The sequence below is a fragment of the Magnolia sinica genome, unplaced genomic scaffold (assembly GCF_029962835.1).
Source record: "Magnolia sinica isolate HGM2019 unplaced genomic scaffold, MsV1 ctg280, whole genome shotgun sequence".
Lineage (NCBI taxonomy): Eukaryota > Viridiplantae > Streptophyta > Magnoliopsida > Magnoliales > Magnoliaceae > Magnolia > Magnolia sinica.
In genome coordinates this window covers 83,774-155,862 of record NW_026682801.1, presented here as the reverse complement: position 1 = coordinate 155,862, position 72,089 = coordinate 83,774, and the positions used below count along the sequence as shown (strand labels likewise).

At 39.0% G+C, this 72,089-nt stretch overlaps 1 protein-coding gene across 1 annotated transcript; it reads right to left on the bottom strand.

Annotated features, from left to right (window-relative positions):
• Positions 1-26,853: 26,853 nt before the first annotated feature.
• Positions 26,854-66,795, bottom strand: LOC131236193 (beta-glucosidase 12-like). The gene is made up of 12 exons (XM_058233324.1): positions 66,731-66,795; positions 65,805-65,880; positions 63,192-63,269; positions 54,745-54,887; positions 50,456-50,568; positions 50,139-50,382; positions 49,297-49,412; positions 31,892-32,112; positions 30,375-30,406; positions 30,178-30,280; positions 28,902-29,010; positions 26,854-27,174 (listed from the first exon to the last, which is right to left on the bottom strand). Exons 1-12 carry the CDS (start codon positions 66,731-66,733, stop codon positions 26,997-26,999), a joined length of 1,416 nt encoding a protein of 471 aa, XP_058089307.1. The 5' UTR covers positions 66,734-66,795; the 3' UTR covers positions 26,854-26,996.
• Between the last annotated feature and the right edge of the window lie 5,294 nt (positions 66,796-72,089).

Here is a 72,089-nt window from a genome sequence, read left to right as displayed (position 1 = left end):
AGGACACAGCCGTAGCTTAGTAGGAGCAAGAGCATACAGTCGAGCTTTAGGAGTTTCCGTTACTGTTATCATTATATTTCCCTTTATGCGCATTGTACCTTAAAGTTTTTTATCATAGTAGATTTTGTGATGGTGTCTTGATTGTTGTTCGTGGGTTATGCTTATGGTTATGTTTGTTACGGAATAAATTCATGCTGTAAATCCTCCTTGTAGGATCCCAGGATCGGAACATGGTATATGGGTGCCGGAGCCGAGAATGGGGTACTACGAAGGTTGTCAGCGCCAGATTCGACGATCAGGAATTTTGTGAGCCTAATTTTTGGATTTGGGGCGTGATATATATATATATATATTGTCATGTTGTGCTCCCACTATGTAGTTATTAGGACTATCCATCTCATGATTTTATATTATTAAATATTTAATAATTATTGTTGTTATTATTATTATACCTATATGTTAGATGTGGGGCTACTCGTTGTGCGTCATTTAGCTATATACCCTAATGTTAGGGTTACTTTACATTAAAGTGAGCTACACCACGTGAATCTCTAATTACCAAATCATGGTTTACTGAGCATTCAAACAATCCAATGATTGGATTGACTAGCATTTAATTATCAATAACCCTTGGGATCCTGAAGAATGTTTAGGTGTGATCTGGGAGTTGGACATAAAACCAGATAATCTGATCTATGTTCTCAAATGATGGATCACCCTACGGGATGTTGTAAACCTGATGAATGGTGGGTCTTTGGTTTTAGATCCTTTAATCGATGATAAATGGTTTAATTGTTCTATTAAAGTAATTGAGATCACAAAATAGATGTCTCAGAAGCTATGATGGACTATTTTAAAAATCAATCTAATGGATAGTTTGATATGTGGATGAGAATTACTTTCAACGGTCATATTTATATTAGAATGAGGGTGAACATTCAAGTAAGTTAGGTTACTGTTCATACTAAGTTGGGTGACACGGTAACACTCGAGTAATGAAAAGTATAGGGTGTTACAGTTGATGAGACCTCCATTCCTATATCTTGACGTTATCTTGTTCTTATCCAGTTTGGATCATATACAGACAAGTTGTGGTGTGATATAGTTTTTATGAATGTTGGCCACATCATCTTGGGTAGGCCATGGTTGTAGACATGGATGTTACCATATTCGGTTGCTCAAATGTGTGCACATTCATGTTTGAGGGAAAGAAAATTAAGCTGAATCCTTTACCACCTAAGAACACTGCTGGAAAGGAGTCCCCCACAAAGAGTGGTGCGAGTGGTTCAGGGGAACCTAAGTCCAAGTCCAAATCCCACTCGAAAATGGCCTACTTTATTCCTTGTTCTAAGACCCCTGATGCCTTTTATATCGTTAAATTGTTCTTCAGTGTGGTCGTCAAACTGCATGGGTTACCAAAAACTATAGTGTCTGACGTGATGTGTAATTCATGAGTTATTTTTGGAAGACACTATAACATAAAATGGGTACTAGGCTCCAATTTTCATCTGTCTACCACCCCAAACTAATGGTTAAACTGAGGTGGTCAATAGGAGCCTAGGCAATTTACTTAGGTACTTAGTGGGGGAGTTTACCAGGACATGGGATACTGTCTTACCCACTACTGAATTTACATACAACAATTCCGTCAACAAGTCTACATGTTTTAGTCCATTCGAAGTTGTTAGTGGTTATAGACCTAGGACACCTATTGATTTAGTCCCTATGTCCTTGTCCCATAGGCCATCAAAGTCTGCAGAGTCTTTTGCACAACATATTCATTCACTGCACTAAGAAATCAGACGAAGGATTAATATTAATAATGAACAATATAAACTTTCTGCAGACAAACATAAGAGGTTCAAAGAATTCAAAATAGGAGATTCTGTGATGGTCCGTATCAGGCCAGATCGGTATCCTCAGGGAACCGTTCGAAAATTGCACGCACATAGTGTTGGACCATTCAAAATTATCAAATAAAATGGTCCCAATGCATATGTGGTAGATCTTCCGCCTTCAATGGGGATTAGTTCCACATTCAATGTGGAGAATCTAGTCGCATTTAAGGGTATCCTTGATCCTATGTCCAGTATTGCGCCTGACCATCCCAGAGCACCAGATCATTCACCTAACCTTTGGCCTCTTCCTGACCCATTGTCCCAGCATCTACCCCCTATACCCACCATTCCTACTACTAGAGAGGAGACAGAGGATATCCTAGACCATGAGATAGTCTCGACACGGGACAACGGGTTCCAGAAGTTCCTCATTAAGTGGAAGTCAAGGCCGGCTTCAGACTGCTCATGGCTCAGTGAGGAAGAACTTCAGCGGCTTGATCCTGATATTCTAGAGCGGTACAGGAGCTTTGTTTTGCCAGTGACGAAATCTTCCAAGCCAGGGAGGGTTGATGGGGACATCTCACATGGAGTACCTTCACTATGCACGTACAAGAGGAGGAGGGGGACCCTACCATCGATCTACCTTTACGACAGCATGGATTGAAGACCCACAACTTGTGGGAGGAGTATTGAGAGTCTTAGAGTCTAGAATAGACCCGATTATGGCCTGCCACCATGAAACTTCGTACGATTTTGGATTTTACTATTTTTCATGTTTTAGGTTTTGATGGTCGGCTCGGATTGATTAGTAGTTGTTTGGTTTTTATTATTTTTATGTGGACCTTTTTATGCACACTTGACACAGGGGAACTTTAGTCATTCTCTCATCTTAGGGTTTCTTTATAAACTCAAGGGGAGGAGGCATTATAGTGATGCTGTAGGAAATAAGAAAAGAAAAGCTTATTTTCTCTCTTCTCTTTGTGTGTGTGAAGACGTGAGCCATAAGAGGGTGAGAAGCCCCCCTTTGTTCATCAAGGGAAGACTATCGAGGTGCGAATCCTCATCCCAACTCATTCCCATCATCATCATCATCATCTCTTTTCCCTTCATTCACGTTGCTTGTTCAGCCCAACAAAACAATCCAACAACAATAGTGCATCTTTCAGATCTAGTCCGCCGCTACAGGACCGCAACCTTCGGTGTAACACTATGACTACACTGCACATCGGATCGAGGCGAAACTCGGAGGATCAAGACTCCTCCCCTGACCGACCAGACTGGAGGTGGCTCCCATCCCATATGTGCTCCCCCCACACGTGCGAGCCCACTCGCCCATGTGTGGCATATGTGCAGGTTCCACATGCGGGGCTTTTCTCCCTGAATTTATTCAACCTTCTCATAGGCCTTCCTCCCCACTCTAAAACCCCTTTTGGATCACCTGATTTGGATACCCGGTTTGAAAGAGACAAATTTTTTTCTATTTTTCCTAATTTTCCCTATTTTCTGCAAAATTCCCTAAATCATATTCAAACCCCAAATTGACCAGATTAGTTCTCAATTCTCAGCCTAATAAATCATCCTAATCTAGAAGCCTAACCCTAGATTACCTCATCCTCACTTTTATCCAATTTTAGAGCCCTAATTTTACCTTAATTTACGATTGAAGGATCCCATTGATGATGAAACAATCTTTTTTTTTTTGTTTGTAACACACGGCCATTGATGATGAAACAATCCTACACAAGCTTGAGGGTTTTCACATTCTTTGGAACTCATTAGATTGATTATTTTGAATCAGAATCAGCCCTAACTTGTGTGTACGCTTGATTATTTACGGATTCCCCTATTTGGAATGGTTTGACTTTATTGTGGGACGTGGAGATTTATTATTGTTAATCAATTTGATGATTTTAGCCTGAGTTTCTTTCATATCATAGTTAATTTTTATGTCTTACATTACTACACATCCTAGCATCTTGCACTCTGGCTACTGGATAGTGCCATGTGAGCTCCACCATGATGTATATGTTTTAACTAAGCCGTCAATTGATTTTTCCAACTCGTATTAGTGCTTGAGCCCAAAATGAACCACGTAAAAAGATCTAGTGGACCTGACCATTAAAAACAATGGGGATTGAATGCCTAAGTTTTGGATCAAGATGATTTTATGTTTTCCTTTCATCCCGGTCTGATTGAATTAGTCAACTGGTTAAATGGGATAGACATCATAGTGGACCTTCGGAAGGTTTCGATACTATTTGCCTAATCACCACGGTTTCCAGAGGGGTGGTCCACCTAAGATTTGGATCTTCCTCATTTTCATGATGCCGCTAAATAATGATCCAAAATAGATAGTCGGCGTGGATAAAACAAATACATCGCGATGGAGCCCGCAGAGCACCAACTAGTAGTGCAGGCACTATAAGGGAGCGTTTGGCGCATGGTATTAGATGAAGTTAGGTGGGATGGAATTGCATTTGGTCTCTTGCCCATACCACTCAATGTTCAAGAGGAAGAAGGGAAACCCTTGGAATTAGATCAGATGGAATTGCATTGGGTCCCATGCCAATTAATTCCACTCAATGTTAGTAAGTTGTGTAGGTCCCACCATGATGTGTGGGCTATATCCACACCGTTCACCCATTTTTTGAGATCATTTTAGAGCATGGGCCAAAAAATCAGATAGATCTAAAGCTCAAGTGGACCCCACCATAGAAAGCAGTGGGGATTGAATACCTACAGTTGAAAACTTCTTTGGGGTACATAACTTTTGGATTTACCTCATTTTTAGGCTCTTGCTAAAAATACCATTACAAAACAAATGAACAATTTGGATATGATGCATATGTGTTATTCTCAATAGTTTCAAATAATGGTAGGTATATCCATTCAATGTACCACCATATTATGGCATGAAATCAGGGGTAATCCTGCCAAATGTAATAGTTATGTTATAATTATTATTATTTTTTTAATCCCATCTCACCCTTCCCAGTACCATGCGCCAAACACTAGTGCAGTTTGCGTCCTATGCAATCAATGTGTCAGAAATTACCAATACCATCAATGCGTCAGAAATTAGGGAGGCTGACTGGGGGGGCACGTGACGTTCATGGAGCACCATCCTGTGTCACGGTCAATGTCATCGTACAATCTGCGCCCTATGCCGTCCATGTGGGAAACGGATTGGCTACTGCCTGGCCACCGGCCAATGACTAGTGGTCGGTGCTCTGTGGGCCCCTCCACGATGTATCTATTTCATCCATGCTGTCCACCCATTCTTCCATATCATTTTATCATTTTATAGTATGCCCAAAAATGAGGTTGATACAAATCTCAAGTGGACAACACAGTGTTGATTGAATGCCCACTGTTCAAAATTTCGTGGGAGCAATGAAAGTTTTAGATCAAGCTAATATATTTTTCCCTCGATCGAAGTATGTATGACCTAATAAACAGGTTAGATGTCAAATAACCTTTACAGTGGGCTTAGGAGGTTTTTAATAGTAGACATTTAATCACTACTGTTTTCCTATGGTGTGGTCCACCTGAGATTTAGATCTACGACATTTTTGAGTTCAAACCCTAAAATTATCTTTCAAAATGGATGGACGGCGTGGATAAAACATGTACTTCATGGTGAGTCTACATAGCACCGCCCACTAGCCACCTCGCAGGTGGCAGCGTCACTTGCCAAACCGCATGTCACAAATTACGGACGCCGACTGCGGATTTAGGGGTGCACACGAGTCGGTTCGGTCCGATTCTGGGGTGAAACTGAACCAAACCGTTCGTAACGGTTATACGATCTTCGGAACCAGAACCATACCGTTAGCACCGTAGAACCGAACGAAACTGGACCATGAAAAACGGTTCGGTTCCGGATCAGTTCCACGGTCATGGGTTTTTAACAATATACACCAGTTTTGATTTCTGAATAGTGGAGCATGCATGGTGTAACATGAATGGGAGATACAAACTACATGTATGTGTTAGCACCTTTTGTTTAATCCGCCACTTTTTTAAGTGGCTTTAAGCCAACAAAGACAGAGTACGGTGTCAGGGTTCTTAAGAGAAAATGTAGGATCCTTGACTCGAGGGTTTGAACAATATATAATGGTTTTTTTTTTATTCTGAAAATTAAGGCCCACGTCTTAGATCACTCATTGAAAATGTCCTCACATAACAAAAGAGAATACAACAACAGCACATATTCAACGAAAAATTTCTAAAATTAAAACCTTCCAAACTTGGATGTTTTTGGCACATAGTCCATGCATGGTGGAATGCAAGAGATCAGTTGTCTGGATGACTGATCCATTTCGGCGCCATTTGTCAGAACTGAAAACCCAAATATGCTGGGCGAAGCCTGAAGTTAAGGATCCTATAATTCCTCATTAGAGTAATTTTCTTAAGTGTGACAGTAGGAAAGATACAACATAGGTGAAAAATGGATCGGTTCCGGATCGGTACCATGGTTCCAGCCACGGTTCAGATCAACGGTTCGGATCCAGAGTTTGGATCAACAGTTTGGTTCACGGTTCAGTTCAGTTTTACATGGCCCTAAATTAGAATCGAACCGTATCCAACGGTTCTTGAAAATTTGGAACTGGAACCGGAACCAGAACTGGTGCAGTATAGAACTAGACCAAACCGTACCGTTGTATTGGTTTCGGTCCAGTTCCATGATTCTACCAGTTCGATGTGCACCCCTAGCAGAAGCCCATGAAGTTCATGTAATTGGAAGCCGTGTGGGTCCCACATATATGTCTGTAACAAATAAACTTCACCCATCAGTTTGAAAACATCACAATACTTATCTGGGCCACCCCAGATGAAACAGTGGGAATGTAAACTTCCATCGTTGAAAGCTTTCTGTATCCAACCATGATGTGTATATGCTATCCAAACCGTTCATAGGGATATTACCACTCATATAAACTGTAGGCACAAATATCACGTTGATACAAAACTTTTGTTGCCTCTTAAAAGCTTCCTATGGTGAGCATGCAATTCCTACTTTTCCATGTTTTAAGTCCCGTATGAGTTTTAGATCTATCTAATTTTTAGATTCAGTTCTTGTAGTGATCTTGCAAAACTGATGGACAGAGTGGATTTGTGACAGGTATTTCTGTGAGCTCCACACAGCCGACTATAATAAGAAATTCGCATCCGATAACTTCAACACGACTTAAGTGCGACCCCATGCAATCACATGAATCAACATGGTGTCCAAGTATGTGTGACCTTCTTAACACGTTGGATGGAAAATAAATGTTAGTGTGAGCATTGGGGTGGACCCTAGGAAGCTTTTAATGGTAGGTGTTTAATCACCACTATTTAGTATGGTATGGTCCACATGAGATTTGGATTTGCTTCATTTTTAGGTTCAAGTCCTAAAATGAGATGTGAAAACGGATGGACAGCTTGGATATGCAATATTTACGTTAGGGCGTGTTTGGACAGGCACACTGGATGGGATTGGGTAGTATTAGGGTGGATTGCACGCCTTTCAAGACAGTGTCAGTGGATTACATGCAATCCCACTGGATTGCTGTATCCAGTGGCCTAGGTATGGCGTGTTTGGACGGGCGAATGGCAATCCAGTGATTGTGTTTGGACGGGCTGCTGGTCGGTGCTCCGTGGGACCCACCACAATGTATGTGTCTCATCCATGCCGTCCATCTAATTTAACAGATCATTTTATGATCTGACAACAAAAATAAGTTATATCCCAATCTTAAATGGACCACATTACAGGAAACATTATTGAATGAGCGTCGACCTTGAAAAAACAATTTGGGGCCATAAAAGTTTTGGATCAAGGTCATTTTTGTTTTTTCCCTTCAGCTGGGGCTGTACGACCTAATCAACCTATTGGATGTCAAAAAAACAGTACAGTGGGCCTTACAAGGATTTGAATGATGGATGTCCAATCAATATTGTTTTCACGTGGTGTGGTCCAACTGAAATGCATATACCTCTCATTTTTTGGATCAAGCCATAAAATGATCTGTAAAAATGGATGAACGGAAAGGATGAAACACATACATCATGGTTTCCAAAAAAACCCCTATTCAGCATTGAATCCTACAGGATTGCACCGTACGCCCAAAAACCCACCACAATCCAGCGTCCAAATCCCTCACAATCCAGCGGATTTTCATCCAGCCGCAAATCCACCGCCCGTCCAAACAAATGACTGCTCGGACGCTGTGGGATTCGAGTACCCAATCCAACTTAATAAGGGCTACTCCAACGAACGTTGCCCGTCCAAACACTCCCATGGTCGGGGCGCACATTTTTAGTGAGGCTGGGACGCACCTACTCCGACTTTTATAAAGCTCAACTCGGACTCCCATCGCCGTACCGGTCGGTGCTGTAAAAGCTTGATGGGCCCACCTTGGTGTATGTGTTTTATTTGGACATTCCTCCATTTTGCTAGCTCAACTTAGGAGCTGAGTCCAGAGATGAGGTACACTCAGATCTGACGTGGATCACACCACAGGAAATAGTTTAAAACTTCCTAGGCTCCAACGTGATGTGAATTGGCCATCTAAAATGTTGATTAGGTATACTGACCTGGATGAAAGGAAAACACAAATAATAGGTTGATCCAAAAATAAAGGATCCTTACTCTTGCTCGGTGGTAGACTCTTGGTCAAGGGTTCAAGTATCCATAGGTGGTGAGATCCCACCATGTGTGGGGGGTGTGTGTGCGAGTGTAAATAAAAAAATAAAAAATAATAACAGGTTGATCCAAAAATTTATTAGCCGCCAGTGCATTTTTAAAACTTCATTTAAAAAATTTCAAAGATAGGCATTGTGGTCCACTTGAGCTTTGATTGTCAGGTCTTGTTTTTCTCATGTTCTAAAATGAGCTGGTAAAATAGATGGACAAGCAAGTTGTCATCACCAATGTTAATGGATCCCTTGGAAATTAACTTCTACGAATGAAATTAACTTCCACGAATGGTCCGTAGAAATGATTCGTAATATTCCCCAAAACACGAGGGTAATATTCCTTTTACATGAAAATGTGTAATGCATATATAGCACGTGCAATGCACATTGAGATGTAGATTGATGTCTTAAATATGTAAATTATCATGTCTGTCAATGATAGTTCGATGCCATCAAGTAGACTTTGATGCCATCAAAGGCTACTCGATGCCACTGCGAAAATTTAAGAATTTCGTAATTGGTTGATGGATACTTTAGGTGTCCTGCTCGATGCCATCGAGGGGTTCGATGCCATCGACAGTCTATTGATGCCATCAAAGTCCCATCGAAAGTGCCATCGAACGATCATGCAGAGTTGCATAAGTGTGAGATTTGTTTCCTATTTTGATTGTGATTCACCTAGAGGCTATATATATGGGTATAATCGGGAATACGGGGTATGTAAGAGCTTTCTAATTAATTACTAGGGTTTCAAGTGTGTAACTTGGGTGATTTAATGCTTGTTCAAATCGGGTAATATATATCTCTTGTAATTTTCTACTTTTATAGTGCATATTTGTCTCTTTGTGCTGTGATTTTTTTTTGAAAGAGTTTTATCATATTAAATTTGGAGTTTTTATAATTGGGCTTTTAATGTTCAAAGAATTACTAAGTGAAAGATTGGATTTATGGAGGTCAATATTGAAGAATTCAAGAGTCTAATATCCAAGGAAACTAATTGAAGAATGAAAAAAATTGAGGAATCAAAGTGCAAAAAGTCAGAAGTGCAGGAATCGATCCTTCGATGTTTTCGATGACAGCTTTGATGCCATCGAAGAAAGTGGTGATGCCATTGAAGACACCTTGATTCCATCGCAAAAATTATGAAAAATCTGATATTGCTGCTGGACATATTTGCGCATGTAAGTGCTATGATGATTGAGCACATATAGATTGTCAAATTTCGTTAGACAAAAGTGCTTTAAGGAAGAACCTAAAGATCAGTTCAAGATCGGCAAATGATCAAGACAAAGATCTACACATCTTCTCAAAGAAATCGTCACCCGTATTCAAGACAAAATCCAAGACAAAGTATAAGTCAAAGTGACTTAGATATTTGATATATCTCAGGTGGTATTAACCCTAGAAAGACCTTAAGACTACGTGTTTTAAAAAATATTTATCATTGGTTTTTACATATATTTTTTCCTGGAATTCGGCCAACCTAACTTCTAGTTCGGCCAGCCTAAGCTTCCTTGGCCAGCCCAACTTTAAACCTGAAATAAATAACAACTTTTGTTGGAAATTTGGCTAGCCCAAGTTTTGATTCAGCTAGCCCAAGCTTGAAATTCGGTCAGCTTGAGAAAGTTCGGGTGAAATTCCAGCAATACTAACTTTTGAAATTCGCGAGAATTCGGCTAGCCGAAGGGCAAATTCAATTAGTCAAATTGTGATGTTCGGCCAGCCGAACTTGACCTCGGGCCAGCCTAATTTTGGATAATTCTTATCTCACGCAATATGAAATTTGTTGAACAGAATCCGATGAACTCGGGCTAGTCGAAGCTTATCTCAGGCTAGCTAAAGTTCTAACTTCTTTGCTTAGAAATTTATTCTTTCTCTCATTCCAAATTACATAAAATTATTATCATAATTCTTCTGTAAGAGAGGAAGAAGCTTAAGTCCTCGACAAGTTATTTGTTGGTATTTATAATTTATTTTAATAGCTTATTCAATTTCCTTTATTCTCAGATCTTTTAAATCTTAACATAAGAGAGTAAATTATACTCCTCTTTGAGATTCAAGAGAATTGAATTAAGTAGCATTTGAGTTTTTCATCATTAAAATCTATAGAACCCTAAACTCTTTCTATTTGATTGAATACTGCACCATCTACATTCAAGAAAGAGATCCTTCTGCTAGAAGCTTCTACTGTGTCTTCTACATTTGAAGATAAATATACCTTTTAAAACTCTGTTTAGATTTTTCTGAGATATCTTGTGAAAATATCAGTTGAGGTTTTGTTTGAGATAGCTTGTGAAAATCTCATTTTGGGTTTTTTATTTTTTATTTTTATTTTATTTTATTGTGATAGCCTGTGAAAATCACAATGAACTGTATTAGGTTATTAAGGTGACACTGTGAAAACCTTTTTATGGTGAAAGTCAAAATTATGAGGGAAGTAATTTTGAGAGTGAAGTAGGTGTGGTTGTTTTTAAGCACCGAACCACTATAACTCATTATGCCATGTGGTGAATGCTTTATTATTATTTTTTATGATTGGATGTATTTTATTATTTCAATTCAATAGTGAATGCTGTAATCCTTTTTATATAATCTTGATAGTTTGAAAGTTTGATTTTAAAGACATTCGTGAAATAAGGTTATCCTACCTAATATTTTAGGTGAAGGTTATCTTACGAATTATTTGGAATCAATGTTTCAATACTCAAGCAATTGAGATATTTATAATATTTACATATTCTGCATTTATTTCGATTATTTGGGATTGTCTTATTCACCCCCTATCTAGGACATCGCTAGTTCTCCATTTCATTGCACTCTTTGATACCATCGAGGACATGTTCGATACCATCGAAGTCAGTTCGATGCCATCGAAGGAGGTTTAATGGCATAAAAAATACGTAAATTTGAAATTTCATTGTTGGACAGTTTTTCAAATTCACTCGGACTCTTTGGTGGGAGCTCGATGCCATTGAAACTGCAATAGCTGCGTAAAATCACGTCGATTTCAAAGTCGATGCAAATTAAGCCTATATAAAGGGATGTTTTAGGAGTTTCTAATCAAGAATTATGATAAGAGTAGAGCAATGAGTTGTAGTGCTTCAAGGAGTTCGATGGGAGCTCGATGCCATTAAAACTGCAATAGCTGCGTAAAATCACGTCGATTTCGAAGTCGATGCAAATTAAGCCTATATAAAGGGATGTTTTAGGAGTTTCTAATCAAGAATTATAATAGGAGTAGAGCAATGAGTTATAGTGCTTCAAGGAGTTCTTCTCCTCTTCAATCCTTTGGTTTTAGTTAATTTTTATGTTTTTCTTTGAGAGTTTTAGTTTAATCATGTCTATGGTTAATTAATCTCTTAGTTAGAGCTAAGAGGTGAAGCTTGCTGTTCTTCTTAATGTTTATTTTACTTTGATTCAAGTTTTTTGGTTTTCATTTTGAACAATTTATTGATTTTTGGTTTGAATAAAGAAATATTTTTCAATTTACATTGATTCATTATCGACTCCAGGCACCTTGGATGCTTATGAAAACTATTGATATTCTTTTATATGTTTTGCAGTTGTTTGATCTGTAAAATCCATTGATTTATCATTGACTCCGAGCATGATAGATGCTTTGAATTCCCTGCGATCAATACATTAATGCTTTGTGAGGGAACCAATTCAATTAATTTCAAATCTATTTTAAAGTATATGAATGATTATTTAACTGCTCAATTATCCGACTGTATAGGATAAGACTTTAATTCTAGTTGTGTGATCTAATTGAATCAAGTAAAGTAACATTAATGAAGCTATAAGTGGATCCTTGTCACTCTAGTATTTTATCTCTGATAGTTTCTTTCACAATTATTCCTTATACTAGATTTTCGTACTTAGTTTATATTCTAATTCTGATTTTAATCTATTTTATAGGTACGACCTTAGTCTCATCGAGTTATTACTACATCTCAGCCTTACACTTAGGGTTGTCATAACAAGTTTTTAGTGCCGTTGTCAGGGACTTCAGTTGCGTTGTTCTAAAATATTTAGTATTAAAATTATGTTAGGATTAGGTCTAACTTTTTCTGTATTTTTAGGATTATATTTTTCTAAATTGTTAGATACTAACTTTATTTTTTCTGTTTTATAGAAGCTAACATAGAATCATCGATCTGTTAATATACTTCCAACTCTTCTTGCTGTAGTGTTTTCAGATTTTTTATTTTTTTGTAATTTTTTTTTTCTAGGTTTTTAGTTTAGATTAGGGACTTAGAGTGTTTCGTTCTCAAGTGGGTATGTGATAACACTATGTGTCTCTTAAGTGAAAGAGGACTAGTCGAAGGTTTGTCTATCCATTACCGAATTAAACACACCTTAAGACGCTCAGAGTTAACAGAAAGTATGGCTGCAAATCAACCCCACCATCCTGCTGAAGAACAAGAAGATGAAAATAATGTGCATAACGTTCCTTCGCCTAGAATGTTGTATGATTACTTACAACCAACGAGGGCGAGCACACCTTCCTGCATGATGTTCCCACATATTGCAGGAAATGTGGATTTCAAGTCGGGAGTGATCCAACTTCTCCCGAAGTTTCATGGACTTGACTCTGAAAGTTCATATCTACATCTCAAGGAATTTGATAAGATTGTAGTAATCCTACAAATTAACGTTTCTAAGTACACCTTGAGACTGAAATTATTTCCTTTCTCTTCGAAAGATAATGATAAGTCTTGGCTTCACTCCTTAAGGCCAAGATCGATTTGGACATCGGCCGAGATGACCTGGGAGTTTGTTAAAAAGTTCTTCTTAGAAAGAGGAAGGGACCTTCTTCCAATGCTGGGAGAGATTCAATGATCTTTTGAATTCATGTCTGCATCATGACTAGAAACTTGGTGGGTAATAAGCTTTTTCTATGATGGACTAACTTCGTGCATGCTCTGATTCATAGAGATGATGTGTAATGGGAAATTCATGAATAAGGATCCAGATAACTTTTGGGATTATTTTGATGTATTTGCTAAAAATGCGCAATCATGAGATACATCATCAACGCCCGTCAATGCTAGGCCGATTCAATTTACAGAGAAGGGGAGAATGTGCGTCTTAAGAGAGGAAGACAATGTGAATGTTAAGATGACTAATTTCATAAAAAAAGTCGAGGCCATGAAACTTAAGAGAGTAGAAACAATCAAACCCGACGAGACTGCTGAAATTATTTGTGGTATTTGTACTGGTAAAATACACTTGACACAGGATTGTCCTACAATTCCTGCATTACAAGAGTTGTTACATGAGCAATCTAATACCATGAACAAGTATCAAATGCCAATCAACGCTCCCTTCTCAAGCACGTATAATCGTATTTGGAGGAACCACCCAAACTTCAGTTGGAGGAATGACAAATGGCCAATATGAAGAGAAATCTTCAAGGGATTTTTTCGTTAAATTTTAATCCATTAAATAAACAGAGATCCCGAGAGGATACAATTTACAAATTCATGTAAAATCAAGAGCAATTCAACTAAAATACGTTACAAGCATTCCAGGATAACATAACATCATTGGGAGTGTTTGCATCATCCATCCAAAGAATTGAGTCACAACTATTTGTTAAGGAGAAAGGGACTCTTCCAGCCCAATCTCTACCTAACTCGAAACAATAATGTGAATTAAATGACCCAACCTCTTCGAACTACCATGTGGAGTAAGATAGGTCTATTACCACTCTTAGAAGTGGTAAGATAATTGATAAAAACATCCTGAAAAGGGTTGAGAAGCCCAAGGACTCGGAAGAATCTGATAGGAATGATGGACTTAGACATACTATATATGAGAAAGAACTGAAAAAATAGTATAAGCCAATGGCTCCATTCCCTCAAAGGTTGGTTTCACTAAAATCTTAGTCTAACACTCAGGATATCTTAGAGGTGCTTAAGCAGGTAAAAATCAATATTCATCTATTGGATGCTATAAAACAAATTCCATCATATGCTAAGTTTCTGAAAGACCTTTGATAGCTAAGAGATGGCAAAACATTTAAAAGAAGATTTTTTCTAACAAAAAAAGTGAGTGCCATCCTCAAGAAAGATGTGCCACTAAAATGTAAAGATCTTGGTAGCCCAACTCTCTCTTGTGTAATTGAGAATCACCGGATTGAGCATGCACTACTTAACTTGGGAATGAGTGTGAATTTGATTCCATACTCGGTTTACGAATAACTCGGCCTTAATGAATTAAAATCCACCAAGACTACACTTAAACTTTCTGATCATTCGGTTCATATACCGAGAGAAATGATAGAAGACATGCTTGTCCAAATTAATAAATTCTACTATCCAGTAGATTTTATTATCTTCGACACATTGCCCGTGATTAACATAAGCACTCAAATTCCCGTCATTTTGAGCTAGCCATTTCTAGCAACATCAAATGCCATCATTAATTGTATGAATATGATTATGAAATTAAGTTTTGGGAAGCTAAATATTTTCAACATGTGTAAACAACCTGAGGATGTTGATGATGCCCATGAAGTAAATGTGATTGATTTATTCGTGGAAGATAGGTAACTCTTGAACCTATACTCTGACATGTACTTGGCTCACTCCCCTAATTTAGATGATATGATTAGGAAGATGGATGCCTTGCTTGATGTTATGCTGGTACTTGAAACTAGCTAGTGGAGGCCGAAATTTGAAAATTTATCCCAAACTGAGACAAAGCCTCTGCCATCTACCTTCAATGCACCGAAGCTTGACCTAAAACCATTACCCACTGATCTTAAATATGCTTATTTAGGACAAGATGAAATGTATCTTATAGTGATTTTTTCTCACTTGGATGAGAAACAAGAGAGTATGCCTATTTCTACTCTTAAGGATCATAACGGAGCCCTTGGATGGACAATCGCATACCTCAAAAGAATCAATCCTTTGATTTTTAATCATTGCATTCCTACAACGCTGGTTAAATCCAAACATGAAAGAAGTGGTTAAAGTCGATGTGTTAAAGTTATTAGATGTAGGTATCATATACCATATATCCGATAGCCAATGGGTGAGTCCAACTCAGGTGGTACCCAAGAAGTCTGGGATCACCATCATAGCTAATGCAGATTATGAACTTGTGCCAACTAAAGTCACTACTGGTTGAAAAATATGCATCGACTACAGAAAATTGAATATTGTCACAAGGAAAGACCACTTCCCTTTACCCTTTGTTAATTAGATCTTAAAAACGTTAGTTGGACATTCCTAATTACTATTTTTCGAATGGATATTTGGGCTACAAACAAATAGAGATAGTCCTTGAAGACTAAGAGAAGACCACATTTACATGTCCCTTTGGCACTTTCACATATCGAAGGAAGTCGTTCGGACTATGTAACGCTCTCGCTACTTTTTAGTGATGCATATTGGGTATTTTTTCTGACATAGTGAGATAATTTTTAGAGGTCTTCTTGGAAGATTTCTCTCTTTTTGATACATCTTTCAGTAAATGCCTTAACAATCTCAAACTTATGATGAAAAGATGTGAAGAAGAACTTTGTGCTAGATTGGGAAAAATGTCCTTTCATTGTTCAAAAGGGGATAAATCTTAGACACATCAAATCGTCCAGTGGAATCAAGGTATACAAAGCTAAAATCGACTTAATTTCTAACCTATCTCTACCCAAAGACGTGCGATCCTTCTTTAGACACGTCGAATTTTATAGAAGGTTCATAAAGGACTTTAGTCTTATCTCTCATCCTTTATGTAATCTTCTTTAAAAGGATATCTCTTTTGAATGGAGTAAAGAATGCCATAAAGCTTTCACTAAGCTTAACAGTATGTTGACTATGCTCCCATCATGCAACCGCCCAATTGGAGTCTTCCTTTTGAGATTATGTGCGATGCGAGTGACTATGCTATTAGGGCAGTGTTAGTCCAAAGAAAAGAGAAGAAGCCATATATTATCTGCTATGCAAGTAAAACTCTAAACTCTACCCAAGTAAACTATTCCACTAGGGAGAAGGAACTCCTAGCTGCAGTGTTTGCATTAGACAAGTTTAGGTCCTACTTGATAGGATCTAAGATAATTGTGTTCATAGACCATGCAACACTGCAGTACCTTCTTTTTAAGAATGATGCTAAGCTTCATTTTTTTTTACGATGGATCCTTTTACTATAAGAATTTGATATAAAAAATACGAGATAAGAAGGGAGTAGAGAACATAGTGGCTAGCCATCTCTCTAGACTTATTCCAAGGATTCTATGGAGATGACACCTATAAATGGCATGTTCCTTGATGAACAATTTTTTAAAGTTTTTCAATTACTTTAGTATGCTAACATTATTAATTATCTTGTCATAGGTACAATTCTCATATATTGGACTGTATAAGGTAAAAAGAAAATTTTCACGGAGGTAGGCAAGTTCTTTTGGGTTGATCTATATTTGTTCAAATATTACCTAGATCAAATCATTAGGAGATGTGTTCTTGATAATGAACAACATAGTGTCATCTCCTTTTGCCATTCTCACGCATGTGGTGGCCACTTCTTGGCTAAAAAGACTACAACAAAAATTCTGCATTGTTGCTTTTACTGGCTCACTATGTTCAAGGATACACACGAATTCTGTAAAGCATATGAGTGTTGTTAGAAATTAGGAAGATTATCCCATACAAATATGATACCACTAAACCCCATTCTTATCATGCATAGAAGCATTCAATTGTTTGGGCATCGAATTCATGGGATCATTCCCCCAATTATTTGGAAATATCTATATCTTGCTCACCATAGCTTATGTATCCAAATGGCTTGAGGCAATTCCGTGTAGGAATAATGACCATCGCACTATCATTAAGTTCTTAAAGGAAAATATCTTATCCCAGTTCGGAACTCCTCGAGTCATTATAAGTGATGGAAGATCTCATTTTTGTAATAGGCCATTTGAAGTTTTAATGAAGAAATATTGTCTTTCTCATAAAGTGAGTACCCCCTATCATCCTCAGATAAGGGCCAAGTTGAAATTTCAAAATAGAAAAATTAAACAAATTTTGTAAAACACGATTAACCCAGATTGTAAGGATTTGTCACTTTAATTGACCAATGCATTATGGGCTTACCATACAGAGGATAAGACCCCTATTGGAATGTGTCCCTTTAGACTTGTTTATGGGAAGACTTGCCACTTACCTCTAAAATTGGACCATAAAATGTATTGGATGATAAAGAATCTCAATTTTAGTCTTAATAATATTGGCTCTCTGCATAAATTATAATTAAATAATCTTGAAGAAATCCAGAATGATGCATATCAGAATTCTAAAATATAAAATTCTTACATGAGATAAAGTGTGCCATTTTTAAGAAACGATTTACCACCATGAATATCGAATCCATGCTGTACTATGTTCTTGGGAGACCAAGCATGAAGTTCATAGATAAGTCCTCCTAACGGCCGTTAGGCACGGGTAATGGGGTGTAGAGGCCAGTATTCTGATACTGCCCCTTAAAGGTCTAACAAACATGACAACACTGCACAGCTTTACCCATGTCATATACCAATTACGGCTCGTAATACTGCTTCTCAATAAGATTGTGCGTCTCGTCTCTTCCAAGGTGTCCACCAATGCCACTTCCATGTAGCTCTTGAATAATCTGCTCTCTTAGAGAAATTTGGTGGATGCACAGTCAATTCCTTTTGAAGAGGAAATCATCTTGCACATGTAGGCCATTGGGATGACTCTCTTGGCACCTCATCCATGCATCATTGAAGTCCTCATCCTTAGTAAATAGCTCCTTGAGATAATCGAAGCTAACCACTTCATTGCTCATTGTAATAAGTAGTGATGTGCGACAGCTAAGTGCATCAACCACCTTGTTCTCTGCCCTAACTTTTGCTTTAGAACAAACATGAATTTTCATAAAAATGCAACCCATCTATATGCACATAATTCATGCTAGCCTGACTATTAATAAACTTTAAGGCTTGATGGTTAGTGTAGAGAACAAACTCTCCCTGAATCAGATAATGCCTCCAATGTCGCAGCGCTTAAACAATTGATTATAGCTTAAGCTCATATGTCGACCATTTCTTTTGGGCTTCATTGAGATTTTCGCTATAGAAGACTATCGGCCTACCTTCCTATGACAAGACTCCAATTCTGATATATGAGGTGTCACACTCAACCTCAAACAGTTGTCGAAACTAGGAAGAACCCAGACTGGTTTTTTGGACAATCGATGCTTAATTTCAGCGCAAAGCTCTTGTCAGCCTCATCTGTCTGTTAAAACAGGTCTTTTTTCATGCGATTTGTAATTGGTGAAACTATAGTGCTGAAATCCTGCATGAATCGACGATAGAAGGTCGCTAACCTATAGAAACTCTTCACTTCATGAATGTTCGTTGGGATTGGCCATTCTCTGATGTGTCGTACATTTTCATCGCCCACAAGGATACCTATGAATGTCACAACAAACCCTAAGAACAACAGACTATTCATTAAAAAACTACACTTCTTCAAGTTGAGGTACAACTTGTTAACTGCCAGGAACTGTAGCACTTGCCTGAGATATTCCATGTGCTCCGTCTCACCTGGCTATGCATCAAGATGCCATTAAAATATACTACCATAAACTGGGCAATGAACGACATCAGAACTTGATTCATCAGATATGTAAAAATGCTTGGAGCATTTGATAGACCAAAGGGCATGACTGGTCACTCATACAACCCTTGGTCTTGAATACTGTTTCTGCTCGTCATCGAGCCGGATATGAATCTGATGGCACCCGCTCCTCAGATCTAGTATAGAGAATACCTTAGAACCTTCTAACATATTGAGTATATCATCCAACCATGGTATTGAGAACCGATATTTAATGGTAATCTTGTTAATGCTCGGATGTATACACACGCGCCAGCTCCCATCTTTCTTAGGCATTAACAATGCTGTCATGGTACATGGGCTCATGCTCTCTCTCATAAGACCCTTACATATCAATTCCTCCACATCCCCCTGAAGTATCTCACACTCTTTCGGATACATTTGAAAGTGAGGGCAGTTGGGCAAGCTAGCCCCAGGGACGGAGTCTATGTGATTTTGGATGTCCCGCATGGGGGCAATTCATCGAGTAACTCTTTGAGCTAGATTTTCTTTGAATACATTCAGAATTGACATAAAACTTCGATGAATGTTTAAGGGCTCTAATTTCTCTCAATTTATCACCATGGCGTACAACTCACCGGTATCCTTGAATTCCTCCATGAAATCTTGAATGGTCAGAAGAAGCTCCCCTCCACTTTAGAAGCTTCGAGGTAGTTCTCTAGTGCCATAGGGGCAATGATCATCTTTCGGCCATCCTTGAAGAAGACATAAATATTGTCTCATCCTCGGTGGGTCGCATTATGGTCTGATTGCTATTATCGACCAAGTAACATGTAAGACCCGTATCCTAGTCCGTTCTGTTCCATCGAGTCCCGCGATCCTTCCTGTCGAATTTCGACATCCCGTGACGTATAATTGACGTTGCGACCGACCCTAAGTCGTATGTTGTAGATTTGAGTCGGCTTAAATCAAGACTTGTACCCTTGCGACCGCACCGTCGTCGCGGTTCTAACGCCGCGTCTCTTGTACCGATCCGATACCCTGGCAGGAAGATGTGAGCCGGCGTTTATTTCGAAGAAAACGCCGCGCGTTTGCAATCCCAAGAGAATCTCTACAATGTGTCAAATCAATCCCATCAATCAATCCCATCCATCACCTCATGTCAAGTACAAGCAACCCATGCTTTCTCTCTCCAAAGTCAACCCTTTCTCACCCTCTCTCTTACACACCCATGCTAGTCAAGTACACATCACCTCACCCATCACTCACATCCATCACTCTCTCTCTTTACATCCCATCTCTCCCTCTCTCTTTCTCATTTCTCAACTCAATTCCAAGCAACCTAAGAGAGCTCTCACGTCCAAGCTTCTCCATGTGAGAGAGTGCATGTGTGTGGTCCACTTTCCCATCCCAAACCCTCCATCCTAGCCTTTCATTCCCCATCTTCCACCGTTTAAGTGAAGCTCAAGGAGGCCGGCATTCCAACGGACCGAGAAGATCGACCGGTGGGTGCCTTATAGGATAGGTTTTCATGTTTTGATGATGGACCAAGTGAGGCCTACCGATCAATGGTATGGATCTCACTTGGGACCTTAAGATGTGGTCGATGGCCCACCTTGATCTTCATGATCATTCCGTGATGGGGCCATTCTCTATGAACCCCATCATGATGTTTATTTTCTAGCTTGAAAAGGGTCATCTAGACCTTTCATTTTGGTGGAGAAGGGATCTCCACCGTTGATCCTTGATTTGGTGGGCCCACATGCAATGGGACCCACTCGATGTATGATTGCTTGTAAGGGAGGGCTCATAGTGGCGGAGCCCTCCATCATGCGTGTCCCATTTCTCTCTCTATCTCTCTCTCTCTCATTCTCTTTTATTTATTTATTTATTTATCCTTGTGCGTGATGGGGTGGCCATGTGACCCACTTGGATGGGCCCCACCTTAATATATGTTTTACCCTTACCATTCATCCATTTGGTGGCCCACAGGAGCAAGGCCCACCTTGTGCATGCCGTGTGCACAGGCCGTCCCTGTCCAGGGACGTCCCTGGACTGAAATGAAAGCACAAATATCAGCTTGGTTCACACCCCATTGAGGTGGTCCACTTGTGTGGACCCCACATTGATGTATGAAGACAATCCATGCCGTCCATTTCATTCTTGAGTTCATTTTAGGCGTTGAGCCGAAAAATGAAGCAGATCCGAGTAACTGGTGGGCCATAGCATGAGAAACAGTGGTGGTTACCGTTAAAAATCCAACTACTGTTTTTATTCACCAAAATATATTGAATATTGGGCTCATCCTTCTTGTCTTGAGCCATGGGGATCGATGGCGAGCTCGGATCTCCCTGATGCGGGCCCCACGTATGCAAAACCTTGAAAATGGAGGTTTCTTTCAAAAAAAAAATAAAATATATAGGCAGCAGCTTTCGCTGCTGCCGCTGACAGCGCCAGAGACGCAGACGCCGCGTGTAGCGGACGTCCGTGCAGGGACCCACGGCCCCTCATGTGGGCCCCACCATGATGTAAAATAGGAATCCACGCCGTCCATGAGGAGGACCACCCTCGAGGTGGGTCCCCTCCAAAATCACCCAGATCCAAGACTCGGTTGGCCCACACCAAAGGTAACAGTGGGGGTTGAACTCCCTACCATCAAAAAAGCAATGATGGGCCCACAGAAGTTTAGGATCAATATGAAATTTGTTCTTCCACTTAAACCAGGTCTGCGTGACCTCCTCAACGGGTTGGATGGAAAGCAAACGTTATGGTGGGCCCCACATGGGACCCACAGTGATGTATGTGTTGTAGCCACCGTCCGGACAGACGGTGGGGCCTACCTTGCTGTATGTGTTCGTCCGCACCGTCCTCCCTGGACGGTGGGACCCCCCCTTGTGCGCGTGTGTGCGCGCGTGCGTGCTGTGTGCGTGCATGCGTGTGGTGTGTATATAAATATATATATTATTATCTATATATATATATATATATATATATATTATTATTATCTATATATATATATATATTTTTATATATATATATATATTATATTATATATGTTATATTGTATATATTATATATTATATTATATAATATATATTTGTTGGTGGGCCTTAGGGATTTTAATGGTGGAAATCATCCTCACCACTTGTACTTTGGTGTGGCCCACCTTGGTATACATGTAAGGCCCATGTGATGGGGCCCATTCAATGTATTTGAGGCCCATGTTACAAGGCCCATTGTGATGCATTCAAAGGCCCGTGGGATATGGCCCATTTGCAATGTACATAAGGCCCCTCCGATGTGGCCCACTTGATTTATAAAAGGCCCATATGATGCGGCCCATTTGATGAATATAAGGCCCATGGGTCGAGGCCCAACAGGATGTCCTTAGGGTCCATTGCAATGAGGGATTCCCCCATAGTGTGTGTAATAATGTTTGATGACAGGTTATGCCTTGGGAGAAATGTTGGTTTGACGTCCACGTTGTAAGAATAATGTTGGTTAAATGTCCGCATTATAACTCTCCCTAGGGCCCATTAGTAGGCCCACATTTGTTGGTAGTTCACCACTTTATAACATGCTTAGTATAGCTCCATGATACATGCCCATATGCATCATATGTATGCTTGATATGAGGAATGCTTGATCATAATATAAGCCGTTGGGCTGAGACATTTACGGGACTCCTTATGAGACGGAGTGCCCCGCATGATTGCGTGGTACGCATGAGATTGCTGCATGATTGTACGGTGTGACTCATGCATCTTGCATATGTGTGACTTGATCACTGCACGCCCTAGCGACATCAGGGCCGTGGCTCCACAGACACATCGTGGATGGCCGTATCGGATACCGAAAATGCTTGGTTCTAGCACTGTGGGCACTTAGGATGTCCTTGGGTGAAAGTCCCAGAACCTTTTTGGTACCAGGAGATGCTCCAACGTCTAGACCGAGTGGATACACGAGCGCCCGAGTGCCGAATACCAGTAGGCCGCGTCTCCCACTGTTTCGTGGTCGGTTGGAAGGGGGTGTGGCCTTATCCGCCCGAGTGAGGGGGCTATAAGCTAGGCTGAGTTTGACCAGCTCGCAAATGAGTCCGCTATCGACGAGCCGGGTAGGTATTGGCAGACTACTGGTCAGGCGGATAGTGTGGTCTCTTCCACTTGCTTGACTGTGCAGCTAGGGAGGAGGCAGTCAGTGTGAGGTGTATTAGACCCCGGTGATACCTAGAGAGGAACTGTACTGATATGTGTACTTGATGAGGACTGACTTGCTTGCTTCGCATCTCGCATATGACATTTGGCTACATAGGCCTCGCATCGCATGGCCTTGGTATGGCCGATAGCATTCATGGACTTATCGCATATTTCCGCATTACTCTGATATTGTACACTTGGCGCTGGCCTTGCACACACACTTGCACCACCCTCTAAGCTTTTGTAAGCTTATGCACGACTGTTGCGTGCAGGTAGTGTTGGACAGCAACAGCGCTGAGGCAGGAGTGCACGTCAGTTTATTTTGGAGCTTTTGATCACCTTGTATTTCCCTTTCTGCATTGTACTTAAAGTTTTGATTTAGTGGATATGTGGTGATGCTGTTTTGTGACTTGGTTATGCTTGTGGTTATGCTCTATTACAAAAAAAAAATTTATACTAAAAACCCTCCTTGTAGGATCCCAGGATCGGAACCTGGCATGAGAATGCCGGAATCCGAAAATGGGGTACTACGGAGGCTGTCGGCACCGGATTCGGCGATCGGGAATTTTGTGAGCCCGTTTTCCGAGTTTGGGGCGTGACATAACATATGACATGCTTTCATATTGACTACGTCATAAAGTACTTGATCCTTATAATTCTTACTGATTGAAATTGAGACAGTGCATTGTTCGGTTACCTTGGTCTCATTCACCTTTTTTATGCAGCCAATTGAGTAAGAGGAATGATGCTTTATCGTATGTACCTGCAACTTGTCCACTATCACATTCAAGATGATGTTCTCACTATTCCCACTATCTATAATTACATCACAAACCTCTCTGCTGACAATAGATTGCATATAGAATATATTGTGCCACTGCGAGTGCACCTCCTTTGTTGGAGTATACAATAATCACCTCTTGACCAAGGATTCGTTATAATCCTTGGCTAACCATTCTTTGTCACCGGCTGCTTCCTCAATGGCTTGTTCATATTTATCAAATCCAAGACTGCATCATCTTTAATGCCCAATTCATTAATGGCCAAGTGGGTTGTGTGGTGTTAAGGGCGAGTGTTTGATAAGTGGCCCGATTGGCCATAATGGTAACAATTGTTGTTCTTGGCCAACCATAAGTGTTTGGAATTCTACTTAGACCCACTGTGGTGGGTGCTGCATGTTGAGACCTAGATGGACTACCTATGTCATGGTCTACGGTTGTAGGAGGTTGAGGACGTCCTCCTACTAGTTCCTTTTCTCGTTCTAGCATTAAATCTTGCGTGAGACCTGTCATAGGATGCCGAGTCAAAGGATAAAGCCGAGTAATAACTCTTACAAGCTTTATTTCTGCCCTACTAACCAACTGCACTGCTTCATCCACGGTCCCGATTGGGTGTATCTGAATTCAATCCTGAATTATTGATTGTAACCTGCCTATGAATTGTGCTACCTTCTACAATTTGGTCTCTGATAGGTCATTTTGTATTGCTAATCACTGGAATTCTTTGGTGTAATATGTGACCGTTCGATTCCCCTATCGACAATTTTGGTATTGATGGAACAATATCTACTTATAATCATTAGGGAGAAATTGTGATCGAAGAAGGTGTTTCATCCATGACCATGATTGAATGAGCGCCTTGTTCTGTAGGACACGTGAGAGTTGTAATTGCTTCCACCATGTGGAAACACCAGATTTTAATTTATATGCTACTAATTTCACCTTTTTATGTTCCGTGACATCTATGTAATCAAAATATCATTCTCCTTCGACTAACCAATCAAGGAAATCTTCTATATGTAATAAGCAATTAAAATTTGGAAGTTTGGCCTTACCTCAATAATCTCTTTCAGCACGATCTAATCGATCACCTCCATGGACCGGTCAACGGGCAAAGATGCCATCGATGTCCTTGTCGTTGAAGCTCAACTCATCTGGGGTAGCCCTATGATTCACCTCAGGAAGTGTTATACGGAAATCAGGGTTCTGCCATAAAGTGACCATGGAAACTTGAGCATCACCTTGGGTTTGGGGTAGAATTAGCACATCCGTAATACGATTGAGGGTTGTTTACAGCTCTTTTATGGTCAATTGACTCTCCCGGTGGAAAGATTCCATTCTTACCAATAGATAAAAAATCTTTGGATCATCGTCTACAGTATTTTAGTACATGCCATCGTTAGTTGCCATCAGCTTGAGGGGAGTCCTTACTCTCATACCAATTAACATAGGGAAGGACGTTATTAGGTCGATTACCGTCTTCCTCATGGATAACTATTCCAAATCCACGGAGCTTCTCTGGACTCCTCACAGAGATTCCTCGAATCCACAAGGGATGAAAATAGAAATAATTTCTAATAATTCAAAATAAATTGATCGATAAAAAAAATGAAATTAAAATCCTTTAAATAGTGAACTCAAACGTAGGAAGAAGTTTTAAACTCAAACTCCATATCAAACTCCCTAAAAAACATGACTTAGTATAAATAGTAAACTTACTATTTATAGACGATCATGATTCCTACTAGACTTCATGGTTTTCTACCAAAAATAGTAAGTGTCAAATTTGGCCTAACCACATTATTTTCCTAATTTTTCTAAGCCCTTTTCATTTTGGGCACAACTCCTACAACTCAAAGGATTAGGAATCATGATCGAATTAAAAATTATTATTTATTGTAAAAATGGAAATAAAATAGGCTTTTGACTGTCGATCTCATGGAATCTTGCAAATTCAGCATGGGCAACTCAGCGTAGCAGGGTTTGTTGGCTAATGTAACTTCTCCTACCCAAAATCATATATGATATGTCGAAAAACTCATTCCGGTTTGTGAGGTATGACTGTTTTAAGGTTCTGACGGTCCTGATCACTTCCACCTCCAATCAGGCCTTCTTTGGTGCATCTTTTGCATGAAAGTGTCGGCAAACCCCTCTACATCATGTCCCCTCATATTGCCATGCTGACGCTAGAAGAATTTTCATCTCTACTTCAGCTGACTATCAGCAACCTGGTCACCTTCTCTGGTAAACCTTTAACCATATGGAAGAATGATTGTAAGTCCTTTTGTCTTTCCATCATCTGTTTTGTTTTTTTTCTTGTTCTTTTTTTTTTTTTTTCTTTTTTTTTTTTTTTCGAATTTTAAAAATAGCTTGAATGAATTGGTGCAGCAATGTTAATCACAAATGCTCCGTACTCTAGACACCTGAAACTTTGATTAACTGAACTTGCAAAGAATAAAGCCAAGAGATCAATTTAATTGGAAAAAAAAAGTTTGATAGAACATTTTCAAGGGTGTCAATAAAAGATTAACGGTAAAAAACATTACGGAAAACATGTAATAATTTTTGCTAGATGGGCCACCTAAGTTTTAGGTCAGCCTTTTTTTTTTCTTTGGGGTCCAGGGTCAAATTGGGGAGCATGCATCTGATGGATGGGTTGGATGTAATGCATATATTGTTTAGGGCCATTTCTAACTGTTGTCCGTGTGTGGTGTATTTGTGTATATGCATGTCTGCTGGCTCTATTGTAGATAGAATTGAAATATTAGAAAAGAAACAGTCTTCCATATCGATTACTAATTAACAAGGTCTTACATCAAAGGATTAAAGCGCCCAACAGTACAATGGAGATTTTAGTGAAGAAACTCCAATATTCTAATTCAAGCGGGAAGGAATTTGCCGAGTCTTGGCTCATTAAAACTTATTGAGAAGGAATTTAGCAAACCAATGAGCTGATTGCTTAGGGATTCGGTCGAGTGAAGGCTTGGTGCGATCAATGCGGTAAATGCCTAAGCGCTGACCATATCCTGACGTCCACTCGAAGGAGTCCGTCAATGACCACAAGAAGTATCCCTTCACATTAGCCCCCATCCTGCAGCCACATACACATATTACCATAATTACATGACTATAAGGGTGCATATAGGTGTAACTGGGATCATAAGCCAAATGGATAACTATTGATAACATTCTCTATTTAAGGATCCCTGGAAAACCATTTTATGATGGCATCATGAATATGATTTCATGTTGACAAATAGTCCAATTGTCTGCCTACCAAGTAGAGTAGCAAAACTTAACTGAACACATCAACTCCACCGGCACCCAGGTTGGGGTGGGCTAGGATTGGCTCTCAACCCGACCTAACCATCTCAAGTTGCACCCCTAATTAATTCCAAGGGCATCCAGGACGTATGTCAAAGTATATTTGAGTCAGGTTGTACATGTGTAACTGAACATACAGCCTCCCAACTTTGAACAAAATGGCTAAACGTGAGACCCATCACCATCTTGAGTGGTGAGTCCTTTGAACTATGGCCCGCTTGTCCATCCTGAGGTGGCCATTGAAACATTTATTTTCCACAAAACAAAAGTATAATTAAAATAAATAAAACAAAAATAACCCAAAGGCCAAACTCTATTTTCTTGCTATGTTTTGATTCCTTTGCATCCAAGCACAGTGGTTTCTTAAAATTTAGAACTATTTAAACTTTTGGTTCAGGTGAAATCTCTATAAGCCTGGTCTGCAAAATATAACCCAGACCCAAGCTTGTACCGGGCCCATGGTGGGCCAGAATATATAGACATGAGCCGGGCCAAAGGTGATTATGCTTGGCCAGATTCTAAGCCTGACCATTTATTCTAATATTATTTGTGCATCATCCAGGTCGTTCACTAGTAGCAAGTCAGATCATAATTGGTTCAAAGGAACGAAATATATGTAGTATGTAATCTATGCTTGGAAAAACTAAATGGTGGGCTTAGTAGTGGCAGATGAGTTTTCACATATAGCTTGAGGCCAGCCGGATTGATAAACAGGCTTGAATTTTAGGCCTATGACTAGCCCTGGGTCTTGATATGGTCTCTCAACATTGGCCCAAAGAAGACTACACCTGAAACCCACAGACTGGCCCATCCCATTGCTAATAAGGATGCAACTCAGGCTGGTTAGATTGGGTTACCTGACACTAATCTGACCTCAAGAGAACCCAACTTGCAAGCTTACACAAACCAAATTCCAACATGCGAGTTGCCAACCCAAAGTCCCATTACCTGACCCAACCCAACTCAATCTAACCCGACCCAATCTCAGTCTGATGAAAATACATGTGATTATTCCCAACCTGACTTAAACTGACAAGGATTTGCTCAGCCTAAACCCATGATTGAATTCAAAATGGGTTGGCATTATTATCCAACTAAACCAAACTCAACCCAAGGACCTTGACAATCCGACCTGAACTTGAGTTGGGTTCATCGGTTTTGGGTTGACCTGAACCGAAGTTGCAGCCCTAATTGACAGCCCTACTAACCAGAAATATCATACAATCCACTATGGTGCATGTTAGTCTCCAGGGTTAAAATGGGATTGACTGGGTTCTCTATTTCACGTGGACGCACCATTGGCTATGTTTTGTTTTAGACCATCCTTTTGTGGGTTGAAAAAAACGGATGCTTGTGATGGTCCAATGGAGGATTTATTTATTTATTTATTTATTTATTTATTTTTTAATGCTTCTGCGCCATTCACGGTGGGGTGGCCTGGTAGGTGAACGGTGAAAAATCAGACGGACGTACAGGTGCACAACTGGTTATTACCTGAGCGCTTCTCGAAGTTCCGAGAGATGATCAGCAAGGAATTGTTGCCTCGGTAAATCTTCCTCCAAGACTTTTGGATCCTCTGGTGCAGGATTATTTGTCCCAAATCCTGTCCATGCAAAAAAGTTCAAAAGTCATATCTCTCTCTCTTTCTCATGCAAATAGTAAGTAGGTATGTATATATTAAGAATGTTATCGTAGATGGTTATCCACCTTCAATGATTATAGCCTCATATTTCTCTTAATGAAAGACTTGACAATATAACGATGAATCTCTACAAATATAATACAAGTACGTCTTAAACATTTTTAGACCCAATGGAGAACCTTTTAATATTTTACAGACATTGAAGGAATTTTAACTGGAGTAAAGGAATTTTAGGCACTTGAAAATATGGCTGGTGTCCTTTAGGTGGGTTTGATTTCAGCAAAAAGCCAAAGAACTTATAGTCTGCACCTAGAAAGCCTCAGCCCTGGACTTCTTCTACCCTAAACAACGGTTTCAATCTTCTTTCCTTCTTGCTTTCTTCATCTTTCTTTAAGTGCGTTGCGTGTGCTATCCTCTTTGTATGCAAGGATGTGAATTGCTGGTAACCAAGTGTTATCGCCTGTAACCCTGACATTGCCTAACGAGAAAGTGCCAATGGCGCATGTCAGATATAGGGCTGTAGTAGAAAAGGCAAAACTGTAATTTTATGTAATAGTCTTTGCCTTCTACTATATATGTCCTTGCATTTGATATGCAAACTTGCTTCTTTTTCGTTAGGCTTCATCAGGGCCAATTGCAAGCAAATTGTATCCTATATGCATACATCTACTTAGTAGTTAGATGAGATAGGACCGACACTCCTCTCTTTCTCTCTCTTTAGCCTACACTTACCTTTACATGTGCCAATTTATTACGAATGGGACATCATGCATGCTTTTAATTACACGTGGCACGTGTGCCAATCTATTTCATGTTATCAGGTGTGTGGGACATCAATCAGTGCTTAAGGTGGACCCATGACGCACATGACCAACACAAAAATCAGGCAGACCATCCTGCACCTCTGGATAAGATGGTTTTAGAGGGAAAAAAATGCACCAGCAAATGTGTTGCCCGCCTGATTAGTCATTAGCTGATCAGCCTCCTTTTCCTGACAGGTGATCTGCGATGTCTGATCCATCGGCAGATAAGATGACCAACACATGAAACAGATTGGTTATGTTGCCACTTGTAAAGGTCCACATGGCTGGAAGCTACCGTATAAACTATTGTAAGTCATATACATACCATTCTCAGTGATGTATATGGTTGGATTTCTATATCGACTCTGCACATATAACACCAGATCTTTAATTCCTTTCGGATACACATACTGGCTGGCCCCTTTTTGCTGTGCCAAGAACATGCGTGTGTAAGGCCTACGTTAGAAGAACATGTTCGGAACAATGCTTAAATACAGACATGCATAATAGAAATTTCCATACCACAATTCCAATAGGTATGTTGTCTTTCTCTCCTGAAAATAAAGAAAGAAAAAGGTTGCCCAAAAATTAGAAATGAGATAAAGTCAAGATCTTTAAGACATTGTTTGAGATCAAGGAAGCAAGAATGTGAATTTGGTAAATTCATAAATTTGCCAAATACAAGATTTGGATTTGGCAAATTTCAATGTCCATTGTTTAGGAATCAATCTATAAATCCATGGATTTGGAGAGCATTTACTACCAAAAAATAAAAAAATTATCTTTTAAAAGTCACTCATTTTGAGGATTTGTTGAGTCATCCGAGGACGATTCGGCTAATCCCTGACGAGAAACAAATGAAGGAGCTACTCAAAATGAAAGATCCCGGCCCTAAATTCCTCACCCCAAACAGCCCCAAGAGGAGAAGAGATTCTAAATTTATGTAATTTAACATTCAAGCAGCATCCTTATAAACAATTGAGTTGAATCGCAAACATTCGATTTAACCGGGAAGTGGATGTCGGATTCTTGTAAGTCAAATCCCCAGACTATTCGGTTCTTGCATTGATGTACCAGCATGTCTGGCCAACAGATGAATCATCGATCAGAAAAATAATAATAATAACAATAATGATCTTGGATAGACTGCCCACTTCTTACCTTAGAGGCCCTTATTCAAAGGTAGCTAGCCTCTTGGGGTAATTTTTCATTCCCTAATCCCAAAGATTGCATTTAAAATCATGGGTTGGAAAAGTGTTCTCAACTGATGGAAAACTGGTCCTCCTTCACCATGTGCTCGTCAAGTATTTTTTATCCACGTTTTGGCATCAGTTCCACTCTCCAAATTATCTTGCTTCACCTGGAACCCCTCTTGGCAAACTTCTTTTAGGGCAAATTGAGGACTACCACAAGAGGCATTGGGTGGGGTGGAAGGGCACCTGCATGCCAAGAGAAGAAGGCAAGCTAGGTGTCCATTGTCGAAAGGATGTGATGAAAAAGCCTAAAACTGAAGATTTATTTCGGTTTCTGTAGAGAATTTGTTCTGGGAAAGAGACCAGATCGCAGAGGCTCTTTTCAGAAAGGGCTAGTCATTCTAGATCTAATGGCATGTTTTGCATAAGAGGTGACCTTATGAGGGGCATGCATTAGGTGTAAGGTTTTTATAGATAGTATGGGCCTTGTAAATTCCAAAGAATAATGAGGTCCATGCCCATTCTATCTTTTTTTTTTTTTTTTCTTCTTCTTGGAGGGGTAGATTTTTGTATAGTATTTTTGGTTCCTTGGCCGGTTTCTAGAGCAATTGTTTTTCTCACTTTCAATTTTTGAGTTAGCCATTTTGATCCAAGGGAAATAGATCTCGATGTTTATAGAAATCTTGAATAGAGTTGCCATGGCCTTTCGGCCCATATACCTCCTCATAGGTGTCCTAAATTGACATTTCCCATTAATCAAAGGCCGGAGTTGTGCCCCCAACTTTATCAAAAATTAAGAAATTAAAAAATATTTAAAAAAAAAAAAAAAAAAAAAAAGAAGCTCACCAAGTTGTTCAACGTAGTAGTCTTGAGTATAGCTCGTGGGTTCATCATCATTCTTCAATGTAACGCTCTTAGCATAATTTGCATAGTAGTAATTGAAACCAATAAAATCAAACGAGCCCTTGATCATCCTAGAATCTTCCTCTGTGAAAGTTGGAAGCCTCTCCCTCACTATGGCCCTCATGTTGAACGGGTAGTCTCCAAACACTATTGGCTCCAGGAACCTGAACAAAATCCATGTATTAGACTTCTTGGGAAATAATATTTTCAATTTTATTTTATTTTAGTTTTTTTTTTTTTTTTTTTTTTTTTTTGAGAATTGAAAGTGGTACATGTCCCAAAATAGAAATTGGGTCCATGTATCAATCAGGGAGGTCTTAGATATCAATTTCTAGAAACATGGCTTGAAAACAAGAAAACTCTGTCCAACTAGGTCAGCTCGATTTGTGATGTAGAGTGGGTCGCGGACACTTTCATGACCAAGATGGACCAGAGAAGGCCCAATCTGAGGCAGAAGTGATAAGGACCATCAAAACCTCAAAACAGTCGTATCTCGCAAAACGGAATGAGTTTTTTGATATATCATATATGATTTTGGGGTAGGAGAAGCTACGTTAGCCAACCAACCCCACTATGCCAGGTTACCCATATCGGATTTGTGAGGTTCCATCAGATCGACTGTTGAAAGTCTTTTTATTTATGTTTTTACTATAAATAGTAAGTTTTAATTCAATCATAACTCTTGATTTTTTGAGTTTTAAGAGTTGTACCTAATATGAAAGGGCTTAGAAAAATTAGGAGAATAATGTGGTTGGGCCAAATTGTACACATACTATTTTTTGGCCAAAAACCATGAAGTCTGGTATGATTCATGATCGTCTATAAATAATAACTTTACTATTTATAGTTAGTCACATTTTTAGGTAGTTTAACTTAGAATTTTATTCAAAAACTTTGTCCTAGGTTTGAGTTCACTATTTAAAGGACTGTAATTTCTTTCTTTTTTTTTTTTTTAAAATAATCATAAATCAACTTATTTTGAATTATTAGACATTTGTTATATTTTCTTTCCACGTGGATTCAAGGAATCTCTTTGAGGAGTCCAGAGAAGCTCCATGGATTCGAAGCAGTTATCCCTGAGGAAGACGGTGATCGACCTCATCACATCCTTCCTTGCATTAATTGGTATTAGAGCGGGACTCCTCTCGGGCCAATGGCAACTAACAATAGCATGGACTAAAATCCTTTGGATAGTGATAGATGAATTCATTATCTATTGGGAAGAACGAAAGCTTTCTACTAGGAGAGTTAGTTGACCATGCAAGGACTGCAGGCAACCTTAGATCGTATTATAGATGCGGTAATTCCTCCCAGAGCCCAAACCGACGCTCAGTTGCTCATGGTTGCTGTATGGCACAACCCTAATTTTCGTAGAGCACTTCCAGAGGTGAATTGTAGAGCTACTCCAAATGAGTCAAGCTCCAGCAAGGAGGACATCGATGGCAGTGTTGATCATACGACTAGTCCATGGAGGTAATTGACTAGATTGTGCTGAAAAAGACTATCGAGGTAAAGTCGAACTTCTTAATTTTAATAGCTTATTATGTATAAAATATTTCCTTAATTGGTTAGCCAAAGTAGAGTGATATTTTAATTACATGGACATGCCGGAACATAAAATGGTGAAATTAGTAGCATTCAAATTAAATTTTGTTACTTCTGTATTGTGGGAGTAATTACAACTCTCACGTGCCCGACAGAATAAGGTGCCTATCCGATCATGGTATCGATGAGATGCCTTCTTCAATCACAATTCCTCCCCAGTGATTACAAGTATGTATTGTTCTAACAATGCTAAAATTGTCGTAAGGGGAATTGAATCATCACAGATTATACCAAAGAATTCCACCAATAGGCAACGCGGAATGACTTGTCAAAAATTGAATCGCAGAAGGTAGTGCACGATTCATAGGAGGTTTACAATTGATAATTTAGGACCGAGTTCAGATGCACCCAATTGGGACCGTAGATGAAGCGGTTTAGTTGGCAAGTAGGGCATAAACATATATTGCAATAGTCCATACTCATCCTTATCCTTCGACTCAACCCCCCATGACGGGTCTCACGCAGGATTCAACACTGGCAAAAGGAAATGAACCAATAGGAGGACGTCCTCAACTTTCTACAATCGCAAACCTTGATACAGGGAGTGGTCCATCTAGGCCTCAATGTACAACACCCACAACAACGAGTCTGAGTAGGATTTTAAATCTTTATGGTTGATCACAACTGAATAATTGTTAACGTTGTGGCCAACCAAGGCACTTATTAAACACTTGCCCACAATGCCCCACAACCCACTTAACCATTAATGAAGGGGGCATCGAAGGTGATGCAACAAAAGAAGGCATTGGATTTGATGGAGATGAATAAGTCGCTGAAGAATGAGCTGTTAAAGAAGAATGGTTAACCGATGATCATGGCAAATCCTTGGTCATGAGGCAATTATTGTACAGTCCAAGGAAGGAGATACACCCGCAGCGGCATAATATATTCCGTACATACTGTACTGTAATTGAAAATATCTATGATGTAATCATAGATAATGAAAATAGCGAGAACATCATCTCGAAGGTGATGGTGGACAAGTTTTGGTTACTTACAACAAAGCATCCTTTCATGTATGTACTCGATTAAATGGATAAATAATGTAAATGAAACCAAGGTAACTGAACAATGCACTGTCTCATTTTCAATTGGTATGAATTATATAGATCAAGTACTTTGTGACGTGGTCGACACGGAAGCATGTCATATGTTACTCAGTCGACCATGGAAATCGGACCGTGATGCGACCCACCAAGGATGGGACAATGTTTACGTCTTCGTCAAGAATGGTCGAAAGATGATCCTTGCCCCTATGGCACCAAAGAAGTAGCCCAAAGCTTCTAAAGTGGAAGGAAACTCCCTCTGGACCATTCGGGATTTCGTACATGTAAGAAAATTGATGAGGTGTATGTTATGGTGGTAAAGGGTGAGGAATCAGAGTCATTAGACATTCCTCTAAGTTTAGGCTGTTTTGAATGAGTTCAAATAAATCTGGCCGAAAAATTTACCTTATGGATTGTCTCCCATGTGGGACATCCAATATCACTTAGACCTTGTACTTGGGGCTTGCGTACCCAACGACCCTCACTTTTGGATGAGTCCAAAAGAATATGAGATACTCCAAGGGTAGGTGGAGGAATTGATCCGTACGGGTCTTCTGAGAGATAGCATGTGCCCGTGTGTCATGCCAGTATTGTTAACGCCTAATAAAGATGGGAGCTGACTGATGTGTGTTAATAGCCGGATAATTAACAATATTACCATTAAATATCGGTTCCCAATACCACGGTTAGATGACATGCTCGATATGCTAGAAGGTTCTAAGGTGTTCTTTAAACTAGATCTGAGGAGCTAGTATCATCATATTCGTATCCAATCCGATGATGAGTGGAAAACGACATTCAAGACTAAGGAAGGGGTGTATGAATGGCTGGTCATGCCCTTTGCTTTATAGAATGCACTAAGTAATTTCATGCATCTGATGAATCAAGTATTGAAGTTGTTCATTGGCTAGTTTGTGGCTGTATATTTTGATGACATTCTAGTATATAGGCATGGTGAGGTGGAGCACATGGAACAACTCAGGTAAGTACTACAGGTCCGAGTAATTAACAAGTTATACCACAACACGAAGAAGTGTAGTTTTTTAATGGATAGTCTATTGTTTTTAGGATTTATTGTGATGTCCACAGGCATCCACGTGGACAATGAAAATATGTGAATGTTGAGGGTCAAATATCTTAGTTTTATGAACATGATACTGCTTAATGTCTTATTTTACTCATGTTTGTGTTGTAAGTTGAATTTGAGAGCTTGGATTGGAAAAGGTACTAAAAGCATGGTTTTGAAGCTCAAAAATCACCAAGGCAAAGAATGGATCTTAGGAGATAAAGATTGAAGATTTCAAGGTCCCAAGATTAAAAAAAAAAACTAAGTGGAGAAGGAACGAAGCCAAAAGAACAAGTGCAAAATACACATTGACTGTGTCATCAAGCACTGCTCGATAACATCGAGGACACATTCGATGACACCGAACATAGGTCGATGACATCGAATTTATGAAGGAAAATTGAGTTGGTCGCTGGACAAATCAAAGACGGTTTTCGATGAATCGAGAACTTATTCGATGGCTCGAATCTTTGCTTGATGACATCAAATTTTCTATGTAATTTTAGCAAAACTCGGTGGACATATTAGGCACCATTTTCAATTACTCGAAGCACTCCTTGATGACATCGAAGACCTTCTTGATGACATTGAAAGCCTCTTCGATGACATCGAATTTATTGAAGAAATTGAATAAACTCTCTGGACTATTTTGGACACATTATCGATTCCTCGAACAATGCTTGATGACATCGAAGGTAGGTTTGATGACATAAAAGGTCGCAAAGTTTGGATCAAGCTACAAAAGTGTAGAAAAAGCATGTATAAAAGACACCTGTTTGATGTCATCGAACAAATCACATGAAGTTACGCAGAGTTACGCGGAGTGCATAAATTTGAGGCAATTTTTGAATTTTTCTAATGAGATGTAAAAGGAGGTGTTGCACAACTATAAATAGGAGTCCCCAGGGCATCCTTGTGCATAATCGAGGGTTTGAGGAATGGAGCAAAAGCATGGAGAGCCGTCGTCAAGCATTCTTCTTCTTTCTTCCTTAGTTTTTTTTTTCATGTTTTCTTCTAGGGTTTTAGTTCCAATCATGTTTATGGTTGGCTAAACTTCTTAGTTAGGGCTAAAAGGTGAAGCTTGTAGCGTGATGTGATGTTTTCTATTGCTTTGATTCATGTTTATGTTGAACTCTCTTTGATTCTAGTTTGATTTTTAATAAATACTTTCAATTTTTAATGGTTTGTTGTGACTCAAATTACAATAGATCTGGGATAGGTTTGAGTATGTTCTTTTCATGTATTAAGATTGTGAAATTAGAAAATCCTGTTGTTCACTATCCTCTCTTGGGCATGGTTGGATGACAGAATCCCTTCTAATCTTCATGATTCTCTTATGTTTAGTTATGAGATTGGTATATCCTACTGTGAGCCATTGTCTCCTGGGCATAGTTTTATGATGGAATCACTTCCAGTTCTCACAACTCTCATCCATTGAGAATTAGGTCAAAGGAAGTTCAGATTTGATTTTACTAAGATATCTTTCAATTAGATAAGATGGGACTTTGATTCCAGTTGTGTCCTTGAATCAAGCATAGATTTCTCTGATCTCTACATGTGGATCCTTGGAAACCCCAGTTCCCACTTTTGAATTTCTTAAGTTTTTCATTAAATCTTTCACAACAATTACTCTTTACACTTCTAGATTTAGGTTTCATCTTCTTCTAGTTCTACTTCTAATTACTTTTAGAATACACACAAGATTAGTCGCTATGGAATCGACCTCGGTCTCAGCGAGATTATTACTGCATTGTGACCCTACACTTGGGGTTATGAACAAGTTTTTGGCACCGTTGCCAGGGATTAATGGTTGCATTTTTCTGAGATTAAGTGTTTTTAGAATTAGTTTAAGATTAGGGTTTTTCTATTTTCTATTTTTAGGATTAGGTTTTTTCAGAACAATTTTAGAAACTAACTTATCTTTCTAATTCTAGGTTAAGAAACTTCCTATTTTCTATTTTTAAAAACTTTCCTTTTTTTTTTAAAAAAATAATAATTTAATTTTTAGAAACTAGGTTGCTTTCCTTATTTTCTTTTTAGAAACTAACTCACTTTCCTTTTTCTTTTGCAGGATCCAAATATAGAACTTCCTAATTTGGTAACTTTTTTCTATTTCTCTCTGTTTCTAATTCTAGATTTCTATTTCTCTTCTTTCTTTTAGGTTTAAGTTAGAATATGAAATTGAAGGCCGAGGGTGTTTCATGCCCAAGTGGGTCTATGACAATACTCAATGTCTTTTGAGTGAAGGAGGATTGGTTGAGGGGTTATCTATCCATCACATGATTAGACACTACTCTAGATCCTTAGAGTTAATTGAGGTTATGGCTACAAATCAACCTGTAAATAAACTGGTAAATCAGCCGCAATCTTGAGTTGTGGAAGTTTATGATGAGAATGAGATGCACCATGCACTCCTACCTTGTACTTTACAAGATTACTTACAACCAGTAGGGGTGAGCACGCCCTCATGTATGGATTTTCCAGGAAACATGGATATCAACCCTGGAGTGATCCAACTCATTTCAAAGTTCCTTGGACTTAAATCTGAAAGTCCATACTTGCACTTGCAAGAATTTGACGAGGTTAGAGCCACTTTATACTTTTCTAACGTGTATGAGCACAAGGTCAGGCTAAAACTCTTTCCTTTCTCCTTGAAAGAGAAAGCTAAGACGTGGTTGCACTCACTATGTACGTGATCTATTGGCACATGGAATGACATGATGGAGTTCATTAAAAAAATTCTTTCCATACTATAAGACGAACACCATCGGGAAGTTAATCATGAACTTTTCCCAAAAGAAAGATGAAACATTCTTCCAATGTTGGGAGCGGTTCAAGGATCTCGTTAGTTCATGCTCATAACACAGTTTTGAAATGTGGCGCATAACAACTTTTTTCCACGATGGAGTGACATCTTCCATGCACTAATTCATTGAGATGATGTGCAATGGGGAGTTCATGAACAAGAATGTCGATGAAATGTGGGATTACTTTGACAAATTCGCTGAAACCACACAATCATGGGACATCTCCCCAAAATCTAGCACCACATCTAAGCTTACTCAAGCAAGGGAGAGAGGTGAGATATACTTGTTGAAAGAGGATGATGATATAAATGCTAAAGTGGTCAGTCTTGCAATGAAGGTCGAAGCCATGAAACTTAAGAAGGATGAGGCTAAGGAGTTGTTTACGGTATCCGTGCTTGCAACATACATACAACTAAAAATTACCCAACGATACCTACTTTTTAAGAGGCTCTGAATGAGTAATTGAATACCGTGAACAACTATGAAAGACCTTTCAATGGACCCATCTCTAACACATACAATCCTACCTGGAGAAATCATCTGAACTTTAGTTGGAGGAATGGACAAACTGCTACTTCTCAAGGAATCCCTAACTAATTCTTGAATTAAGGGAAACCTCAAGAGGATCCAGCCTGAAAATAGAAATTGGATTGCATATTGAGTTACTCAGTACGCTCTTATCGTACTGAGTAAACTCAGTTGGGCCAACCTTGAATATATGTGATCTATCCACATCATCCATTCGTTTTTCCATCTAATTTAAGGGGTTGAGCTAAAAATTGAATCATATCTAAAGATCAAGTGGACCATACCATAAGAAATAGTGGGGATAATTATATCCACCGTTGAAACCTTGCTAGGCCCAACAATGATGTCTATTTGTCATCTAACTTGTTCATAAGATCATACAGACATGGACAAAGGGAAAAAATAAATATAAACTTGATCTAAAATTTTTGTGGCCCCAAAGAAATTTTCAACAGTAGATGTTTAATTCAATTATTTCCTATGGTGTGGTCCATTTGAACATTGTATATGTTTCATATTTGGGTTGAAGCCCTAAAATTATTTGTTAAAATGGATGGACGGAGTGAAAAAATACATAAATCATGGTAGACCACACAGAGTTTACTCAGTACGTAATCCGTTTCCCTGGAAACATATTCAAAACCAAGAGCTTATCAATTAGAGTATATTGCAAATTCTTCAAACCTTTCAAAGGCCATACAAGGGCGAGAGATAAAAAAATTCAATTGGAGAAAAAGGGATTCTTCTAACCCAACCTTTCCCCAATCCTAAACCACAATACGAAATAAGTGATTCAAGCTCTTCAAATCAAATGTAGCAAGCTAAGTTTATCACCACTCTTAGGAGTGGGAAGATAATTAACAAATCTATTCCAATAAGGGCTGAAAAGTCTAATGCCTCGGAAGTAGATGAAACTGATAGACCTAGCAACACTCCACATGGAGTAGAACCGGAACCTCTGAGCAAGTCGATTGCCCCATTCCCCCAATAGTTAATTGCACTAAAACCTCTAACTCTCAAGACATTTTAGAGGTGTTAAAACAAGTGAAGGTCAGTATTCCTTTACTGGATGTGATTAAATAAATACCTTCATATGCCAAATTTCTAAAAGACTTGTGCACGACTAAGAGGTGACAGAGTATCAAAAAGAAGATTTTTTGGACAGAAAAAGTAAGTGCCATCCTAAAGTAAGATGTGTCACAAAAATACAAAGATCTCGGTAGCCCAATCATTGCTTGTGTAATTGGAAATTACCGCATTGAGCACGCACTTCTTAATTTAAGAGCGAGTGTAAATCTGATCTAATACTCGATCTACGAATAATTGAGTCTAAGTGAATTAAAACCTACCTAGACTACATTACAACTTGTCGATCTCTCAGTTGAGTACTGAGAGGGATAATTGAGGATGTGTTGGTCAAGGTTGATAAATTTTACTACCGGGTAGATTTTATTGTCATAGATACTCAACCACCGTGGACATGAGCACTTAAATTTCTATCATTCTTGGTCACCCATTCCTTGCCATATCAAATGCAATCATTAACTATAAGAATGGAGTTATAAGTTTTTCTTTTGAAAATATGACATTGGATTTGAATATCTTTTTTAATACAGGCAAACAGTTAGAGGATGATGATGATTCCCACAACATTAATATGATCGACTCTTGTCATTTACACAGATCATGCGGCGCTCGAGTATTTTCTTTCTAAAAATGATGCTAAGCCCCGCCTAATAAGATGGATCCTCCTACTTTAAGAATTGATTTGGAAATTAAAGATAAAAAGGGAGTAGAGAACGTAGTGGCTAACCATCTTTCCCGCCTTGATCTTTCTGATTCCCTTGTGACGACACATATAAATGACATGTTCCCTGACGAACAATTGTTCAAAGTCTCCCATTCACATTGGTTTGCGATTATTACTAATTATCTTGCTACAGGTTTCACGCCGACACATTGGATTGCGCAAGATAAGAAAAAATTCTTTACCGAGGTACACAAATTCTTCTGGGATGATCCATATTTGTTTAAATATTGCTCAGATCAAATCTTCAGGAGATGTATGCCAGACAATGAACACAAGAGTGTGTCGTCTCCTTTTGTCATTCTCAGGCTTGTGGTGGTCACTTTTCAGTCAAAGAGACTGCTGCCAAAATTCTGTAGTGTGGCTTTTACTAGCTCACTATGTTTAAGGACACTCATGAATTTTGTAAAGCTTGTGAGCGTTGTCAGAAATTGGGAGCATTGTCTCATCGAAAAATGATGCCTTTGAACCCTATTCTGATCATTGAAGCATTTGATTGCTGGGGCATCGATTTCATGAGACCATTCCCCTAATCTTTTGAAAATTTATATATTTTACTCGCCATATACTATGTCACTAAATGGGTTGAAGTGATCCCATGTCGAAACAATGATCATAAAATGGTCATTAAATTCTTAAAAGAGAATATCTTTTCTCGGTTCGGAACACCTTGAGCTATTATTAGTGATAGAGGTTTACATTTTTATAATAGGCCATTTACAAACTTAATGAAGAAAGATAGCATCTCCCACAAAGTGAGCACTCCATATCACCCATAACAAGTGGGTAAGCTAAGATTTTTCATAAGGAAATTAAACACATCTTAGAAAAGACGGTTAACCTTGACCGTAATGATTGGTCAATCCGATTGACCGATGCCTTATGGGCTTACCGTACCGCATTTAAGACTTCTATTGGAATGTCTCCCTTTAGACTTGTCTATGGGAAGGCTTGCCACTTACCTGTAGAGTTGGAACATAGAGCCTATTGGGCTATAAAAAATCTGAACTTCAATTTGGATAATGCTGGCTCGCTACGCAAACTTCAATTGAATGAACTTGAAGAAATCCGAAATGAGATGTATAAGAACTCGAGAATTTACAAGGACATGATGAAGGTGTTTCATGACCAACACAGTCTTTGGAAATCATTCATACCAGGTCAGAAAGTCCTCTTATATAATTCTCGGTTATATCTCTTTCCCGGTAAGCTCCGATCTCGTTGGACCGGTCCTTTCACTATTACTAATGTTTATCCTCATGGGGCTATCAAGATAAAGAATCTAAACAATGGCAATGAATTTAAAGTAAATGGACATCGATTAAAGTCATTTGTCAATAAATTTAATTTAAAGGATATGTCCATACCTCTGACTGATCCTATGTACCGAGATTGATCTCGTAGTCTAATGGAGATATAGGTAGGTTTATCGCTTTCATAGAACTAGGGTAGTTTGTTTCCATTGTTTTAGGATAGTTTGCTTATACTTTGTTGAATTTTGTTTGGTGCAAACCTATCTTTACATTAAGATTATTAGAAATGCCTCAGAATTCCTTCTCCAGGTATTACCTTTCCATCACTTTCTTTTTCTTTTTATTACCTTTTTTGCATTGCATGCTTATTCTTTTACATTGAGGACAATGTAGATTTTTAGTTTGGTGATGGGGGATTAGGTAACTTAATCAGTATTTTCACAATTTTGAGCAAAATTTTTGAAAATTCTTAATGATTCAAGTTGAAATCTGTTTGGGAAGTGATAAATTGTATACTTAAGAATGCCTTGGGTATGATAAGATAGAGATTGAATTTTGGATTGTTAGAGTTAATCACCTAAGTAATTTATCACTTAAGTTCTAGCCCTTAATTGATTAAGAGGAAGTTTGAATATCATGTTAATCTAAATCACAAACATACTCAATCTACTTTCTCTAAGATATATTAGAAGTTCTGATTGTTAGTATGTGAATCATTGATAGATGGTGAGAAGTGAGTCTGGAGAATTGTATTCACTGTAAAAAAAGAAAAGGAAAAAAAGAAGAGAGAACTAGTTAAAAAACAGGAGATTGACAAAGAGGTCATGAAAAAAAGAGAGAAAAAGAATGCAAAAATAAAAAGAATGAATAAAAATTGACCGTCGATATAAAATAAAAAACTGGAAAAAGAAGAAAAGGGGGATAAGTTCGGAATCAATATTGAGTTTCAAACTGATCTTGAAGTGATGAGCATGGATAATATGATGAATTGATAGTATTCATACAGGAAGTAAGCTGATTTTCACTGAGCATAATGAAAAATTTGATATGCAAATTTTGATTTAATAGACAAAGAATTTATTTGATTGGTTGCTTATGTGAATTGGTTCTAGGTTTTCAAAATCTGACTTTCATATCTTATTTCTACCCACTCATCCTTGAGTGCACAAAAGATTATTTTTTGAAAGAGATTTCTGACATTAAGCATTGAGATTTATTTTATGCATACTTTGCTCGAAACTAGCAAAATGCTGGTTGGGAATTGTGTTGAGGGTCAAATATTGCATATTGGACCCCATTTATATCTTGGTTTTATGAACTTGATACTGCTTAATGTCCTATTTTACTAATGTTCATGTTGCAAGGTGAATCTAAGAGCTTAGATCGAAAAAGGTGCTAAAGGTATGGTTTTGACGCGCAAAAATCACCAAGGCAAAGAGTGGATCTTAGTAGATAAAGATTGAAAATTTCAAGGTCCAAAGATTCAAGAAAACTAAGTGGAGAAAGAACGAAGCCGAAAGAATAAGTGCAGAATACACATTGACTGTGTCATCAAGCACTGCTCGATGACATCGAAGACAGGTCGATGACATCGAATTTATGAAGAAAAATCGAGTTGGTCGCTGAACAAATCGAAGACGTTTTTCGATGACTCAAGAACTTGTTCGATGACTTGAAGCTTTGCTCGAAGACATCGAAGACCTGTTCGATAACATCGAATTTTCTGTGTAATTTTGGTAAAACTCGGTGGACATATTGGGCACCATTTTCGATTATTCGAAGCACTCCTCGATGACATCGAAGACCTTCTCAATGACACCAAAGGCCTCTTCGATGACATTAAATTTATTGAAGAAATTGAATAAACTCTCTGGACTATTTTGGACACATTATCGATTCCTCGAACAATGCTCGAAGACATCGAAGGTCTCTTCGATGACATCGAAGGTAGGTTCGATGACATAAAAGGTTACAGAGTTCAGATCAAGCTATAAAAGTGTGAAAAAAGCACGTACAAAAGATACCCTCGATGACATCGAAACCTGTTCGATGTCATCGAACGGATCACACGATGTTACGTAGAGTGAGTAAATTTGACGCAGTTTCTAGATTTTTCAAAAGAGGTGTGAAAGGAGGTATTGCACAACAATAAATAGGAGTCCCTGGGGCATTCCTAGGCATAATCGAGGGTTTGAGGAGTGGAGCAAAAGCGTGGAGAGCCGTCACCAAGTGTTCTTTTTATTTCTTCCTTAGTTTTTTTTTCATGTTTTCTTCTAGGATTTTAGTTCCAATCATGTCTATGGTTGGATAAACCTCTTAGTTAGGGCTAAGGCGAAGCTTGTAGCATGATAGAATATTTTCTATTGCTTTGATTTATGTTTATGGTGAACTCTCTTTGATTCTGGTTTAATTCTTAAGAAATACTTTCAGTTTTTAATGGTTTGTTGTGACTTGAATTACAATAGATCTGCGATAGCTTTGAGTATGTTCTTTTCATGTATTGAGATTGTGAAATTAAGAAATCCTGTTGTTCACCATCATCCCTTGGGCATGGTTGGATGACAAAATCCCTTCTAATATTCATGATTCTCTTATATTTAGTTATGAGATTGGTATATCCTATTTCGAGCCATTGTCTCCTGGGCATGGTTTTGTGATGGAATCACTTCCAGTTCTCACAACTCTCATCCATTGAGAATTAGGTCAAAGAAAATTCAAATTTGATTTTACTGAGATATCTTTCAATTGGATAAGATGGGATTCTAATTCCAGTTATGTCCATAAATCAAGCATAAATCTCCCTGATCTCTACAAGTGGATCCTTGGAAACCCTAGTTCGCACCTTTGAATTTCTTAAGTGTTTTATTAAATCTCTCACAACAATTATTCTCTACACTTTCAAATTTAGGTTTACATCTTCTTCAAGTTCTACTTCTAGTTGCTTTTAGAATATACACAAGATCAGTCCTTGTGGATTCGACCTCAGTCTAACCGAGATTATTACTGCATCGCGACCTTACACTTGGGGTTGTAAACAATGAGCCATCAGGGAATGGCCTATCCCTACAAACATTCATGGAGTGAGGAGTTTCCATGGGTCGAAGACCTCTTATCGTCGATTCGTGTAGAATTTCAGTACTATAGTTGCATTATATATTGTATGAAAAAAGGCCCGTTTCAGTGGATTGATAAAGCTGATAAGAGCTTTGCTGGAATTAAGCATCGATTATCCACAACACCAGTCTTGGTTTTTTCTAGTTTCGATAACCTATTTGAGGTTGAGTGTGATCCCTCGTATGTCGGAATTGGATGAATCTTAACACAGGAAGCCAGACTGGTAGCCTTCTATAATGAGAAGCTCAGCGAAGCCCAAAAGAAGTGGTCGACATATAAGATTGAGTTATACACAATTGTTTAAGCACTACGATATTGGTGGCATTATCTAATTCAGAGAGAGTTTGTTCTCTATATTGACCATCAAGCCTTAAAGTTTATTAATATTCAGACTAATGTGAATAACATGCATGCTTTGGCTATCACATGTAGAATATCTCTATAAGTTGTTAACCAAGTATGAGATAGACAAGGCAAAGTTGATGATCATTCACCACATAACTCACTTCAAGCTTTACTCAGAACAATGCCCAAAATCAAATGAGGAAAAATAAGATATATCTCCTGTGCCTTATTTGAATGTTGTAGGAAATTTAATGTATGTCATGGTCAGTACGAGACCATATCTTTCACAGGTAGTCGATGTTGTGAACAGATACATGTCAAACCCTGGCAAGCAGCATTGCAAAGAGGTGAAATGACTACTTCAATACATTCGAGGTACAAAAGATTGTCTTAACTTTTGAGAAGACGAAGGTAAAGTTTTTAGGGTATGTGAATTCAGACTACACAAACAATGTGAATTTCAGAAAGTCGACTTTAGGTTACTCGTTTGTATTAGAAGGTGGAGCAATCAGTTGAATGTTGAAGCTTCAGTCCGCGGTGGCTCTTTCCATGACTGAAGTTGTATATATGGCAGTGACGAAAATGGTTAAGGTGCTTGGTTGAGAGGCATGATAAATTAGTTGGGGTTCAGCAGGAGGTCATGCCAGTTAATTGTGACAGCGAGAGCACTATCAATTTGGCTAAAAAAAATTGTTTATCACTTCCATACTAAATACATTGATGTTCATCCCATTTTATTTGTCAGGTGCTTGATAAAGGAGGCATGAATCTAGAGAAGATTCACACCATTGCGAATCCGACAGACATGCTCACCAAGGTAGTTCCTGTAGAGAAGTTCAAGTTTTGTGTAACTTCTCTAAGCTTGGCGATGACATAAAAGGAGGACAGAGTATGCCGAGAAGCAATAGTGGAGCTATAATGCAAGGCAAAGATAAGATAAGAGTACAAGGAGCTACATGTTTGATGAATGAAGACATGGTGGAGAATTTTGTATTTGATGTCTTAAATCAAGTCAGATATAGGGCCCGTCAATGACATTGACAGATCGTTCAATGCCATCTTCGATGTCATCGAACAGTGCTCAATTCCATCGAGATTTTTCAAAATTTCTCCAATTGGTCGCTGGACTAACTGGGCTTTCTTTTGATGCCATCGATGAGTGCTTGATGACATCGAAGATCAGTTTGATGCCATCAAACAATGCTCGATGCAATCAAAGAAAATTAAAATTTTCAGTTTTGTCTCTAGACAGTTTGCCTGTTAGTTTGATGCCATTAACATGACTTCGATGCCATCAAAGGATTAGTTTCGATGACATCGAAGTGTGTTCGATGCCATCGAATTATTCAATGTAGATTTTCACAGAACTGTGATTTTGTGAGATTTGTTTTCGATTTCGTTTGGGATTCCTTCTTGCCTTTTATATATGGATTTAAACGGGATTGGGAGGAGATTGTGGGGTTTCTAAATCGTCGAAGAGTTTTAAAGGATGTGGCAAGGGTGTGATTTGAGGTTGTTCGAATAGAGTAAGCTCTTTACTTTGTAATTTCTACTTTTCTAATGATCATCTGTCACTTTATGCCATGGTTTTTTACCACAAGGGTTTTTCCACGTTAAATCGATGTGTTATCTTTGTGTTTGCTTGGTGTGATTAGATTACTCTCCTAAATTCATCTCTGTGTACTTCTGCTGTCCCCCAACAATCAATACTTTGGATTTTTTGGGTCATCATATTGACAAGCCATAGTCCAAAAGTCTTCGATAACTAAAAACTATCATATTTGTCATCATCCACTGTTTGTAGACAATGGAAAAGGGTTACACTGATGGCTGATGTTCTGATTAAATAGGGATGTTATCTAGTGTGTTGGTTAAAAGCCCAGTTCTCATAAATGTCTATGAAAAAGCGTACTTTTTAGTCAAGTGAGTGGAGAGTGGCTTTAAGACAACATGATGTTGTTTGCCCTAAAATTGCATTAATGACTATGGTCATGGATTAAGATGACTAGCACTGTTTGGTATTCCCATGAATGTTATAATTAATGTGTTGAAGGCTTCAACTATCTATAATTATGTAGGTTGGAAAGAGGAATTCCTCTTATTGTCCTGAGGAAGCTGAGATTGGACACAATGGCTAGTCCCAAGAAAGATGAGATTACACACAATTAAAACAAGCTAAAGTAGAGTTGTTCATGGATCTCAATATCCTAAAACTCCATGTCCACTATAGTGGGATTGGACAACTGATAATCGTGTTTTAATGGTCATCTTATGTGTAGGGAACTAATAATGAGTTGGAATGGACAACCTCTACATTAATGTTTTTTGTACCTTTGCACTACCAATACGGAACTGTTAGTGCTAGTTATGTTGACAAGTTCTTGCTTTCAGGCTCAATTGGAAACTTGCATTGGAGGATCGCATAAAGTCCGTGATTTGAGACATTTGCATTGAATTGAATTGACATGTTTGTGTCCTAACTTTGACTAGTCTTTAGACATGGGGAATGTGGATTTTGAGGCCTACCATTATGTCCTTTCGTTGATCCTAGGAGGTTATATTTGCGACTAACATACAAGTGTGGTTAGGCGCATGCATTAATTAGGATGCAATTGAGACCCACATGTTACAACATAGATTCACTTGTTCTGCCAAAAATACATTACCAACTTAGAACTTGGTGACTGGACTTTCCATCAAATCATTTTTAATTGGGTTTGACATTTCAAAGGTTTGAGATATTTCTTCAAATTTTTTAACCATTAATCTTCTGCTTTAATGTTAAAAGTTGTTTCATTGAACTTAATGGATATCAAATAGTTAAGATCTTGAGGTCCATTTATGAATGGTGGATTTAGTTAATTTAAGTGTGCATAAACTTTTATTGACACAAGGCATATACCATAAGGATGAGGAGACCATAATAGGTACATCCTTCTAAAGCCATTACTATTTATAAATAAAATCTATTCCAGAGAGAGAGAGAGAGAGAGAGAGAGAGAGAGAGAGAGAGAGAGAGAGATGTATGCACTAATAGAAATGACAAAGGATGTGTTCACAAGTCTAGAGTGCAAGTTCAGAAGTGAAGATACGGACAACACAGGATTTCTTGTAACCCAGTTCCTTAAGTAGATGATGAATGGCAATAGGTGGATTCTTACTTAATTTCATAAGATTTATACATTATCAGCCATCTTTCAAAAATAAAATAAAATGATAGAACCTTCTTTGTTGAGTCCATTTGCAAAGCTGCACTAAATTTGGAAGGATCACTATAAAGCATTAAACACTATGGGAGATGTTTATGCATGACTTCATTCAAAATCTTCAAATTGAAAAAGAATCTAACCTTCAAGATAAGGAGGGAAACAATCTTAGGCTTGTAAGGTGAAAGTTGATAATAAACAACCCATAACAATGTAGAAATTTAAAAATTTATTAAGGATTTGAATAAGAAAGGCAAATGCGCTATGTTGCTAGTTGTTTTTACAGTTATTTTTTTATATTTATATAATTGATTAAGGCCATCAGTTTCAAATGACATTAGGTGGCCTAGACTGTAAAATGAAAGTGACTCTAGAAGTAGAGAAATTGACATTTATGAAAAGAAATCAAAGTTTACAAAAACAAAAAATAAATAATAATAATAATAAATAAACAAATAGGAAATTTCTCAACCATAAACTTTCACATTTTAGGGATTTTCATTAAAAAGGGACCTTTTGATAGTTTTTAGCCCCCAAAAAAACCATTTAAGATATGGGAAGGATTGTTTACCATCCGTAATGGAAGTCCATGGCCCTCTCAAATGCATTGTGGTATGGATTACCAGATGAATAGGGTTCGAACCAGGTAGACGCCAATGTAATTCCAATGTTACCCTTTTGGATTGCCTGAAAAGGTAAATAAATGCGTTTACAGCCTTTAATTAATATTAAAATCTCTTCGGATGGGGGGAAAAAAAACTTGACCCACCAACTTAACCTGGGTCTAACTTCAGGCACCATCAAACCCAGCCTAGTTACATCCCCATAAGCAAGGCTTATTCATTGTATTACCAGTCTTTTGTTAATCTTCCCCACAATCTACACATTATTGAAGTTTGACCGCCTTCACTGCCTTCACCAACATTAATTGGTGTAAGTACTCATTGATCATTTGCACCATACAATAGGCCACCACCAAATTAACTTAGGTTGATGGATGGTTTAAAAGTGCTAAAGGCTCCATACAATATCCAAGCTAAAATTTTATATGTTTGGTATGGTCCATGCCATCTAAAAAATAGGGTTTGGGGAAATGGCCTATCCAAGAAGTCGTCGCTCCATTGGATTGCTTGGATCAATCAACACATGCATTGACGAGTGTTGAAAATGGCAATCTGAAGGTTAACACACTTCAACAACGTGGAGAGGATTAGCAAAACTGAATGGAAAAAATAATAATAATAATAATAATAATAATAATAATAATAATAATAAGTGGGCCTTACTAACACCCATACTGATAGATTTCAATGGATCCTCTTTACATTTTACTTTTTCGATGCCAAAAATGTAAAGAGGGTGCATGCAAATCAAGCATGGTGACATGGATATAGTTTCTCCAACATGTAGTACCTGATAATTGGTCCGGTACAAGTTCACTGTAGCTGCATGACAGAGGATTAAGTTATGGGCTACAAGATAAGGCTCCGTGGCAGAATCACCAACATCACACTTTTCGGAACATCTACCCGGTGGCATTTTTCCCAAATCATATCCTAGCCATGTAAATATATTTGGCTCGTTCATTGTGATCCAATGCTTGACCCTATCCCCAAATTCTTGAAAGCAAACATCCGCAAAATCTTTGAAAGGTTCTCTGCAAATAAATGAGATAAATATAAGATTTCTATGCTTGATTAAGTGAGAGAGATAGAGAGAGAGGTGCATACACAATATTTCCATTTAAGAATCCTCCAAGCTTAGTTTGTAGCTCCAAGGGGAGATCCCAGTGGAATATTGTAACGAACGGCTCTATACCTATCACGTCCATAACCAAATATTTCTGCATTAGATTTGTTGCAAGTGAAAAAATCAAACATTTGTCCATAACTAATAATTATTTTATCACTGCAATGGTTCCTTTGCAAATGAAAGGCCTCGATCATTTCGAATATAAGCACTTCTAGCTACTCCTTTAGGTCAGAAGCATAAGAGTGTCTTTGGTAACACCACTAAAAGCTACTTTTGGCAATTTCTCTTACAAGGAAAAAGTTATTTTAAAGCATAAAATGTCTTTTATTTTGAAAGACAAGCTGCTACCAAACCCTTATGTATTTGGTTCAACATTTTAAGGAAAAGGTTGTTCTTTTTTATTTTCTTATATATATATATATAAACCCTGGAAATTCACTTTCTTTCTTTTTTAATTTATGGTGTAAAGTAGGTTGGATTTATTTTCCTTGGGAAGAGCCGTTATATCAAAATGATTTTATAAAAGCACTTGAAATCAAAGGTGGAGTGGATAGGATGGAATAGCCATACAAGCATGCATGGCACGTACAACACGTTAAAAGAGGAGAGAGTAACAAGTGAGAGGCATCGGAAAAAGCTATTTCACGCATTAATGTCGGTATGACTTCATACTTCAGTCCGACCATAAGTTGAATAATATTATGTTGCAATGTTATTCCAAAAATCTTGTAGATCCAAAAGTCAAGCTACCACAGAGCGGGAAAAAGTGGGCATATAATGGTCTAAATCTTTTGGATATATATATATATATATATATATATATATATATATATATATATATATATATATCATACCATTAGGACTTACTTGGTGAATGAGCGGATGGAATATAAACATTGTGTGTGCCCTAACAATCACCATTTATTACTGTGCTATGGCTTTTGTTTTGTTTTGTTTTGTTTTTTGTTTTTTCAGGCTAACATCTTGACATGCATGAACCAGTGTAAGTAAATATCCACAATAGATTACAATGCCCCCAGTATAGCTTTCTATTACAAGGGCTCTCAAAGAATGCACGTCTAATATATATGTTGGAAGAGGGCTATATGCAAAGAAAAGATTATGCAAGGAGAAGATTTAAGGGTGGTAGACAAAATTCCCTAGATCATGACAAAGATTAATTGTACTTTTAAAATCTAAAGTTTCCAAATCTTTCCTGTAAGGAACTACATGGATAAAATTGTCTTTGCTCTTCTTACATTTATTATAGATTTTGTCAACCAACAGCTCATGCTTTGTGCGCCCCACATGATGTATGTCTGTTATCTACGCTGTTTATCCATTTTTTCAAATCATTCAGAGTTTAATCCCAAAGATGAGGGAGATCTAAATCTCAGGTATACCACACCATAGGAAATAGTGATTGACTACCCACCTTTAAAAGCTTCCTTGTCCCTACTGTAATGTTTATTTGACGACAATGTTGTATCTGATATCTTAAATCGAGTCAGATATAGGGTTTGTTGATGCCATTGGTAGTCTGTTTGATGTCACCTTCAATGGCATTAAAGAGTGCTCGATTACATCAATATTTTCCAGATTTTCTTCAGTTAGTCGCTGGACTAACTGGACACGTTTTTTATGCCATCGATGAGTATTCAATGACATCGATAGGATTAGTTCGATGTCATCCTGAGTGTTCAATGCCATTAAGAAATTTAAAAAAATAATATTTTATCTTTGGACAGTTGAGGTGTTAGTTCGATGCCATCAATGAGTGTTTCGTGCCATCGAAGGATTAGTTTTGATGCCATCTATAAGTGTCGATGGCATCGATAGATTTTGCGCAGATGTTTCGTAAAGATGCGAATTTGCGGTATTTGTTTTCGATTTCATTTGGGATTCTTTCTAAGGTTATATATAAGGGTGTAAACGGGATTGGGAGGTATTCTAAGAGTTTCTAAACCATCCTAGGGTTTTAAAGGATGTAGAAAGGGTGAGATTCGAGGTTGTTCGAATCCGGTAATCTCTTTCTCTTTGTAATTTCTACTTTTATAGATATGTTGCTTTGTGCTGTGGCTTTTTCCCACAAGGGTTTTTTCATGTTAAAATCTGTGTTCTTTTTCCTTTTGCTTGGTATTATTGGATAGCTATCCTTAATTCATCTCTCTGTGCTTCTGTGGTTCTCCCAACAAGTGGTATTAGAGCTAATGTTGGGGTATAGGCTTAAATCTAAAGGATCAATATCAATGGGAAACACTAAGTATGATATTGAGAAGTACTCATGAAAAAATAATTTTGAGTTATGGAAGGTTATAAGATGATTCGCTTATTGACTAAGCAAGGCGAAGATGAGACTCTTAAGGAGTGATGACCGTTTATGTGTCTCATGGATGAGGTTCTCTACAATATTTTGAGAGAGAAAAGCATAACAAGTTTATGAGCTAAGTTAGAGGATGTTTATGTGAAAAAGTTCCTTGAGAATTGCCTACACTTATAGTTGTTCAACTTTAGGATGGTAAAGGATGGAAATGTGGAGGCCCACATTAGTAGTTTTAATAAGTGGATTTGTAAATTACTAAACATGGAGGAAGTGGTTAAAGATGAATATTAGGAATGTATTTTGTTGAATTCTCTTCCAGTGTCGTTAGGTCATTCAAGGATTCATTATGCATAAGTAAATCATCCCTGAGTATAGACACTGTTATCTCATCCCTTTAGGGGAAGGCTATCAGAAAGATAAATGGTGGCATAGGGACCTCTTCTGATGCACTGCTTACAAGAGGCAGAAATACTGAGTGAGATATAGGATCTTCAAGGTCTAGATACAAATCTAAGGGCAAGGGCAAGGGCAAAGGCAAGTTAAAGTGCTAAAATTATGGGATGATTGGACATATAAAGAAAGATTATACAAATTTTAAGTCGAAGAAAGAAAACTCAAAGGCTTCTTCTAAGAAGGCCAATATTGTCACATCCGATAAAGCGACAAGCACATGTGATGTTTTGCCCGTGTCTATGATCAGATATTTATACGATGATCGTAGAGACAAGTGGATCCTTGACACAGGAGCTTCATATCACATGACTCTTCATCGAAGTTGGTTCACTAATTATAGAGAGTGCGATGGTTGAAAGGTCTTTATGGGCAATGATAATACTTGTAATGTTGTGGCTATTGGTACGGTATGCATTATGATGTTCGATGGGATGAAGCGTACCTTGACTGAGGTCAGGCACGTTCCTAACACGAAAAAGAACTTGGTTTCTCTCAGCGCACTTGAGGCAATAGGGTGTAAGTTCACCAGTTATAATGGTGTCCATAAGGTTTCAAAAGGGGCACTCGTGGTTATGAGAGCGCAGAGGCATAAAAAACTTTACAGGTTAATTGGAAGCACTTCAATAGGTGGAGCGACAATGACTATTATAGATTTCATGTTTGCACGTATGTGGTATGTTCGTCTGGGCCACATGAATAAGAGGGGCATGAATTTACTTTTTAATCTTTATTTGATTCAAGCTTTTAAGAATTCTGATTTAAATATATGCAAGCATTGTATATATGATAAATAATCTAGATTATCTTTTAAATATGGAAAACATGTAAGGGAGTGCTTGATTATGTTTACTCTAATGTGTGGGGGCCATCGCTAGAGGTTTCCGTTGGAGGGTCGTCATGGTTTGTCTCATTCATTGATGACTACTGCCGAAAAGTTTGGGTTTATGTCATAAAACATAAATTTGAAGTTTTCACCATATCAGACAATGGAAGGAAATGGTAGAAAAATAGTCAGGGCGAAAAATAAAGGTTTTAAGGACTGACAATGGTGGAGAATTTACTTCTACTAAGTTTAATGAATATTGTAAATTAAGATGAAGGGATCATTAGGCACAACACGGTGCACCACACGCCCGCACAAAACGGTATGATTGAGCGGATGAATTAGACACTCTTGGAGAGGGCCCGATGTATGCTAAGTAATATTAGGTTAGGTAAGGACATATGGATTGAGGTCATTAACGAAACTTGCTATTTGGTGAAACGGTCCCCTTTTATGATAATTGATTGTAAGATCGCAGATGAAGTACGGAGTGGTTATAAGACGGACTACTTAGATTTGTGCATATTTGATTGTGAGGCTTACTCTCATGTATCATCAGTTGAGAGAGATAAGCTATACCATAGAGCCAAAAAGTACAACTTTGTTAGCTATGTTGTTGGTGTGAAAGGTTACAGGTTATATGACAAAGTCACACGCAAGGTTATCACTAGCCATAATGTCAGATTCGATGAAGCTCCATATTCCTCAAGAATGATCAAGAGGAGCAAGGGGAACCAAAAAGGTTGACCATAAACATCCAAACCAGAGACAGATGCATAGACAAATGTATAGGAGCATGTAGAATAGCCACCTGTGAGATGAAACCCACTGCGAGATCGCAGATTACCAGCAAGATATAAGGACAACTCTAATATCGCATATACCCTCATTGCAGATGAGGGAGACCCATCTACTATTAAGGAGGCTCCTGGTGAGCCTGATGTAGAAAAATGGGAGGCAGTTATGGACGATGAGATGGACCCACAGAAACAACACATGGGAGTAAGGATAGGTCATTGTATGGCCTGGAACAATCGCCTACTATAACACTCCGAACTTTTCAATACCCGAGTATTGAAAGTTCTCAAGTGTTAACATGAAAGTTAACGTAATACTTACGTGTGTACGATACTAATCTAACTATTCTAACCTTACATCTACTTCCTGACATGAATTCAACCATTAGGATTGATCTCCATTCAATAGATCAAGCCATCTGACCGTTGATTTTAATACAAGACCATCCATCATGTGATTTGACACATGAACCATCCCTTAAATGAATTGACAAATAACCCTTCATCCATAATGAGTTAGACAAGGTTTTTTTTATAAGAATTACTTAGAAATGTGCATACAACCATGTAGAACCATTAGATTTCAGAAAACTCTTAGATTAGTAAAAATTACATATCTGCTATTAACCGAGACCTCGAATTCTAGACCACACGGTTCACACGATCCCGTCAATGAGAAACCTTATGCCATGCCTATGCATCATAAGTTAACCATACATGTCAAATTCCAACCCTTAGATCAGCAAGATCCATAGTAAAACAAGCATTTACTTGATATGGACCCACCTAAGCTTTGGATCTACCTGATCTATGGCCAAGGGTCCCACTTGACCCCATGGAGACTTATGAACGGATCGGATTTGATGAGAACATACTGTGAAGCCCACCTGTGATGCATGCGTATAACCTGCCTGTGCACTCGCCGTGCACTGGTGCGGGAGACCTGGTCAAACCAGTCTACCCGACCGCATTCGAGAGAAGAAAGGATTCTTCTTCCTTTCTTTCGGTGTCGAACAGGCTCGCTCGTTAGGACGAGTTGTGGCCCACCATGATCGTCCATCAGGATGATCTAAACCGTCCAGTGAGGCCATGGATCAAACCAACCACACCTTAGTCTTCCCCAGTCGTTTCCAAACAGTCACACATGCACAATTCTGATCACAAACAACCCGACTGTGGATGGACGACGTGCATCTGATCGAGAACGGGCCACCATTTCATCTATTATGTACATCTGAACCATCCATCGAATCACACTCACGATCACAATCAAGAATACAAGGCCATGGAAATCCATGCAACCAATTGTGTGCACAACAGCAAACGTAAGAGGAAATTTCACCCTCCTAACCAGTGATTCGAGAAAACCTTCCACTCCTTATCCCATCTACACAAACACATCCTAGCCATCCAAAACCCCCCAAGGAGGATTTTGATTCTTCCCACATCGACAAAAAGAAACGAAGATCTGTTTCTTTTGCCGCACCTTGCTCGCGTTCCGGAATTCGCATCCACAAGTCTTCGGGTATCACGTTCGTGGAACATAACGTGATCGGATCACGGATATGGTGGGTACAACGTGATCGAATCTCGAATATGGTGTGCCAAGGATCAATAGATGACAAATTTCGGACTGCCCAAAGAACAGATTCTCTTCAAAGGGAACTGGAAACCATCCTGCCATTGAAAACAGAGGCTGGCTGATGGATCGTGCACCTGATGATGGGCCCAAACAACTGGGTGTTTGGAGAATGATCGGAGACGTCCAACTGATAGGCTTCATCAAAGAAACCCTCACTGACGCTTTGATCGAATCAAAACACAACCTCGTGATATAGTGGTTTAATCTAGCGCAGGCCGACAACAAGACGTTGTGCGTAATCAGCTTGCAGAGAACCATCTCGCATCTGATCAGGACTCGTCCCTGGCTGAGAACCGAAGCTTATAAAGACCCAGTGCCAAGAAGAAAGAGGAAAGAAAAGAAAGAGAAAGAAAGGAAGAAAACAAGAGGAAGAAAGAAAAGAAAAGAAAGGAAAGGAAAGGAAAGGAAAAGAGAAGAGAAGAAAAGGAAAGAGTAAGAGAGAGAGAAAGAGAAGGAGAAGGAGAAAGAATGAAAGAGATCGGAGACGAGCGCTTAACGCACCGATTCACTGACTCACCTTCAAACTAAGGTAAACCAATTCCCTCCTTTCTTTTTAAGTTCTGAACCTCATAGCTATGTAATCAAGTCCGTAAGACATACACTAACTCGAGATAATTTATAGAAAAACCTAACCATTCGAATTTGTTAAACGCTAGGCTAAAATTCCAAACGGTGCAACACATACTCGCACTTGAAGAAGACACAATATTAAAGGTTAGAGTTTTTATCCTTTAAGCTTACTTTGATTTAATTGATGTGAATTATCCTGCCTTTTCATGTTTACATATTACTGAGAGTTATCTTTTCAATTGATTGATTTATTATCATCATTTATTTACCCTTTGAGAACTATGATATTACGCGTGAATCTTCATGAATTTTCGTGAGGCAATGGATATAAGCCTTGCCCATGCCTTTATCAATTTATTGAGTTAGCCCTTACTACTCTTCTCTTTATTAAGTTGGCCATTGTCACTCTCTTTATTATTGAGTTGACCATTATCACTCTCCTATTTATTAAGTTAGCTCTTGCTACTCTTCTCTTTATTGAGTTGTCCATTGCCACTCTCCTTATTATTGAGTTGGTCATTGCCACTCTCCTCTTTATGAGTTAACCATTACTACTCTCTTCTTTACTTTACTAGCCTTGTGCTGTTTACCTTTAAAGCTTGGGCATGTGTCTTAATATTCCAGAACTCTCATGATTCGGTTTACATTTTCTTAATGCAAGTGATGTGTTGAAGGTATCACAACTAGTGATTCAATTATTATATCATGGACGTAATGCGCTCTGGGTATAGACCCTCTTGGTCAACGCGTAATTCCATGGGTTTTGGGTATTGGTGTAAAAATCGATGTAAGTAATTCGCAATGCGTGTTACATCACGTCCGGGATTGGATGTCGCAAATAATCGCTTCATGAACAAATTGCGCCATGTAATTCATCCGACTCATGTATTATGTCACCTTGAGGTGTTCACGTAAATCCATGGTAGTGTCGGATATGCTGGTGAATCTCCGTAATGTGAGAATGTGGGGCGATCCAAGTTTTCTATAAATCATTTTTTACATTGTAATGATCACTATGTATGATGAATGACACACACTTTACTAGGATATATCTCATGTAGGTTGTTTACGCATGTTGATACCCTCGTATTAGTGGAGTACGGGACGTATCAGAACCCTTACGTTACTACTATGATTCTCTTAAGTTATTGTTAATCTTAAAGGATAACCATCACTATGAGTAAGGCGTTGACCCTCTCAAACCATACAGATGATGTAAGTGATGTACAAATTGAAGACCTAGAGGACAGTCTCCCATTGGAAGATTATACTAAAAGAATAAAAAGATAGTTTTATAAATTAGTTGTATACTTTCGCTGCGAACTCGATAAATGTAATAAGCTCCCATTGAGAGGGCATTTGATTATTTGTTGAATTTTATTACTCTGATGAAATAATGAATACAGTCAATTTTATTCTTGTGAATGTTACCTTCATGAATGTATCTGGATATGATCTAAATGAAAAAAAAGGTTCGATTTTTAAAGCATCTAATTTATATATTATTAAGACCTGATTTTCTCGGGCACGAGTATAAACTCTGGCCATGAAAATTTAGAATGTTACACCTACGCAGCAGTATAAAAAATTTGATTCTTTTATGTTAAGTAAGAAATTTACCAAGAGTGAATACAATCATTGTGTCTATTATAAGACACTGAGTGATGGCAAATTCATCATTCTAGTAGTGTATGTTGATGATATATTGATCGTCGGTCATGATATGTCATCGATATTCGAGATGAAAGATCTGGGGGTTGCAAAGAGAGTTTTTGGCATAAACATTTATAAAGATAGGAAGAGGAGCATGCTTTTGTTATTACAGACAAAATACTTTGAAAATGTGTTAATAAAGTATGGGAAAGACCAGGCAAAGCCAGTGAGTGTTCCCCATGCGGCTCATATCAAGCTTTCCTCAAAACAATGTCCCAAAATAGATGAGGAAAAGCAGGATGTTTCATGTGCCTTATCCAAATGCGGTTTACGGTTTAATGTATGTTATGATCTGTACAAGACCGGATATTTCACATACAATCAGTGTTGTGAGCAGATACATATCAAACCCTGAGAAGCAATATTGGAAAGCGGTGAAATGACTACTTTGATACATTTGAAGTATAAAGGACTACGTCTTAAATTTTAAGAAGACAGGAGCAACGTTGGTTGGGTATGTGAATTCAGACTACGCGACACTACGGATTCCAGAAAGTTGACTTCAAGTTACTCGTTTGTACTAGCGGGTAAGTAGTCAGTTGGATGTTGAAGTTTCAGTCAATGTTGGCTCTTTCTATGACCGAAGCAGAATATATGGCAGTGATAGAAGCGTTTAAGAAAGGTATTTGGTTAAGAGGCATGATAAAGCAATTGGAGCTTTAGCAGGAGGTCGTGCCGATTAATTGTGACAGCGATCATGCTATCATATTGGCTAATGACTCTGTTTATCACTCACGTACTAAATACATTGATGTTCGTCATCACTTAATCCGATAGGTTATTGAAGGAGGCGTGACTCTGGAGAAAATTCACACGAGTGTGAATTCGACGGACATGCTCACCAAGGTGGTTCCTATATAGAAGTTCAAATTATGTGCGACTTATTTAGGCTTAGCGATGACGTAAAAGGAAGACAGAGTGTGTATGAGAAGTGTTGATGGAGCTATAATCCAACATAGATAAAAGAAGAGGATAAGAAGCTGTACATTTGATGATTAAAGACATGATGGAGATTATTATATTTGATGTCTTAAATCGAGTTAGATACAGGGTCTGTCGATGCCATTGACAGTCTATTTGATGTCACCTTCGATGGTATCGAACAATGCATGATGTCACATTTGATGGCAACGAACAATGCCCGATCCCATTGATATTTTTTGGATTTTCTTCAGTTGGTCACTGGGCTAACTGGGCACCTTTTTGATGCCATCAACAGGATTAGTTCGATACCATCCTGAATGTTCGATGCCATCCTGAATGTTCAATGCCATCGAGAATTTCTTAAAAATCATATTTTGTCTCTAGACAGGTGAGGTGTTAGTTCGATGCCATCGAAGGATTAATTTTGAAGCCATCTATGAGTGTTCGATGGCATCGACAAATTCTATGTAGATTTTTTGCAAAGATGCGAATTTGTGGGATTTGTTTCCGATTTCGTTCGAGATTCTTTACAAGGCTGTATATATGGGTGTAAATGGGATTGGGGGGTATTCTAAGAGTTTCTAAACCTCATAGGGTTTCAAAGGGTATAGCAATGGTGAGATTCAAGGTTGTTCGAATCGGGTAATCTCTCTTTTTGTAATTTCTGTTTTCATAGTGATATTTGTCGCTTTATACTGTGGTTTTTTTTTCTCACAAGGGTTTTTCCACGTTAAAATCTATGTGTTCTTCTTACTTTTGCTTGGTGTTATTGGATAGCTATCCATGATTCATCTTTGTGTGCTTCCACAGTTCTCCTAACAGACCAAACTGTTGATTAGGTTACTCAGACATGGATGAAGAGAAGAAACAAATATCGGCTTGATTCAAAACTTCTATGGCCCTAGGAAGTTTTTAACAGTGAGCGTTCAGTCAATACTATTTCATGACAGGACTTGGCCCTCTCAAGGATTTGCTCTCAAAAAATGTTCCTCCCTACCCCATCAATCTGAGGATCAAAGACGTAAATGGCCCCGATGGCCTTCTTTAGAATGCCATTTTCCCTGTCTCGCTCCCGCAATCAGTCCGTCATCACCTGCGAGCTGAGGGACCGTCCCTTAATTAAGGTGTAGATTGCTTCATTTGGGCCAAGGAGAAGTCAGGGAAATTCTCCACAAGATCCGCATGGCGCCTTATTCGGCCCATGGGCCATATGCGAACCTGGGCCAAATGGACATGACATCCTCATCTTCCTCCTAAAATTGCTATATTTATCTGGAAGATCCTCAATAACACAGTCCCTGTCGATATTAGTGTGAAAAGGAAAGGGATCCAGTTGGCCTCCTCCTACATGTGTTGCAAGAATCTCGATCGGAAGGAAGAATCCCTTAACCACCTCTTCGCCAAAGGGGTGATTGCTTCCCCCATCTGGTCCCATTTCTCGGCCATCCTTTCTGTTTCTTTTATTCCAAACCAGTCAGCGGGTGTAGAGCCTCATAATGGTGGTTTATGGCCAACGAATCGTCCACTATGGGAATGCTCAGAGGGGTCATCCCGACCCTCATTCTCTGGGAAATATGGAAGGGTAGGAACGAGCAACACTTTAAAGACTCTCCCTTCAGGGCAAATCTCTCCATCTACAATGTCTGGACTTGGCTCTTCCATCTGTCCAGCGCATTTCCCCTCCCTCATTCTAAATCCTAGATTGATAGAGATGCCATGGCTGATTTGGGGCTCGTTCTAGGGAAAAGCCGTCCTCTCTTGCTGTCCGTTGTGAAGTGGAAAAGACCTCCCAGAGGTTGGGTGAAACTGAATGTTGACGGCTCGTCCAGGGGCAACCCAGGTCCATCCAGGAGCGGAGGCGTTTGCAGAGAGACGAGAAGGGAGATTTCTCATTTGCATTCTCCACAAGCTATGGCGTGGGATCGAGCTTCCTGGTTGAAGTGAAGTAGTCATTGACAGCCTCCAATTGTGCAGGGATATGGGTTTTTCCAACGTCGAGGTCGAGAGCAATTCCCTTTCAGTAGTTGGCCTCTTCTCTTCAGTAGGAAACACCCCATGGATTGCGCATTCCTGGAAAAATCAGTTTGATTCCATCAGGGTCTTTGTTTCTGTTGCAATCAATCACATCCCCACAGAGGCCAAATTAGTCGCCGATAGCCTTGCTCGCTGGGGCAGTGCTAATCAGCAAGTCAATTTCTTCCAATCTGTTGCTAGCCTCCCTCTCATCTCCAAAGGGAAATTGGTCCGAGGCACGGCAGGTTTAGGGGCAGTGCGTTTTTTTTTTTTTTTTTTTTTGAATTTTAATCTTTCTTCTTCCTCCATACGATGGGATTGCCCAATGGGGTGGGCCTCCCGAAAGTGTCTCCCTTGTAAAGCAGGGGGTCTTGGACCTTTTATGTCCCGTCCCTCCTGATCTTCTTGTAAGCAATCCTTCATATCAATTGAAAAAAAAAAAAATTCCGTATGATGCAATCCTTTAGATTTGGATCTACCTGGCTCATGTCATAAAAAGATATGGCAGAAGCCAGGCTACTGGCAGCCTCGGTATCCAACCGTATCCCTTAATGGGAATTAAATATGACCCTCCTTTCTTACAGTGGGGCCCACCAGAAATTATATACGCCATCAATTTTTCTACTGTCCATCGTACAAAATCATTTAGTTAACATATCGTCCTTTTGGTCTGATTTTCTGGCTACTGCTCCATCCACGGTGGATAGATCATTATTATGGTACGGATTCAAATACTTATGCTCATGCATAGCGTGGACACCTTTGATAAGCAGCGTCGAACATGTAGCTAGCCGCCAGCATTTCTCTTACTCCGAGCTTTGCTAAGCGCAGATCCACCCACCTATGTCGGGCGTTGACCATGGACACATCAGGTAGGCCTCAAAATGTAGATGACGGGTCCCAAATCAGGCAACTCAGGTCATTATGTGGGCTACCAGAAAATAATTTCTAGTATATATTCATCCTTAAGGTGTGGCCGGCTAGACCAGTTAGAGCTGCAACTTGGGTTCAGCAACCCCAACCCGATGGACCCACTGTAAAAGTCCTCGGGAAGTGTTCATGTTGGAAAACAACAACCCTATTTCAATTTGGGTTGAAGAAATTCTCTGAGTTGTTTAAAGATTATTCGGGTTTGGCAGATTGCCCCCCCCCCCCCCCAAAAACGTTCTAGATGTAGTTTGTAACCCTATTAGATAGGCATGGCCTAAATTGTATGTGGAGCCCACCCGAATGTCTGTTCATACTGTTTTCTCATTAACAAAGTTATTAGTGATGAGCTCCTACCTTTCTATTAAAAAAATGAGTGGACCAGTCTAATCTTTTAGCAAGGAAACCCATATGGAGAGGCCCACCCAACGCACAGCTCAGATGTTTTACACAGTTCAGATGGTAAGAAAAGAAAGAAATAAATAAATAAAAGATATAATTGAAATTTCTTATATCAAAATAAGCATACCATTCTCTAGTAGTGCGTTTATTAGATTGTTGTAATAATTAATGCCATCACGATTTATACCACCTTTCTTTGTTCCTTCTGCACATATATCAATTTATCCAATCATCAATATCATTTTCCAATGTTATAAAAGAGGTGGAGAAATTTGATACTCTGGCAAGGTATGATGCTTGGTACTTGGCCACTTAGAAATTGAATGTGGGGCACACGTTACCTTAAACTAAACCTCCAACATCGTGGAACCCACTTTAAAGAAATCACAATCCTAATCTGGTATCCATTGTGGCCAGTTTAGTAAAAATTAATTTTGTGCCACGTGTATAGTTTTACATGCATGCCTGCGTATCATCCATCCTCCGCCAGAATATCAAAGCTTTTCTTCAAGAGAAAGAATATTTAGCGGTTGGATGATGAATGGAGTACAGTGTAAGTTCCATATGGTATTATTATCCACCATCCATTGGCTCCGAAAGAGAGGTGCTGGCCACATACGCAACACATGAGCCAACTTGGCAACTTGGCAAGCGTGTGGGACATCTTACAGGAACATAAGGATTAGGTGGGATGGGATTCATCTGGACGTGTGCCAATTCCACTCCATGTTTGGGAAGAATGGAAGAGCTTGGAATGACATTAAATAGAATTGCATTGGTCCCGTGCCAATTTCACTCAGTGTTAGCAAGTTGTTATAGGTCCCAACATGATGTGTGGGCTATATCCACACCGTCCACCCATTTATTGAGATTATTTTAGAGCACGGGCCAAAAAATTAGGTAAATCTAATGCTCAAGTAAACCCCACCATAGAAAGCAATGGGGATTGAATACTTACCGTTGAAAACTTCTTTGGGGCCACATAAGTTTTAGATCTACCTCATTTTTAAGCCCATGTCATAAAATGAGGTTACAAAACAAATGAATAATTTAGATATAACACATGTATGTTATTCTCAGTAATTTCAAATGATGGTAAGTATATCCATTGAATGTACTACCGTATGATCAACAAAGCAGGGCATTAATCTTATCCCAGAACAATCCCTGTCACAGATAATAGTTATGTTTTTTGAATCCCATCCCACCTAATCCCTTCGAATCCCACGGCCCAAACAGACCCTTTAGGGGACGCGGATTAGAAACTGACAGGTTGAGTGGCCAGACTTGCTACTCAAGTGACATCACCAAGTTCCGTGGACCCCACTATGATGTATGTGGTGTATCCACGACGTCCATTCATTTGGATATATTATTTTAAGACATGAACCAGAGAACGAGGCAGATCCAAAGCTTTAGTGGACCTCACCAAAGAAAACAGCAGAGATTGTGATGCCTACCGTTGAAACCTTTCTAAGGCCCAACATGATGTTTTTTTTCAAAATTCAACTTGTTCAAAAGTTAACAAAGACATTAAAGAAGGGAAAACACGAATATCAGCTTGATATAAAACTTTTGTGGACTTTAGAAGCTTTTAACGGTGGTGTCACTCTCCCCACTCTTTTCTCTGGTAGGGTCCACTGGAGCTTTGGATGTGACTCATTCTTTGGATCGTACCCTAAAATGATCTCTCCAGATAGATGGACGGCGTGGATACAAAATATACATCATGGTGGGGCCCACAGACTTAGTGACGTCACTTCAGTAGCAGTCTCGCTACTCAACTTGTCAGTAGCTAATCCGCGCCCCATAAACTGGCCCCATCCAGAAGAGCAGCATGAGTGAAAAATGAGGATAGTCCACTCGTCGGTGGTGGGGCACAGGTATGGGTTGGGCGAGTGCTCTAAGCTTTCGGGTAACGCACGATCCTGGTTATTTCAAACACTCATCTTCACCGGCAGGGCCCACCTTATGCACACCTTATCCATGTGTCAGATGTCCTGCAAACTTGTGCGTTTGGTACGTGTGACGCGTGGAAACGGATTGGCTACTCCCCTGCCACCAGCCAATGGCTGGTGCTCGGTCTCTGTGGGCCCCACCATGATATATGTGTTTCATCCATGCCGTCCATCTATTTTTCCAGATCATTTAATGATATGAGACCAAAAATGAGGTATATCCCAATCTAAAGTGGACCACATTACAGGAAACAGTGTTGAATGAGCGTCGACCGTTAAAAACTTTTTGGGGGCCATTAAAGTTTTGGATCAAGCTAATCTCTTTTTTTTTTTGGTTCCCTTCATCTGGGCCTGTATGACCTAATCGACAGATTTTATGTCAAATAAACAGTACAGTGGGCCTTAGGAAGATTTTAATGATGGATATCCAAACACTATTGTTTTCCTGTGGTGTGGTCCCCCTGAGTTTTATATCCCTCTCATTTTTGGGATTAAACCTTAAAATGATCTTTAAAAATGGATGAACAGAATGGACTAAACATATACGTCATGGTGGGGCCCACAGAGCACCAACCATCAGCCACGGGGCTGGTGGCAGGGGGAGTAGCCAATCTGTTTCCGTGATGTGTGGCTGAAGCTAGGAAACATTACGAAAAAGAATGTCATGATAAGAGTATTCATTTCAATGTGACAGCATGGTGCTCCACTATATCTACATCCTTGAGGAATGGACGGTGGATGATGGACTATATACCCAGAACAACAGTGTAGGTAGGACTTACTTGGCAATATTCTGGGCCATGAGATGGAGAATCGGTAAGAGTTGAAACCCACTTCCTTCATTATTTTTATGTCTTCCTGCATTTCACATATATAAAAGAACACAAGAAACGTGATTGTCATGCCATGGTGAGCTATGGGTTCAAATCTTTTGTGAAGAACATGCATGTGAACTATTTGGATAGGTGGAAAACCCTAACAAAAGAAATCGATTTCTATGAAAATCTATCATTTCCCTCTATTAGAGGAAAATGAAAAAAAAATAAGGAAAAGAAAAGGAGCAGCATGGAAATCTATTTGCATTTTCAATGGTTTCCTAGAAAGACGTGGATATATATCAGTTTCTTTTAAAAGAACTAATTAAGTGCCAATTTCCATGTTACTAGAGAGCTCTCAATCTATGAACATTGACCTTTTAACAATTCAATAGAAAACAAGGCTACAAACTAAACAACAGAATCATTTTCTTATTTGCCATTTTCTTAAGATCTTATACAGTTTTTCATTTCCATTTTTTTTAATCGTCTTTTCAGTTTGTTAGTACAAAGTTAGCATTTTTTTGTTTTTCCCATTTCCTGAGAATTCATATGTTTTTCATTCCATGTTTTCAATTCTCTATCTTTTCAGCTTTCGGTTGTAAACTAGTACAAAGTTTGGATGAGTGTATCGCCAACATGGAAATAAGATGATCCTATCAAGCCATCGGCGGCGTTCGGGACCAATCTCTCTCTCTCTCTCTCTCTCTCTCTCTCTCTCTCTCTCTCTCTCTCTCTCTCTATTAATTATTAATGCTTAATCCACTCCTTTGACAGATTTCTGTAAAAAAAAAAAAAAAACAAGAAAAAAAATAATAAAATTTAACAATTTCAGTTGGAAATGGTTTTCATCCGTATGTTATATATGAAAATGAAAGCTAGTGGAAGCAAACCATGTAGAGATGATATGAATTGTTTGCGACGTCCGCATTAGAACCATCGGCGATGTTGCCTGCACAATAGTAGCATCAAAATGAAAAAAATTAAATTACATGGAATCACAATGGGTGTAATCTGTACACCATTATTACGTCTATATTCTATCATATACGTCAGTTCCAATATGCCACAGGTATTGATGCAAAACAGACAGTATCTCGCAACGAGAGTTTAATAAACGAAATTGTATCAGTACCAGGCTTTTCGCAGAAGGTATCCCATATACTTTGGCCTCTACCACCTTCTTTTGTCGCACCTTCTACCTAAGAACGCGAAAATACACAAGTAAATTTCAGGAGTCTCAGATAGGTTTACCAGTATGAATTTTCCAATATTCACAATGTGATGAACTATGTTAATGTTTCCCGGGTGTGTATTCATCCATCTGGATTGTCCAAAAGTTATGCGATTAATCTATGGTTAGGATAATGAGTATCCACTCAATTAGATTCTCCACCATTTAAGGAATACTAGCATTATGAATTGCACTCCCAACTTTTATAATGTGGCCCATCTCTAGCCCCTTATATGTGAATGCGATGATTGATCTGGATTACTTGATCCATGGCATAACTCATGGGTGGACCACATTTAATTTATTATTATTATTATTATTATTATTTTAAAAAGCAACATAAAAATGATGATCCTGGTTGCCAGCTGATATAGGAAGAAATGATTAATAGTTAATAAAAAGGGAAAAGTAGGCAATTAGCCAGGTGGTTAAAATATGTAGAAGATCTCTGCGGACACTATCGTAGAATAGGACTTCTCTTTTCATCATGCTAGGGGAAGTGGCACGTGAAACCCGTGTAAAAAGATGAGTGGAAAGAGAATTTAGGAAGGAGAGAACCAAGAGAAAAATAGACAGAAAGGATACAACGATATACATTATAACATAAGGCATGCAGCACAACAAATGTATGGATTGGATGTTACAGGATAATCATGGCCTTACATAGACTTTGTTGGACGGCTCTCTGGTAGAATTTTCATGCAGGGTACAGGCAAAGGTAAAACGAGGTGGGAGCAATCTACTAGAGTATGAAACAATGAAAGGGGAGGAAAAGGATAAACCCTAGCCATCCATTATGAAGCTAAAATCTCATTATGTTGAAATTTCCACAATGTTGAAAAAGCTGTCCATGCAAAAGCACATAGATTTTTAAAATTCCACAAATACTACTTACTATAATGAAAATCTCACTTAATGTCTCCCGATTGTTAAAGGCCACCGCTCTCCTAAAAACAAACTGCATGGATAAAAATGTCCATTTTCTCCTCCCTATATATGTAGCTATAAAAAACAAAATTAAAGAAAAAAAAAACTTAAAAAACTCCCTCGTGACACTGGAATACGGTGAACGCAGTAAAACCTTAAAAAGAAAGTATATGTGATGTGTAGTGCCAAATCTACACCTGAAAAGCAGCAGATGCTGAGCCAAATTTAAAATCAGGAGGGAAGCTTTTCTTAGTGAGGACACTATCATTGTTCATGCATGCAGCAATGGGCATGCGACGTGTGCCGCTGCAGCGAGATGGAATCGGGCATTGCATGGACGTGATAACATTGCTAAACAAAGCCATCTCAAGCTAATATAAGCCTCTAATCAAATTGCTCTAACCCAAGAATGCCTTGGAGAAAGCCTGAAGGAAGTCTCTTTATATAGACCTTTCATGGACCTAACTGTACGTTACTTGGCCAGTGCCCTTGTTTTCTTCTCACTACGAGCAATAAAAGCATTTATTTTCATGGGCCTACCTGTACGTTACCTATCCGGTGCCCTTGTCTTCTTCTCACACCCGAAACTACCACTATGATCACATGCACTGTACGTTACTTGGCCGGTGCCCTTTTTTTCCTTCTCACACCCGATTCTACGACTACGATCATATGCACTGTACGTTACTTGGCCAGTGCCCTTGTTTTCTTTTCACACCGGATTCCACGACTACGATTATATGCACGGTGACAAATCTCATTCTCAGCAATTTCCCCGGCATGGAATTTCAGATATTTTCAAACTTTAATTTTTCCTCTCCAGAGGCTATCAAGAAAATGTTGCCATATAAAAAATATTTAAAAACATTTATTTTAGATTATTAAGAAAATTTTAAATATAAAATGTTATTGGTAAAAATGGGCTAATCACTAAAGAAAAATTAGCTCGAACATAGAACAGTGTAAAGAGTTCAGTCAACACTAATCATAACCAAGGATCTCCTTAATGGGCAAAGAAGGACACTGTGTTACATTTCACAAAATCACCCTGGGTTCGACCATCAGCAGAAAGAATCTCTCCATATCCAACAGACGTCGAGCCTTTCCATGAACCTATACATTTCCGAGCTGATGCTCGGAACATCTTTTGGAAAAGAGGCCCAAAGTACGACCCCATGTGATGTAACAAAATGAAGAGGATGGTCGTTCTCCCGTACTCTACTAAGGAAAGGAGCTCAGTCTTGACCCTCCGACATGACTTCCAAAGGTAGGTCGGCAGGCCACGGGAATCCAGATCGGCAAAACCCCTTTTCGAAACAATCGTCCACCTCAGACTCCTACCATGCGCTTCTACTGAGTCCGACCTTCTGACTATCTCTACCCGAGATCTTGGCCGAAGATCTCGGAAGACGATCGTAACACAGATCCTCTCGAGATCTTCGCTGAAGATCCCAGAAGATATCTACGACATGCACGGGATCCGAATACCTCTACAATACGTCCCTGCTATATAGAGAGATCTCCCTTCATGCCACCGCCCTCTCTTAACTATAAAAAAGGGCATCGCTAATGGTGAAAGGTATGCACAAATCACTTTTAAAAACTTTACGTTCTATTAGACCCAAGATCTTTGTTCTAACTTTGGCATCGAAGGGTCCTCCTAATATAGCCAAGATCTCAATTATTGTTGTAAGTGCTTATAATTAAAGCAATTATTAGTTTATCAAATATTTCGATTTAATCAAACCATGTTCAATAGAATTGAAAATGTCTTCAATTACAAATCAATGCAATCAATTTTTCCTATATAGTTCATGTTTTATTCATGTAACATTTTAAGTGTTCAACACTTAATCTTACCAAAGATGATTTTCAATGAATTGGAGGTAAGACTAAGTTTAATGGGGGTCATTTACCTCAAGGGTTTGGTTAGGGAAGAGAGGTTTCATTTATCTGTTTGGAGCACTCGAGCTTCTTCCTTGTCGAGGTCTTGATCTTGTAATCTTTATCTTAAGACTCACTTGAAGACTGACTCAATACTCACATAATTTGACAAACCATGACACTTTTAAATACCCCATCAACTACCTAAGTAGCTAACTCCCATGACCTGACCATGGCCCTTCTCCTAGTGGAGGATAGACATCATCGGCCCCCTACCAACCAGCAAAGGTTAGATCAAATTCATAGTTGTCAGTCGACTACTTCACTAAGTGGGCCAGAGGCTCGCTGAGTAGAAGATCACCGACTTCGTTTGGAAAAACATCATATGCCGGTATGAGATTCCACACACAATCGTCTCAGATAATGGGAAGCAGTTTAACAATGATCAATTCTGAGGCATGTATGAAAACCTTGAGATTCGAAACGCCTACTCATCACCTAAGAACCCTCAAGCTAATGGTCAGGACGAAGCAATCAACAAGATCATCAAGAATCACCATAGGACCAAGCTCTAGAAATCTAAAGGGGCCTGGGCCAAGGAGCTCCCCCATGTCCTCTAGGCATATTAAACCACTACCCGAACAACCACTGGAGAAACTCCTTTCTCCCTGACCTTCAGATCAGAGGTCGTTGCCCCAGTTGAGATCGAACTCCCTACTAGCTGGACTTGTTCCTATGATGAAAATCAAAATACTAAGCAGATGGCACTGGACCTCGATCTGCTCGAAGAAAAAAGGGAGCATGCCCAACTCAAGGTCGCACCTCGAAAACACTAGGTCGCCCAATTCTACAATTCCCTTGTAAGGGTGAGGAGGTTCCAAGCAGGAGATATGGTCCTCTGCAGAAACTTCCAAAATACTTAGGAGCTCGGCTCGGGAACTTTAGGGCCGAACTGGGAAGGACCCTACAAAGTGACAGGCACAACCCAACTTGGGATCTATCGGGTCGAAGATATGGAAGGAAAACCTCTGCCACACCCATGGAACGCTGAACATCTGAAGACCCACTACTTGTGAGGATCAATTAGAGATCAGGTCGAAATCTACATGTCTACTGATTAGAATCTACAATAATCGACCTACCGATCGGAATCTACTTGTCTTATTCAAAATTTGGAAATAAAATCTCAAAGCCGATAAATTTTAAATTTTACTCGCTGTCTATAAATATCCAATCTACATAGTATGCTGAGGATTTTCTTTGATACAAGGAAAAATCATCCTCTAACTGGTCGTCCGACCCTTAAAGAAGAGGTCGGACCACTAATCAATTCTATTACGCGGCCAACCGAGGACTTCTCTTAAAGCAAGGGAAAAGCAGTCCTCACTAGTCGTCAAACCCTTAAAGAAGAGGTCGGATCATTAATTAATAATACTACTAGGATCGCACAATCTACACTAAGAACCCTTTACAAAAAAGGAATACAATCCCCCTAAGCAAACTGCTCCGTCCTCTGGGAAGGAACCATTGCAACTCGTTCACCCATTCTACAAGGGCAAAGTTCCCTTAATGAAATGGCTCAAGAGTTCGCCCCTACGTTCCTACTCGACTAGAATGACTGGGCTATCAGTATATATGCCCAACGTGCAGAAAACCGACCTACTAGATCTACTTTGAATCTCGTAATAGACCATTGCAAAAAATTTCCTTTGTAATTAATAATAGAAAAGAGAGTAGGGGGGGGGGGGGGGGGGTAACTGAGGTCGGTTGCTCGGCTTTGGGTGAAGTCGTCTCTTCAACAAGGTTGTCCTCGAGAGAAGTCATGTTGAGTTCGAGATATAACTCCTTAACGCCCTCAGGGCACTTGTCATAACCGAGGCTATAAAGTGCATCACTCTCTTCCTCCCACTCCGTGGATGCCTTGAACTCCTTTACAGCCACCACCCTAGCCTCCAGAATAGCCTCTTAGGCTTCCTTCAGCTTCACTACGGAACTATACTTCATCTCGGCCAGCTCGAACTTCCATCTAGCGCCCTTCTCTTAGGCTTCCTTTAGGAGCAAACCCGACACTTCCAGCTCGACCCTCACCTGGGACTTGTTCTTCTGAGCCTCCTGGACCTCAGCCTTCAAATCAGCAACCTTAGAGCAGAGCTACTTAGACTCAACAGTCTTCCTCATAAGACCTGCCTCTGCATCCTTGCACTCCA

Bases quoted from the DNA above. Each gene is read 5' to 3' on its own strand.
- LOC131236193 (XM_058233324.1), bottom strand. The intron at 54,888-63,191 runs GTATGCTTATTT...TTCATCTCACAG, and splicing joins AAACGCACTACTAGAGAATG to GTGGCTATTCTACATGCTCC. The intron at 49,413-50,138 runs GTACTACATGTT...TTACCTTTTCAG, and splicing joins TGTACCGGACCAATTATCAG to GCAATCCAAAAGGGTAACAT.